Raw genomic sequence first — 72,089 nt, 5'->3', positions numbered from 1 at the left:
GTCTGCCACTTGTGCACAAACAGTCCAGGCACATAAGGGCCTTGTGCAGTCATCTCTTAGAGTCAGGTGAAAAGATAAAAGCCAAAGTTAAAAAAAAATTCTTCAATTAAACGTACTTAAACACTGTACAAGAATGATAAAAATGAAACAGAAAAAATATCATATATAAATTATGACTGCTGCAGCTAAAAGCTGAAAGCTATGAGCAAGGAACTATTAACATTGGTACTGGAAAGACACATCTGATTTGTGGAACATGCATACACACATGTATACACACATACATACACACATACATATTAACATTTTCTGGAGGAACAGAAGTTTATTGCACTTCTGTGTAAATAGCAAGTATTGCACATCATATTTCATGAAATTATTCACTGTAGCATGGGTAGAAGTATAAGATATAATTTGTCAAAATGATAGTTGAATATCAGTGCTAATGTTGGCTTTTTCAGGAATAGATATAAGCTGTGGAATGTAATGTTACTGTTAAACATCAAGGACAGTTTTATTAATAAATAATAAAACTTTTAATTACTTGATCTTATTCTGATTATATGACTAACAGGATTATTTTGATTAGAGTGACACATTCAGTCCAGGCTGAAAAGATTGGAAAAATATGAAAAATAAAGGAAAGGACGTATCCTAGGTCACTTGCGGTGTTAGCACGGTGTGTTTTCCTCTTTGTCATGTGACTCATTGTTTTTCCTCTTCCTCTCTGATGCTAAATAGGTTTCGGTAACAGCGTTGCATGCATGTTGTAGGACACAACTTCACAGCATCATTACTGTTATTACCCAGCCCCCCCCAAAGGGGAGGCAAGGGGAATTGTTTTTGGTTCGGTCTTTTTGTTTGTTTGTTTGTTTGTTAACACTCTAGCAGCAAAACGATTGGTTGAATTCATACCAGATTGGGTTTATAGATTGTCAGTGACCCAGACCAGATGTTACATTTTGGGAACAGTAGGTCAAAGTTCAAATTTTTTATGATTTTTAAAAAATCTTCCCATTCACTTAAAATGGGGGAAGTACGTGCAAGGGGCGGGGTTTGTTGTGCCTGGCACCACTTGATTAAAATATGTTGACACATGAACATAAATCATTCAAAAAAGTGTATTTTAATGGTTATATTTGACATGCAAGTTTGTCATCGTAAATTAGGGACTATAGAAAAATGCCATTTTAGGGGGGACTTGAGATCTGTGGAAAATATTTTGGAACACATTTTCCTATAACTATATTTACATTTTGTGTCAGCACAGTTATAATTACACAAGTGCATGTGTTAGTGTTTTGTGAATGGATTTTTTGACATTTTATGATCTTATGACCCAACTACATATGGCAAAATCCAGACCCTTTTTGGAACTCGTACAAACCAATTCAGTATAGAATCCCTAATTATTTCCCCATTAAAGCTGACACCCTCAGTGGGAAGGAGGGGGGTGTTATTTAAGTTTAGGTATTCTCATTATTCAGGCTCCTTCTGAGATGCTGATGGGACACTTCTGGTCTCGGTGGGAAACCAGAGTGCTGACTCCGACTCACACTTCCGTCTTTAGAGAAAAGTGCAGATTCACGTATTTGTGTTGTGCTGTGTGTTCAGTTACAGGGTCAGGAGCTTTGACCACTGCGCCATAAAACATTGTGGTTGATAATAAATAAACTGATTTGAGTTATTAATTAAGAAAAGGTCAAAGTCTAAATTTACTGATTTTGGCTGAGATCTTGAACCCTTCAGCGTTAATCCAGCAGATACATTTGTAGATTTTCACTTAATAATTGGACAATTTTCACCTCATTTATGTAAAATTAATGAAAGATATTAAACACTGAGTTTATTTTTGTTTTAATTTAGAATTTATTTAATTTATTTTTTTATTTTGTCGAGGTTTTTTGTTCATTTTGTTAATAAGTTACTTCTTTTTTTCTGATTTTTTCTAATTTATAGCCAGTTTGTGTTTCAATTAAATGTTGTAAAAGTCAAGAGCTCTGATTTAATGTTGCTAGTATATGTATTTTCAGCCACATGAGGAGAAAATCCCAAGTAGTGGGAGTGGGTCTGAAGAGACAAAATGTGGGATTAAGATCCAACCCAGTTCAACACTAACGGAAATGAAGTACTTTTCACTTTATTAGAGATAAGGTGACATTGAACTGTATATCTAATAAACTAATGATGAATGAATGAAAAATAATAGTAATTCATCACAAATAACAAGTAAACTAAATCTAGAAATGAGAATGAAACTATGCGTATGTGTAATTACTCTCATTTTCATGAAATTAAACTATGCATTAGTGAATATAATAAGCAAAAACTTTGAATTCTATTGATTGCAGTGAAGATTGAACATATGTTGATGCAATATAGTTCCATCAATGCCTCTATTGAGTATTTATGTGAAAGAAATACATATATCTGATAGAAAAAAAATACGTTTGAAAGAGAATTGACCCCTGGATTGAAGAAGGATTAATTCTAGTTAAGTGACAGGTGCATATTAGTTAAATAAATATGTCTTGTTTTTTTTTTTGTTTCTTATATCTTTTTGTTTTGTATTTCTGGGTGCACAGTTTCCTATTTCTGGAGTGTTTCATTATACTGAACTGCAGTAAACCCTTGTATTTGGAGCCCCCTCCTGGAGGTAAAAAGCTCATGAAATGCTGCAGGATTTAATCTTTAAGTAACTTGGTTTATTTGAACTGAAAACAGATCTGAAACCAGCGGAGGCACATGTGGTTACAGCCCAGACCAGTAGATCCTGGTAATAATGTACCTGAGTCACAGGTTTCTTCTACATGTACTGTACACATTGGACCAGTGTAGTGGTGACACCTGGTTAATACTCATATACGCTGATATGAGGTCATGGCTGAGATAGGGGGGGTAAATCAGTGTTCTGTGGTGCAGAGGCTGTATCATGGAGCGATGCAGTTCAGCGACGTGTCAGCTGGAGCCGGACAGGAGAGCCAGCCATACTACCTGCCCCAAGTGGAGGAGAAGGTGGAGATTTCAGACAACATGGCCGTCATCAGCGTCCCCCCTCCCCGCTTCAGGCCTGGAGATCCCGCCTACATCCTCCACGACTTCAACAGGGTGAGGACATTGGACGGTTAAATAGTCCGTCATATTACTCATATGGTTGTGCACTCCTGTTGTTGATTCTGTTTTATCTTTGCGAGTAGAAGCTGACAGCGTATTTGGATCTGACCCTGAGGACATGCTTCGTGATCCCCCTCAACACCTCGGTGGTGCTCCCCCCTCAGGACCTCATCGACCTCTTCTCACAGCTGATGGTGAGTAGCGGACAGCCTTGAACTCACACTCACACCTTAGTATTAAAGACCCAGGGTTAAAGACATTAACCCTTAATGACCCACCATAGAACCAGGTCACCAGAGGATACATTTACATTTTTCAGGAGCTCTTGTGAAGGTGCTGTGTCCGCTGTAATGGTCCTCATCTTTGCCTTCGCCTTTGCCATTAGCAATTTCATCTTCCCTGACAAAATTACTCATCGGATTTATTTAAAATTTTTTATGTAGCTTCCTTGGGACAATGTCTACAAAGTATGTTCACAGTTTTGAGAAATTTTGATGTTCAAATTTTGGACAAAGTTTTGAATTATTAAAAAATTGTGCTTTTACTCATAATGGGTCATATTTTGATGGTTTATAACATGTAAATGGTTACAGATATCAATATAGTCACTAGTGAGCACTGATAGACGTCATATATGGACTTTCATTTAATTAGTTGAGTTCTCCTCCACCCACTTCTGTTGGGAGATTGATCTCTTGCATTCAGACCACAGGACTCTAATATAGAGACAGAACCTGACAACCTCACAAATTCAACTTGGTATTGATTCTTGACAAAATATGTTGGTGAGATACAGGGCCTTTGGTCCTATTTTTACATTCTGTAGTGCCATATTTTGGAGCTTTTTAAAGTCCTGTACATCAATACATCCCTTATAACCCATGTTTTAATAATATGTATGTAATAAGTCCATACTAACCCAATAAATTGCTAAAAAAAAAGTGCAATAACCACCCAAAAATGAAAAATTTTTGTTTTTACACATATTTTTCTATATACAGCAGTGCCATAACTGCATCCCTCAACCTTATAAATGCAGAAGATGCACAGAACCTTTCAAACCACACGTAAAATGATGTTACTTCCTGTTGTTGTGGGTAGTGACGTGTAAGAAAACCACTGGACAGTTGATGCTTATTACATATATTCCAACTAGAGCTGCACAGTATATTGTTTGCGCATCGTCATCGTGATGTACATGTGATCACAGGTCCTGCGATGTTGGAGGCAAATGAACTCAACGTGTTCTCATCTAATTTCAAGGGTACCAGACACACACTGTGCACAGCGATCCACCAATCACATTCATCCTTAATCAGTTTGCCGAAGCAGACCACGCCCCTGCATGTGGAGTAAGTCGCTGGTAACAAAACAGCGTTTCCACTGGTAAGGTTTAGCCATGGCGCAGCGCCACGTCCTGCCCCTTCAAATGAAAGTTAGCGAAGCTTCAGGAGGTAGGGAAAAGATAAATGAGCGTTACCTTTCACTTTCACTTCTGCAGGCGGCACGGTCTGCACTGCCCCATACCCCCATAGTATTATATGTCAGACGGAAACCGCCCAACCGAATCGCGCACGCATTTACACCCCCCCACCCTCCGCCACCCCAGATTAAAACTCCGCCACACCAACAGATCAATTCCACAGGAAACACTGCAGTGTTGAAAAATGAGCAACGAAGAAGAGAAAATCACCATAAATGAAGACTTGCTGCCTAAAAGAAAAGCAACATCAGTTTTCTAGAATTATTTTGGCTATAAGAAGGATGATATTGAAACACATGTTCTGTGTCAATAGTGCCTTACACCTGTTGCCCCAATGAGAGGAAACACAACTAATTTGTTTGACCATTTACGTCAGCGCCACACAGCTGTTATATCCTCCTGAATATTTTTTTCATATCGCAATAAATATCGCAGGGTTAAAAGAATTCACCATGTCAGTTTTTTCCAATATTGTGCAGCCCTAATTCCAACATAGGAATGCTGGGAATACCACATCAGATCTATAAGGCACCCTTGGTCTGGATTATAATGTTTTTGTTGTTTTTCTGAATCTCTGCAAATCTGTTAGTGGAAGGTAACATACTGAATATGTGATATGTAAGTTTAACCCCTCTGATTTTATATGCAAGAAGAATTATTGCTCTATTTTATTTGGTTGTAAGTCTCCCGACATCTAAAAACAAATATGCAAATGTGAGTGTTGAAAAGGGTTAATTCCATTAATTGTCAGTGCTTTAATCACATGAATCCTGTTTGTGCTTTTCCATAATTATCGGATAGCATGTAATTGTCCATTTTGGCACAGGTCTGTAGAATGTATAACCTTATGCCCTTCACCATTGTTTGCAAACTATTTCATACTGAATGTACAGTTTTAAATCAGACATAAGCATGATTCTGTGGTGGTACTAGGAGCAGGAAGTTTCTAAAAGTTGCTTTTGCTGAGTTAACCACCATGCAGTGCAGTTGGGATTCGGTGGGTGATGGTGCAACAATGAATTTCATTATCTAGTGTGAAAGTGTTGTGCAAATTTGCAGAAGTCTGGGGATGATTCAGGTATTAGATAAGTCCTTCCCACTCGTTGTCGTCACGCTCTGCTCTACTCCTGTCCACGAAGATGTGTTGGTTAATAAAGTTGTGCTCTAATCTCTTTTCTTCAGTCTGGCTCATATCGCAGCTACCTGGTGCACGAGGATCTGGTGGTGACGGAGCGCATTGACGATATTAAGCCTCTGGGTTTCTATATCCGCCGCCTGTGTGATGGCAAGGAAACCTACAGAATGCAACGCCGTGCCAGTCTGCAAGGTCTGCTGAACAACAGGAAGCATGGGTTTGATTTGTTGTTGAAAAAAACTGCTCATAGTGATAAAAAGTCCAGGAACAGAATCATTCCTCTATAAATTCATACATTTACCTTCATCACATTGTACGCTCACAGTGTTCACTTCAGGTTTTTCACATGTGAAATTGGTGTAAGCCTTTGTAACTCATTTACTCTTCATGGAAAATTACAGAAAGTAAATGAACACATGACTAAACTGTCCATTTAGATCAGTGTATGATCACGTGATGCCTTTTCACTGTGAGGAAAGAGCAGATGAGTTTCAGTTGAGCCTGAGAGAGTACAGTTTTAGACTCTAGACATTTGTGGTTACCGCAGACAGAATCAGAGATATAATCATAACTTAGCGTCTTAGCGTAATTGCCAAATCCCTTTTTCTTTTTCAGATCATAGCCAATGATACAAAATGAAGCCACAGTGTTAGGAGAGTAAAGTTAGTCACAATTTGGCCAAAATTATGACTTAGGTAATGTATCTGGTGCCAAAGTATTTAAATGTATGTTTTTATTTAAACTATTTATTTAAATTACCTCCATTTCAATTCAGTCACAATAACTTTTCACATTAACAACAAAATAGTTTTATTCTTACTTAAATTTTACATATTTATCTTCTGAGGCTCATTTTGGTGATAAAAATTTAGGCTTTGAATATTTTAATTTAGCAATTTCTACATCGTTACATTAGGCTTGTATTCCATTTTTATTTGCTGCTGTTTCAACATTTCTTCTGTTAAAGATAATTAATTTTGTTTGGTTTGGATACTTTTGACCATAATAACTATTTGTAGGCTGATTTATTTAGTTCACTTATATAGTTGAATATTTCTACTTTCATATTTTATCATTAATACCATTTTTTCTGCTCCATGTTAGCTGCGAATATTTGAAAGGTTCTAAAAAGAAGGAAAAAAGCATCAAAGTATGAGTAACAATGTTATATAAATTAAGTGTATTATTTAAAAAAGCATCAGTTTTACTCTTTATCATTTAATTTACATGCTATATTGTTTTCTGGATATGAAACAACACTTAAATAATAAATAATCACCGAATATGAGATGTTTGTCGTAGCACACAGACCTATTTGGGAATGTTTCTGTTTCAACACGACTGGGTTAAAAGTATGAACATGTTATATTAATGTGACTGTCCTTGTGTGTGTCAGGTGGAGGCATCCAGAAACGTGCTGCTGAAGACTGCTTCACCATCCACCACTTTGAAAACACGTTTGTGACAGAGACCAGGATCTGCAAAGCCTAAATGGAGCGGCTTAGGTCGGAGAGAGAGAGAGAGAGTGAGAGTGTGATGACAGGGAGAGAGAGTGGACGGGAGTGGGCGAAGTAGGGCACAACTTTCAAAGTGGAAAGTTACTTTTGTATAAATCTCCAGTTTTTTGCCTCCCTGCTTTAGCTTTAGTGATATGTGAATTTACGTTACAGTGTTCTAGCCTATAACTCCTCCTCTGCTGTTACTCCCACGCACCTGTAGAGGTCTTTGCTTATTACGCTAAGTAAGTATTCACGAGCTAGTCTTGTACTGATAATCTGCATCAGCCTGCTAACTGAGAATTTACTGAGTTTCGTTCCTTGTGTTTGCTTTTCTTCTGTTGCTTCAACGTCCTGCAGACTGATCTTATCGCTATTATTGTATTCCAACTTCCAGTCACTTCCAGAGATGAGAGTTGTTGTCTACTGAATATCCTTCTGATGATGAGAAGTCGTTCATATCAAGACCTGTTTGTATGTCAGCCTACCGTTCCCACTCTTAAAATGTGCTTAATAGAGCAGCCTTGTCTCCTTCAGAAAACATATGTTCCTGTAGTAGGATGTAGAACAGGTCACCATGGCAACCTACCTACAGTACAGTGCAGTTACATGACACATGTAACATGGTCGTCTTTGCACAAGCCAGAGCTCTCAGTCACCACGTTGTAGATAATTCCCAGAGTGCCCTGCTGCACCCAGAGGCCTCTGCTGTCCTGCTGTGATTTATTATTAACCTCATGTAACTGATGGTGAACAGTCCAGCCACCATGTGACCAGTGTTTGTGTTTGTGTAGAAACCTCATTTGTGAAAAACAACACTCGCAGGACGGTTTATGAGATGACGCTGAAGGGAAATTTGAGCCAATTTTTTACTGATGAGGTACTTCTTATTCCTTTTGACAATGTCTTATTTGAATGTGTAGTCCCATAATAAGAAATCACTTTTATTAAGACAGCAATGAGAAATTAGTATTCAACGTACTGAGGGTTTTGCGGAATTCTATGTATTTAAATTCGTAAAACCATGCAATAAATTTGCATAACGTCACTGTCCTTGGTTTTTTTTAAAGCTCTTAAGAGAAGCACAAAGCATGGGGCTTTTGCTTATGAACTTGTAAGCTATTTCAAGTCTCCCACTCAAAGCCTGTACAGAAAGACAATCAGACAGGAAGTGTGTTTGTACAAAAGTGTTTCTGTTTCAGCTTTTTAACTGAGTATGAATACATATACAATAGGACATTAGGGAAAAACAAATGTTGTGTGCAGCTAATAAACTGAGTTCACTTTGTTGTTGAATAAAGTTGGATTTCTTTACCGACTAAATATTTTCTGACACTTTTGTTACCAAGGAGACCAAGCAGCATGTATGGAAAGTCAACAGTCAACTCATTCGTCCCCCTCCCGTCCACGCTCTTATCATGAAACGGTATCAAAAGGAAAAGTGCAGCCGGTTTAGGGGTTTTCCTGTATTCTTACTTTGACTATTTTTGGCAGGTCCATCCTTCAAAACAGGAACATGTCACTCTTCACCAGGTCATACACATTTAGAAAAAACAGACATGTCTCTACAAAAAATAAATAGACAACATTTTTCACTACATATTCACATTCTACTTTGTATGTAAATAGAATTTTTAAAGGTTCAATATGTAAGATTTGTATGTAGTTGTGTTCTTAAATGAAGTTTGAGTTTGTTTTGTGCTGGAAACAGGACATTTTTTGATGTTAACAGCATTTCTAATTCAACAGCTTGTGTTCTGATTTGTTTGTGGACAACTCAAAAAGGCAGAACTGCACTTTGTCTTTACAGAAGTGCAAGTATGTGAATAAAAACAGACTCTAGTAGAAATATTAATTCAGCAACTTGAAAAGTGGTAATGAACAGGTTCCAATATGTACTAAAAATTGTCTTCTTGACATTTAGGCCTACATCTAGTTATGTTTATTTTCTGATAGATAGATAGATAGATAGATAGATAGATAGATAGATAGATAGATAGATAGATAGATAGATAGATAGATAGATAGATAGATAGATAGATAGATAGATAGATAGATAGATAGATAGATTTAAAAATTTCCCTTAAATGCTTTAGGAAGGTGCAGATATTTATATTAAACAGTAGGGAGTAAAAGTAAAAACTTTCAGAGAAATAAATACTCAAGTACAGATACTGAAAACTATAATAATGAAGTATTTGTGCCTCCGACCTCTACACTGAGGGTCTTTGGTGCCTCCTCTGCTCCTCTACAACATTTGCTACTGTTAGCTTAGATATGGAGTTAGCTAACAACTGGCTCTGCACAACAGAGGCTCCAACACCACAGGTACAGAGTAACCAATACTTGGATTTTTTCTGCCAACCTTTTGCTTTAACTTCCTTTCAGAGTTGTAGTCTAGACCACCTAAACCAAGACCAAGTGAGGACAAACACCAGACCAGACACAGAGCAAACACATTACAGCAGCCACATTTTCCAAATATATTAAGAATATGATATGGCTAAAGAAGTCAGGTTTCTTACCATAAGACCAAAATAATTATTTTAAAGGTTTAAGAGTAAATATATTACTAGTGTTATTTAGCTTTGGTAAGTTTAACATGGTCCCACGGTCTCAGTAGTCATTAAACTGCAGAATTCCCACACTCTTCTGTGTTCCCCTTTTGTTGTTACACATTCTTGGTTTAAGATTATACAAGAGTACACAAGATTTGGCTAATATCTCCCCTGAACAGCCACAGATTTACCTCACAGTTCAATAAATGTTAAGAAATAAATGACGCCGTGCATAGGCATCTTGGTGATATCCCTACAGATCAAAACTCAAGTTCTTTTGGATTGTTTGACCATTACAAACTACCAATCTCAAATAGTACAGCACTATTCACTACATTTGAACAGAAATAAATACTTTGTACTCCAGAGATGTTACTGAAGTTACTTTAGCTCTGATGCATTTGAGGAGAATTGTCAAAAAAAGAATGGTCTTTTGATGTATTTGTCAAGAGCGTATGCAACAAATATAACAAGATAAAACTGGCATAAAAACTGCAGTAAGACAAAACAGATGAGAGAGTGGAAGAGAAGGCACCATAATATTTCAAGGTCTGAGGAATCTGATTCACTCTTAAGTGGCCTTCATGTTACTTTTGGTCTATTGTTTTATTTCATTTAAAAATAGAATGGTTTGGTTACTTTTGCACAGAAACAACCAGTAGGAATGACTACATTTATACTGTTCAGTTTGTACATGGTGAGTAAAGAAGTAGAATCAATACTTGTTCTCTTACCAAAGCCTTCGGTCTTACATATTGAACCTTTAAACACAGTCTCAAATTTAATTCTCAAATTTTAGTGGTTTACTTCGCAATGTTTGTCCTACAAATGGGAGTTTGTCATGTCATACAGGTTTGACTCTCACAGTTGTCCTGCACGTCTTCTCCAGTTATGCAGGACAGACGTCTGCCTAAAGTGATACCGTCTGGTATCTCAGACTTGCTCAGCCTTCTCCAGAATTCATCAGTTGTGAAATAATACATGAGTGGGTCCAGGCTACAGTTCAGACTGGCCAGACAGAGGGTGACGGGGTGACATCGTAGAATCAAGTCCCTGAGTGCGCAGCTGCTCAGAGCGTTGGCCTTTGCCAGGAAGTCCAGTGGCATAGTGATATGATAAGGAGCAAAACACACTAAGAACACCACAGCACAGCTCAGCACCATCCGTAACGCCCTCCGCTTCTCTCCTCGGTCAGAAATGGCGCTTGATGTTGACTTTCGTAGGCTCCCGGCGGTCAGACAGGTGCAGGCTAACACTAAAACCAGAGGGATGATGAAGCCCAGCAGCTCTGCTAAGATCAGCAGGGCCCAGGCTGCCGGGGCGCTCACAGGCCTCATGGGCAGTTCCGAGAAACAAACGTCAGTCAGGTTGGGTCCAGAGAGGGAGGTCCGGTACCCTGAGCTGTTCCTCAGCAGAGGGAAGGGTAAACAGCCCAGACAGACCAACAGCCAGCCCAGGACACAGATAACTATGTCGCCTTTTCTCCTGGGTGAGTTGTACCTCAGTGGACGCATGATGAGTTCACAGCGACGCACACTGACACACACCAGGAAGTAGATGGAGGCGTACATGTTGACGTACTTCAGATAGAAGCAGATCATGCAGAGAGTGTGGCCGAAGGACCAGTGGTTGTTCAGGTAATAGTAGATCCGCAGAGGCAGAGAGAGAACCTGAGGAGAACAGAGTGTCACAGTGTTTTTAGAGGAACTGTACTGAAACACAAGTAAAGAAGAGGCTGAAAAAACAGCATCTTTAGATATTATTCTATTATTATGAGATCTAGCAACTTGATACGGCAGCTTAATCTGGTGATAAGATACCTTTTTCCCCATTAACATTCTGTGTAGCTTCTCTCTGCCAGGCCTTCAGTTACTTCATAACAATGAATGAGTACTGTACTCCTGCGTATACTAAATACAAGCTAATGCACCAGAACTAAATTCAATAATAAGTTTGATTGTAATGGAAAACAGCCCCAAAGGCAGGCTAATGTAGCAGATCATGCAACAACAACTGCACAATTTACACATTTGCATTACTTACATTTATACGCATACCATACATTTGACCTTTAACTTTAGGATGATTTAATTGAATTACCATAGATATTGCCAATATGTCCTTTTGTAACTACACCAGTCAACCGTAACATTTTGACCACTGACAATGGTTATGCAATCAAGTACTAACCCCTGTGTGTATCATGTGACTAAAACAGATAGAAAAGAAAACATGGAATGCCTAAAAGCACTGTTTTTGGCAGTACAATGCCATAGCTATTGATTTAAGAACTGAAGTGATTTTGGTTATTATTAACAAAATGATGGAAAATGGATAGATATCAGCTCTTAAATTAAACTCTAATGGACTACTTTTGTTATTATCCTTATATTTGTCCAAACAAATGTACCTTTAGTTGTACCAGGCATTAAAATGAACAAAAAACTGAAGAAAACAAGGGTGGTCTAATAATTTTTTCCGCCACTGTATGTAAGTGTAATCCTATATTATAAAAGGGAAATGGACTCTGTGTCTCTTGGGTATCATACAAAATCCGGAAAGAGCTGGCTGCTGCAGTTTGGCATACTTATGTATTTGTGATCAAAGAAGAGACTAGCAAAAATGGCAAGTTGATAGGACCAATATTTGGGAGATAATAGTAACTTTGGAATACAATAGCCTTACAATTACGCTGCTATGCCCAAAATCATAGAATCATCATTGAGGTAGGTTACCTAGCAACAGATAAACAATAGGACGGGACTGCCATGGTGTCAGATTTCATGTGCAGAAACAGACATGCCGGCTGAGAGGTTATTCAACTGAAAGTGAATAACAAGTAACAACAATAATAAGGAACTTTACCACAGAAGTAAAGAAAATAAAGGAATAAAATGTATCCCTGTGGTTCTCTAGGGGTCAACACACTAGTTAAATAGTAATTTAGCTATATTTTTTTTGTCTGTTGTTCACCTACATTCACATTTTATTTGCATGAAATTGGGCCAATAAAGGATCGTATGGTGCTCAATATGTTCAGAAATTTAAATATAACCTCAAGTGTAACACAGCACACAACAGATACTACCATGACATTAGAAAAAAAATGAAGCAAAAATGAAGAAGCAGTATATGAGAAGTCTAGTACGCCCTTCCTGCTTCCACATCAATGAGGGGTGTAAGTAGCACCCAGATGCTTCTGAGAAAATGCCCTGGATTTATCGATCATCAGCCAGTGTGGTCAACTCTATTAACACAATACCACGGAGGAAAGACCCGAATAAACTCAGAGGAGGAAGAAGTTGACATCCATTATTCTACTGTGAGAAAGATTATTCACAAGTGGAAAACATTCAAGACAGAGGTCAGTCTTCACAGGAGTGGATGTCCTAAGTTAAACCATCACAAAGAAAAAACAAAAACTACATCTGAGACTCTATAGCTCTGAGTTTGTATGATACACGTTAAAGTTTATGACGGTACAATTAAGTACGTCTTGTGTGGAAGGGTTACCAGGAAAAAGCCTCTTCTTTATAAAAAGAAGTTAAAAAGAAGGGTTTGTACAGTTACATCTGAAATAATACATTTTAATGCATTTTAATGTTTTTGTTTTGTTTTTTTTAACTGTGCGTCATCTATCTATCTATCTATCTATCTATCTATCTATCTATCTATCTATCTATCTATCTATCTATCTATCTATCTATCTATCTGTCTATCTATCTATCTATCTATCTATCTATCTATCTATCTATCAAAACCAAACACAGCATATCAGCAAAAACAGCCCATACCAACTGTCAAATAGTGGAGAGGTGATAATTTGTTGCTTTTTTTCCAGTCATAAGGCCTGGGCACCTTACAGTTACTGAGTCCACCATGAATTCCTCTGCATCCCAATATTTTAGACTCAAATATCTGTCTGACAGAGTCCAGACCTCAAGCCAATTGAAATGCGGTGAAAGGACTTTAACACAGCCGTGCATTAATAAATGCCCACAAACCTCAATGAAGTGAAGTAATGTTGTGAAGAACTGTCCAAAATTCCTCCACGCTGATGTGAGAGTTGTATAAAGTCACAGAAAAAATGAATACTTCAGTGTATTCCTGCTAAAGGTGGATCTACACATTATTGAACCTTGGAATATACTTTGTTTTATACTTGGGACTGGATTTGAATCATTTTACAACTTTTTTTATGGCAGTTGATAGATAATTATAATTAATATATTTGTATGTAAAACCAGAGGATAAGAGGATGTAGTTTTTGTTTCTCATGACTGTATTACAAAACAGCTGCATGTGTAAGGTTCTGTTTCAGATTTTCAGCATCTAAAATGTTAGTTTTGACAACTTAACTTCAAATACTGGTAAATTGAAGTAAACGATTTCCTAATCAGCTAAACTAAGGGAATTTTTTTTCTGCCAGCAATGGACCAAGGTTATTATCCTAAAATTGAAAAATCCTTTTTGTTAACTGAAATAAATAAAAACTACAATTAAAAGTAAAAATGATGATAACTAACTGTATTGTGTGCTAACAAAACTAACTAAAACGTACAAAAATTATGGATAAAATTCCCTTTGTTTTCATCTTTGTCAATGTTGGATTGATATGAAATCAATTTATCTCGCTCGAGCAATTTTAGCGCCATACAGCACTTCACAGTTCATCACTTCTCGTCACTTGGCATTTAGAGTCAGTTTCTCGTCCCCACTCTACCTGGCAACATGGAGACTAAAGTTGGGAGAAAGCAGCAGAGTCCTGTATGGAATTTCTTTGAATATGACGGTGAGGAAGACAAAAGATATGAAAAAACTAAAACTAATACTAAAACTAAACTAAACTAAAACTAACCATTTAGAAAAAAAACAAAAACTAATAAAAACTAGTAAACCTGCTCTAGAAACTAATTAAAACTGAGAATTAGAGAAAAAAAGTCAAAACTAAATAAAACTAAACTATGGTGAAAAACCCCAAACTATTATAACCTTGCTATGGACTATTCTACAGTATGTAACCTGTAAAGGGTCCGTTTTGTGTCAATGTCATTTTTTTTTTTTTTTAATTTATTCATTCATTTTAATAATTTGAACTTCTGTCTCAAAACAGGTAGTAACAGTGACTGTCACTGAGAAATTAGTTGGCAAGTTTCCCACCACTGACACCAATGACAAGGACTTGTGTGAAGCATCATTTAAAAATAAAATATCTTTGGTCATTCACATTAGATTAAGATGACACATGTGAGGGATTACATCACTGAAAGATATGTACAGTGCTTTTTACCTGCAGCAGGTCTGCCACAGCCAGGTTCATCATGAAAACCACAGCTTTTTTGGTTTCTTTGATGTAGACAAGGAAAACCCACAGTGCTAAGATGTTTCCCAGCAGACCTGGCGCCAAGATCACACTGTACACCACTGCGTACACACGGTGCTGGTACTGCTGTAGTTCCTCAGTGCTTTCACAGCTGTGGTTGTCAAAGTTCATCTTACTGCAAACAATCAGGACGTTTCCTTGTGAGCTGACACGAGACTTGTATCAGGAAAGCTGTTTGTAGTTTGGAGGTGGGTATATGTGAGTGTCCGAGCTGTACATCATGGCCAGAAGGAGCTCATGCCGTGACCTGTCCAACTATGTTCGACGTTTCTGCAGCATTACGGATAAAAGATGAGTGGTATCTTTTGGTGAAGCTGAAGTGTATGTCAGAGGCTGATAAACTCCCAGTGCCTCAGACTGCATTTAATCCCAGTTGTCTTGTATTCTGGTAGAGAAAAGAGCAGAGAGTAAGAGACAGTTCTGGTAAATGTTGTAACTTGTATGCAAAATCACACAGCGGAAAAGCAAACTGGTACATCAGGCTTTAGGTCTTTACACCAAAATGAGCTTTGTCCAAAACCTGCAGACCAGGTGAAATTAAAACACTTTGAGGCTGCCTGTTACCAATAATGTAAATGAGCCACCTGCCCTTCCTCTACCACAATGCATGCTGGGATATGGGGCATTTATAGAAAACAAGATGAGATGTTTCATTGTTAATCTGCTATTACTATGGCTGCATATTTTGCATATTATACAGAGAACAGACTTTCTATTGTTCACGCTGTGTATCAGTGTATAGTTTCCTGGTTCATAAACACAGGCACTTGCACCCCTGGACTTTTTTATACTCTGTTTTTTAAATTTTTTTGGTAAGCTTTTATTAATTTTTCACAGGTAAAGCAAACTTGCAGGTGTACAAATGTGGCCAGTACTTATACAGAGATGTAAGTCATAAAAATTGTGTGTGTGTGTGTGTGTGTGTGTGTGTATGTGTGGTGGTGGTGGTGTGTACATGGGTGTGGGGGGGTTAGGGCTCCGCTATCGCTTGTGTTATTAGTTTCCATGTTGTCTCAAATTGCTCTTTCAGTTCTAGTTTCGCTGTAATTTTTTCCATAATATACAGCCTCTTGTCTATGTCCCACCATTCTATTGCGGTGGGAGGCTGTGACTTCAACCATTATGTTGTAGTCACTTTCTTAGCTGTCAAGATCAACACTATTAGCAAATAACTATTATCTCTGTCTGTTAGTTCCTCAGGTAGTATTCCCAGTATGTACAAGGTCGGTTCAAGGAGTACTTCCTTCTGTACTCCTTTCCAGAAATCTGAGATCTTAGGGCAATCCCAAAATATACGAGTGAAGTCGCCAACCATCCCACAATTTCTCCAACAAAGGTTTGACATATTACTGTATTTTGAGGCAATAGAAGGGGTGTTAAAATAATAAATCTTTGTCTTCCAGTCAAATTCTCTCCATGTAGGGCTGCTTATACTGTGTTTTATTGTAATCTATGAACTTTGTGCAACCATAGGTTTTGCAGTAGCATTTACAGTAAATATGCAAACCCACAGAGAGGTTGAACCTGCAGTCTTGTATGTCACACCTCATGATAGCATTGGCAACCCACAGTATACTGCTGTGACGCCTCCGAGAGACTAATGGGGTTTGCAAGTACTAACCAGCCGCGTGGTTTACAGATTGGACTACAACAAACCTGTCTCATTGGCTTCACTGTGACGCGGGGAACGACTTTGTCGGAAATTACACAGTCATGTCTGTAAATGCACATCCATCCTGAGGGCGACAGGCCTTCCTCTGTGCAAAATGGTGGGTGTGAACAGGTTCACCTCAGGTTTCTTTGCTGGAACTGTTTAATTCTGCATCAGGGGAAGTATGAAGATTCATTCCACCTTTGGTTTACATTTGAATAAACTGTCTTAGCTGATACAGGCAAGACTTTTGAGTGGATGATTATGTTAAACAATTGTTAACATTTCCTATAGTAAATGACAGGTAATGTATAATATGAACTGTAAGTTTTTTTTCCATTTGCTTACACGTTTGTACAAAAGACAAAAGCGCCTCAGTTCTATGTCAAAATGGAACACATATGAACCCTATTTTGAAATGTCACTTTTGACATCCATACTTACAGATTCTGAGTTACGACACACAAATGCACTTAACACACCACTGCTGTCTTTAGTACTAGGATAACCTTTTATAGTTTTACTTTCATACAGGCCTTTGTGGAAGATTGTTCCACTAGACAGCAATGCATACAGGTATAGAAAAAATTATGAGACCACTGCAATTTCCTCTGAAATCAGCATGTGTGCATATATGACAGCCATTCCATTCCTGTTTGTTGAATTCCAACACAAGCACACCTTATTCTACTGAATAAACACCTGATCCATGTGTTATTTAAGAAGTATAAACACCACTACTGTAGCCACCACTATCCTCTTACAATAGGTAAAAACAGTGCTATTAGTACCACAAAAGTATATGAAAACTACTGGACTTCTGCTCTGACAATGTTCCCAAACTCTGAGGACTGGTTTTTCTATCAGGCCAATGCTCCTGGCCTCAGCTAGGTCAATAAAGGTGTGGATGATGGACCACCAGATGAAGACCCTGTCATGGCCAGCCCAGTCTGCAGACCTGAACCCACTTTGAAAACTTCTGGAGGAAGATGGATGGTCACAAACCATGGAACATTACTGACCTTCTTGAATTTCTCTGCCAGGAGCTGTGTAAAGTCATCCAGCAGCAATGGTAGAGAGCCAAGACACATGAAAGCTGTCATTGAAAACCAGGGTTATTCCACCAAATACTGATGTCTGAACTTTTCCCAAGTTACAACATCAGTACTATGTTGTTTAGAAATTAATATGAACTTATATTCTTTTTTTTATTTGAGGTCTGAAAACTGTTTTTTTTTTTTTTTGGTTATTTTGACCATGTGTCGTGTTCCGCAAATGTATGCTCTAAATAACAATATTTTTATTTGGAATTTGGGAGAAATGCTGTCAGTAGTTTAGAGAATAAAACCAAAATGTTCATTTTAATCAAACACATACAATTGTAAAATCAGAGAAAGTGATACTTTTGCAGTGGTCTCTTATTTTTTTTCCAGAGCAGTATACTCACATATCACAGTGGTCAACACATTATTAGTTGTATTGTAATGGATAACATGGCTTTTTGTTCGGGTCTGACCACATCAACTCATCTACAATCACAAGCAATATCATTCCTGGACAGACAGTGAAGGCATCACCCTGATGTATTCAGAAACAGGTCTCTATTCAATCCCCTCTTCCTTCTTCCTCTGACTCTTCCTCTCCCTCCTGCTCTAACTGCTTCTACGTTTGCAAAGATCTTGCAGAAGTCACTTAAAACAGATATTATATGAGGTGTATTAGTGGTAATAAAGTTGGTTTTCAGTGTGTGTATAAGTGTTATCAAAAGTGTGTCTGTTTTGTCAATTTGTGGTATGATTTGCACTTTGAATGGAAGTTTTTTCCCCCCAATGATTGCAAGAGTTTTCTTTTTTGAACAAAATGTCTCATGTAAGAAACAGTGTCTTGCAGTGTTTTGCAAGATATGTGTTGCAAAACTGAAAATGTATTTGAACTTCTGGTGCCCTGGTTTAAGACTGGTTTTCCCAAAACCAGGGCCAGGATCCAAACTGGGCCACAGATGCCTTTTTATCCAGTCATTTGAATAATATGCACATAAATGCACCAATATGTGAGGTGATCTGCTTCATTCCGGGGGTGAAATATAACTCAGTATTTACTCAACCTGCAACTTTGATATATTTATAATTTACACTTTACATTTTTACAGTACTTTAAGAGAGAATTATTTAACTCTACCACATTTGTGACACTTTATTTTGTACCCTTCAAGATAAAAATATAGTACTGTTTATCTATCCAGTAGGATATGTATGATCTAAAAGTGACTGATAAATTACATTAACATGTTCTTAATTTAAAATGCATTTCAACTAGCAAAAAAAACCCAAAAACGAATAAAGTATGCTATAATAAAAAAAAAAAAAAATAAATAAAAAAAAACTTGAATAGAGGGTACACAACGAGTAAGTGCTCTTATAGCTTTTATGACACTTCATTTTGGAGAAACTATATGAATAGAGGAGTTTGACTTGTGATAGAGTATTTGTACACTTTGGTGTTTATAATTTTACTGAAGTAAAGGAGCTCAGTACTTCCTCCCCCTCCACTACACAGAGGACAATTGTTCATTTTTGCTTCACTGATCTGTTTGTGTCAGATGCTGTTTACAGAGTTTTAACAGCAGGAGAGTCAAAAAAATGTCCATGTTATGGCAGCTCATAACGTATTTATGTACATTTGGATCCCAGTAAGAAGTTTAGAGTCCCTGAATTAAGGCATATGTGTGATAGTTATTATTGTGTTGCTTTTGCCTATGCATTTTTTAGTACCCTTTCAGTACATAAGCACTAAACTGCAACTTAAAATGACTATCCCATGCCTATTTTTACATTTCCTGATGGCTCCGTAACTGTCTCTAAGAGATCCATTCTTCTCATTCATATTAGTCAAAGCTGTATAATATGCCTTAGGGGTCTGACTAATTCTGGAGAATACCTTCGCTCTCTCTCTCGCGCTCTTTTTTTTTTTTTTTTTAACTCAGATGATCTAAGCCCTGTATCTTCACTTTTTGCATTTAAATCATATTAGGGAGGAATATTTTCTTAGCCTGCCCTGACAGAAGGAAAAATCTTAATATTTCCACTTCTTGTAAGTCATTTACTGCATGGGTAGGGAGTGCTGTTTTAAGACTGATGTGAAAAAATGTGAGTCTATTTTTTAACCTTCTTGCAGATGTATTTTCACAGCATTATTTTTTTTAGTCCTGGAGGAAAGTGTATCCATGGTAACACTGAATATTATTTAGTAAAGAGGGGATTTATAGGGGTTTGTTTGTTTGTTTGCTTGTCTGTCTGTCTAACTCAGAAAGTTATGGAAATATTTTCATGAAATTTTCAGGAAATGTTGATACTGGCACAAGGAATAAATGATTAAATTTTGGTGGTGATCGGGGGGTGGGGTGGGGTGGGGAGACTGATCTGCTTTGGCTGAGGTCTGCCCTCTCCAAGTGCTTTTCTAGTAAATATATGTATTAATGAGGATAACCAAGAAAGACTCACTCACCCTGGTTCTGATAAAGTAAGTAATGTAAGTGTTTTTGCAGAGACACTTACACCCTGACCCAGTCCCAATTCAAGCCTTAGCCCTCCCCCTTGGCCCTTGTACTTGGCACTACCCCTTGAAATAGAGTTGCAAGGGTTAGGGGTTGAAACTTTCCCCTATGAAATGAGACAACCCTTTGAAACCTGTTACGTCATCAGCAGTCATCGATGGCGTTATAAACAGATGTGACACCTTTGTTTCTGAAAGAATTCTCCATGCTGTCAGCAGCTGTAACCATCTCTGTTGTATGGACTTTGGGCATCTTTTTGAATCTATCAACCACAAACCGCAGAAATGCAATCTATAACACATTAAAATGCCATTAAACGGTCGATCAAATGATTAAGTTGTTTACAAAGAAAATACATACATTTGTGTGTTTCTGTCACCACACTGCTGCACTTCTTTGTTGTGTTTACCTCCATCTTGCTGATGGTTTGAACAGAATTATGGGAGATTTTTCACACCCTTCTGTTTGTAGTGTGGTCATGAAAAATCTACATTTTGAGGGCCAAACAGCCCTCCCCCTTAGCCCTTCCCCTTCGACTCATCGGGAATCGGGACACCCCTACCCCTTTACGTGAATGCGGAAAATGGAGGGAGAAGGGGGAAGGGGAAGGGGGAGGGCCAAGGGGTGCATTGGGATTCAGCTCCTCATACTGAAATCATGTTTTGCTCCCTTCTGTTATTGCCAAATGCAAACAAAACTCATTTGTAACTGCTGTGCAACTGTATTTCTATACCATCTCCCTCCACATTTGATCATCTGCAGAGATAGTTTTTCTTTGCTCTTCTTTGTTTACTGTTTCAGCTCATTATCCTTCATCTGTGCAACTACTTTTCTCTGTATGGGTTTAAGTAGCTGATGTATGGTGTAAGGGTGTGTGTTCAATGGCTGTTGACATTTTGTGATAAATATGTGAGCATACACTATCTGCATTTTATATCTTGTGTATATTACTTGTCTGAATAAAGAGACAAGGAGTGGAATTGGCCAATTTGGACGCCGTACAACACTGCATTACCAGTATAAACTGTTCCTCACTCTCTGGCCTCTGACTGCCCTATATCTGTTTTAACAGCACTCAGAAACAATTCCCTGTAGACCCCCCAGTCCCCAGTCTTCTTTTAGCTTGGTTGACCTTTGACTTATATGTGATTGTTTTGCTTGTTTTATTGTCACTCTTGCACGTACAGCATTTTTTTCCAGTTTGATGCTGTCTGTTCAACCACATCAGACTTCCTACTGAAACCAGTGTTATTTCCTGCGGGTGGAATGTGTAAAAAATGTGCACTAATTAAAAACAGTCAGCTTTATGTGTGAAGTCCAGCAGCAAGGACATTTTAAAGTGGTCCAGTGTTTAGTTTCAGGATATTTACATACACTACATGAACAAAATAACACCAACCACCCACAATACAACGGCATGTAGGATTTTGCCAATGATGTGAAATATAATCATGATAAAAAATATTCACGTTGTTGTCAATAAATTTCCCAATATATATCAATCTTATGTTTCTTTTACAGTGCTAATGTTACATATTACACTTGTTAGCTGTTGGCATTAGTCAGCTAGCACAACTTAACACACATAAGTTACCTTTGTGTCCCACAATATTCTAACATTTTCTATCTTTATTCTACTATCCATGTACATTTTTGTTAAGTTAGCTGGATATGTTGCTGGTGACCAGGCTAACTAACTGATTTAACGATCCACACATCACTCAAGTTATCACAAACATCTCCCACTAGCTAATTTTAGCTAATGTAGGCTAGCCTGTTGGTTAATATGAACCAGGTAAAAATGAATTATTGCAGTAAACTAGTGTTATATTTGTGTAGTTTCCGGTAAACCCTTAACTCTGAGATATTTTTTTTTTCTGGTACATGTGTTTTTAACCAGTTTTATGGTTTAGAAAAAAGCCCATAACTCAACAAGCTGGTTTATTAGAAGTCATGGCTGCATCTAATCATATTTACCCTACATATTAGCCGACTGAAGTAAACCAAACTGTTGTTTTTTATTAACCCAATGGTTTTTTAGAGTACAATAGTGTTCAGTGGCAACATTTTATTTTGCTTAAAGAAAAACATCATGATTGTCTCTTTAGCCACATGATATCAGGGTACATAGAAGGAGAGTGAAGTTTAATGTGCAACTATATTGTAAATATGTAAATAATATAAATAGCAGATTCTCTTTTATAATTCATGTTTCACTCTTGAATGTTTCTGCCTGTCTTTCTGCACTTTGTTTTTCTATTTTGCTGCTGTAAACTCTGCAATTTCCCCAAAGTGGGATCAATATAGTCTTATTTTATCTTATCTTATCTGTGACTTGAGTGAAAGTTTGTGAAAGTTTTGTTTTTCAGAGTTTCTACACTTGACACAACTCCTACCTTACAAATCTGGACTTTCATTCCTCACGTCTTGCCAATGGAAACATTATTTTATTCGCTGTGATTCATCTCTCTGTGGGTTGTCAGTGTGTTACAGCTTTTCCAGGCAGACAAGACATCTGGCCTCATGTATCAGCACCCAAAAAGTTGGTGTCGGCCAGCACCCAGGTCCCTCCACATGCAGTAGTTCCAACAAACAACACATATCATAGAACCCCTGTTACATCAACATACACTGTACCCACACAGAGGAGTAGCCCGACACAAGTCCACACACACACACACACACACACACACACTCACACTCAACATAACACACATTCCTCACATTGGAGAAACGTACAGTACCAGATCCCCCATGAGACATTACTCCATGCTGAAACCATCCAGCAATCCAGACTCACACACACACACCACTCACACTTTTACAAGAGTTTACACAGTTGACAACTGCCGCCTCACCTCTCTGTCCTCGAACTTGAATCCCTTTAGCATCACAGGCAGAAAAAAGCAGAAGAGTGAAGCATCAGCCGACACATGTCATGCCTTCTCTCCTCCCCCAGTACCAGTCACTTTTTCTGCCCTCCCCTCTCACTCTCTCAGTTCTTTATCTCACGATTCTTCTCACTGTTTATCTCTGGTTTTGCCTCAGGTTTTACTGCTCATTTCTTCTGTCTGTTATAATGCTATTTCCTGTTTTGATCTTACAGTTTATGTCTTTCTCTCTGTCTCTGTCTTTCCGTCTCTGATTGTCTCTGTACTGAGGGGTTTCAGCTCACATAAGGCTTCCTGTGAATGCGGGGGTGTGGTCTGCAAGCATTTTTGACACCATGACTTCTGCTATTCTGCTCGAGGCCACTTTTTAAGCGGTTGATGCATGATGTGCCCTTGTCATGACAATACTGAAACTTAAACTTCTTCACGCACAGTTCAACAGCATCATTTGTGAAGTGAATAGCAGATGCAATTAATGAGGCAGCGAGGGGTGACGGAAAACAGATAAAGTGGAGCACATTCTGCTGTGTGAATCAGACAACTGGCATTTTTTTCCTGTTGTTTCCTTAGGTGGGTTGCATGCATCTGCCTGGGGGTGGGGGCAGTTTGAGAGTTGGCTCAGGCGTAGGGTTAGTAGATGCAGGAGAGGATGGGTGGGTAGGTGGGTGGTTGGGTGAACTTCAGTTTAAAGCCAACCACAGAGCCATGGCAGCTGCAGATTGTGCAAACTGCTGCCAATTGTTTTCACCACTTCACACTGTGGGAGGAAGTGAAGCTCAGACTAAGTTCAGCACCTGTTTTCATTTGGAGTTACCCGAGAACATGTCACTGTGAAGCAAACCTCAGAGACAAACAATGCCACACATGTAACAGAAAGAGCAGACATGCTTTTATTTTCAGTATATTGATGTATATCCTTTTACAGTTTTGAAATATACGGTAATAACATTGTTATTGCTTTAGCTTATTAACAGAACCAGCTGTAGACGTCCTATATTAAATTCACACAAATACAGTATTGGGCACACACAGTAGCAAAACAGTGGAGTTGTTGACTAATGATGTTCTAGTGAAATGTCCTCTGGAAGGCTATTCGCACTGAGGTCAAAGCTCTTCTGGTCAGTTTATACTCAGTCAGCTGTGATTTGTGGGATCATCCTGTTACTCAGCTTAGATCTTGTCAGTCTGGCTTCAAGTGCATCTTGTAGAATTGTCTGTTTTTAATCATGTGAACGTTTTTTATCTGCCATTCAAGCAGGAAAAAAACAAATGTCCATCTGCATGGGCCTACTCCCTGTCTGAGGAGGTGCTCTCCATGCTCATCAGTCTGTGCATCACGGTGCGTTGAGTTGGAGAGCTGACAGGTGAGGACAAGAACGATGAGAAGGAGGAGTTGCGCCTGGTGAGGTGCAATCTGAACTCTGCCGTCAGGAAGTAGTAGAGCAGGGGGTTGAGGCAGCAGCTCAGGCTCGCCAGGCACAGAGACACTGGGTGGAACTGACGCACCGCCAGTCTGATGGCACAGTGGGACAGAATATCCTGTGACACCATCAGGTAGAGCAAAAAGTTGAGGTGGTAGGGGGCGAAGCAGAACAAGAAGAGGACAGAGCAGCTCAGTACCATTCGCAAGGCACGCCGTTTCTCACCATTTGTCTGCTTCTCATGGAATTTATCTGTCTGACAGTTGGAGGTCACTGACTGCATGCGGGAGCGACCTGTAGATGAATTGCTGAGTGTGATCGAGTCCTGCTTCTGGGTTTGACTTTGCATGAGGGAACGGGCAATTTTGAAAGAGCTGTAACTGATACAGGCCAAAGGAATCAGGAATCCAAACAGCTCAGCTAAAGCCATCATGGTGACTGCAAGAGAGAGGGGTAGACGGCGCATGGGCAAGTCCTTAAAGCACCCTGCTTTGGTGGGAGTGGTTGTGAAGGGGCTTGTACTTAAGGGTGTCACATAGAGCTCAGTGTGGGCTGAGGGATGCTGGGTAGAGGTGATTTCCAGAAAATAGGATGTGTTATAGACCGGATGTGTGCTGACACTTGTACTGGTGGAGCTGTTACTGTTGCTGCGCATGAGAATGAAAGGGGAGCAGGCCAGACCAACCACAACCCACACTATTATACTGATCAGAAGGTCATAGCGCCGCCTCCACCTGCGAGCAGCGAACGGGTCCAGCAGGAAGACACACCTCTGCATGCTGATGCATACCTGCAGGTGACAAAAAATAATGGTGTGAAAATAATGGCAATGGCTGTATATTTTACTGTCACGGGAAATAAACTAGTTGCAAGACGTGAGAAGAGCAGAGTCAGGGGTAGTATTCAGTTTATAACAGAAGAACTACAGGGTTCAGTGTACATGCATTTGACTTTAGTGGGGGCATCCTCTAGAGTAGTGATTTTCAACCTTGGGGTCGGGACCCCACATAGGGTTGCTTGGAATTCAAATGGGGTCGTCTGAAAATTCTAGTAATTGATAGAAATTTTAAAAAAAATTTACAAATAAAAAATACATAGTGAGTTGAGAGAGACAATCACAGAATTCATAGTTTGTGTTATTGTTTGTTCAGTATTAATTGTCAGCCTTGTAAATACAACCTGGATTGACTGTACATATCCTGACCAAGGAAAATAAAATTCTCACTTTGTGCAGTAATCTACACCAGGCTTTTCTGCCTCTGCCCATAATAATATACATTCTATAGCCTAAATGTCATCTAAAATCAACCTTTATTTGCAACATAGTATAGCAAACTATTAGATGATCAAAAACAAATTAATTTTAGCAAAAAAAAAAGTCTCAATTTTGAGTGGATGGGGTCGCCAGAAATTTGTGATGTTAAAATGGGGTCACGAGCCAAAAAAGGTTGGGAACCACGCTTTAGTATCTGTGTTTAATGTGGCTGAAACACAACCTGGGCTCCATAGCTCTGGAACTCAATTAATTCTCATCTCTCCTCAAAACTCATCATTAATCCATTTCCTTCATCTACTGTTTATTTGACTGTTTATTTTCATATCCAACTAATTCTATAAAGCTCCTGTGAGGCAACCTTGTTGTGATATAGGGCTCTACAAATATAACTGAATTGAATTGAATCTTTTTAGAATTGCTTTAAACTTGTCCTGAGGATGTGTGGTACTTCTTGATCATGTTCTTTTGTTACACATATATATTATATGTATTTTTTTTATATTATAAATTTGAGTGCTTCTGGTATGACGATTTCATCATGCAGTTTGTATTTCTATATTCTATATTTTATAAGTCTGTGAATATTGTACATTCTTCTTTGTACCTACTTGTTTTAACTTGTAAAGCATCTTTGAGTATCCTGAAAGGCTATTTTGTATTATTATTATTATTATTATTATTATTATTATTAGTAGTAGTAGTAGTAGTAGTAGTAGTAGTAGTAGTAGTAGTAGATTTTACAGTTTATTTTTGCTCCTTAATCCAGGTCATTTATTCAGGTCTGTTGCTATACTTCTAATTTATTATGCATAGTTTCGTTGCACTTGTGTTCTATTTTTTTCTCTGAGTCATGCTGCTGCTTCACTATAATTTCCCAGTATGGGTTCAATAAAATACATCTATCTGTCTAGTAGTAGTAGCAGTAATAGCAGAAGTATAATCTAAAGTTTGTCAGTCTAAATACAGGTCAAACCTAACCCTAATGTTAGGCTTTCAGCGTATATGAGTGCATATTAAAGGGTTAAAGTGAAATCATTTGTTACTATTATTATAAACATAAAACTTGTTAACCGACAGGACTAGTTCCTTTTTCTGCCTCCTTACCAGAAACACAATGGCAGCATACATGTTGAGGTATTTAAGGTAGAAGCAGAATAAACAGACAGTGCGTCCAAATGGCCAGGTATGTGTGAAGTAATAATAAATCCTGAGGGGCAGAGAGAGGATGTGTGCCAGATCTGCAAACGCCAGGTTGATCATGAAAATCACTGCTTTGGTCTTCTTACTGTGGAAGAACAGGGGTATACAGTTACATATGTGCAGAATACAGTGTACATGTTGACTTAAATGTATGTGATGTGCACCTAATGTGTCTGCAGAGGACCCAGAGGGCAGTGGTATTGAGCAGCAGCCCGGGGATGAAGACCACCAGGTAGAAGTAGGTGTACATCTTCTCCATGTTTTCTTCCCAGCCGCTCATATTGTGGTGGCATTGTGTGGATGAATTCACCAGGACGCTGGATGTATTCATCGTCGGATTCACGTTGTGTTGCTCTCACATGGAAAAAGATGGTCACATAATTCAGTAACTCTTTATCAGTTGTGGATCCTCCATCTTTTCTGTCAGACTCCTGCAAAAGATCAGAAGAGTAGATATTATGTAGAAGAAATTACACTCTTAAAGCAGTGTTTATGGATTGCTGATTGCCGTTAAATTTCTATCACTCACTTGTAACGTACATTTTTTCAACATTTGGTTTTGTCTTTTTAACTAGCACTTTAGTTAAAAAGGAAAAACATGCTTGACCAGAGAATGCATTTATCATTTTTAACCACTAAAAGGATTTCTAATGATCCATCATTGCTGCAGGTAAGAGGTTTTTCAATCATCAGTCATCCTCATTGTACACTATTTATATATAATATATTTATTATCTAATTTATTGAGTTTTTCACTGTAAAGCACATCATAGTTTTCCTGTGTGTGAACTGTTGAATACATATAAAGACATACATACTTACACCTTTATGCATAAACATAAAGAAGAGCATGCAACTTTCTTTCTTTTTTTTTTTTGCAGTATACGTAATCGTCACAATTGAGATTCTTAGTCATAAACCAAAAAAAGGCTGTATATAAATAGTAGGGTAATCTTACTTATGATGTGACAAAAAGTCACAAATAAACATGTGAAACTGAACTTGACGGCAAATTTCTTACAATAATCAAACATATTTTATTAGACAAGACATGACACGAAACACTAAAAATAAGTGGTGCCAGGCACAACAAAACCCGCCCCTCGCACATATTGTAGCTTATTTTGGCATCGATCCAGCTGATGTCATCATGTCTATGTGTGTGCTGATGTCAGCATATCAATTGCCTCTATATATGTGCCAAGTTTGAAAAAAATTGCAACAAAATTGATGTTTTTATAGACATTTGAAATGTTGCCCATTATAAGTAAATGGGAGGAAAAAAAAAGATTTTTAAAAAATCATTAAGAAATTTGAACTTCGACCAACTTTTCCCAAAATGTAATGACATCTATTCTCGGTCACTGGCAATCTATAAACCCAGTTTGGTATGAATTCAAATAATAGTTTTGCTGCTAGAGTGTTAACAAACAAACAAACAAACAAACCAAACTAAAACAATACCCCTCTCCTCCCCTTCGGAGGGGTGGGATAATAAATTACTGTCATTTTCCTGTGTCTCATGTCAGTTTCAGTCTCGACTGACAGTATGAAAATGTGTGGTGTGTTTTGGGATGATAAATTAAAACACATTAAAACAGACATGGTAAAAGGGATCAATTAGACGGGGGTCTCTGTCAAAGGCAGAGGCTGCAGGAGAAAATATCTGGAGAAAAGTCAGAGCCTGATCTCTCCTTATCAGTGAAGCATCGGCCCCAGTCTGCCAACGACCCAAAACCACACCCTTCCTCAGCTCATCTCAGAGGAGGAACAGAGAAACACAGGCTGATTTTTTTGTTTGCTTTACTGTACTTTTGACAGGTTTTGCCTCCTGATCCTATTGGGTAACGTGGTTTTCAGTTCACTAACAGTCAGCCAACGGTTTCCCTTGACCAACTATAGAGCACACATTTATGCAACAGCGTGGTGAAAGACCCACATTCAAGGAAGTACATACACAATTAAGATTTAGCAGCACAAAACATATTCTCAGCTTTGTTTTTCCATTTGTCAGACCTCTGTGTTGTAGCGTCTTCTGTCAAAGTGTCATGAATCATGACTGACAACATTAAAATCAGTTAAATCACTTTGTGTTGTATGACTCAGACACAACAACAACAGTGAAGAAAAGCTTTTAAACTGATGTTACATAAACCTGGATATGAAAACTTGTGTAACATATCGATATTAAGAGATAATATTAGACAGTGCAAAGTGGAACAGGATGAAATGACAAACCTACTGGCATCAGCAAAAAGTGCTGACTGTGACCACAAATGTTGAGACAAAATACAGCAGCAGGATAATCATATTAGAAATTTAAAACAAACAAAAAAACAAACTGACATTACCTTTTGCTTTTCTGTCCTCTTCACTGATCAGCATGGATGTACCAAAGACATCAGACCCATGAGGGACCACCAGGGAGCACATACCCCTGCAGCATTTCAGCTTCACGCTCCCAAGCAAAATGAACACAAACACACAGTCGTGGACGACAAACAGGGTCAACAGCTCAGAAGGTTGCTGGCAGTCTTTGATGCACACAGACCTGTAAATGTGAGAGCATGTGAACCACAGACGCTAATGATGTGGTTTCTGTTTGAGTACGTAGCTGCACAACGTGGTGGTGGCGTCTGGTGTGAGCTGTTCTCTAGCTCCGCTGGCATGTTGATGAGGGGAAGGGGAAGCTCTGTCCTTTTGTCAGTTTGCGTGTTTCTACACTTTCTTACATCTGAGGTGGCTGAGAACCTAACTGAAATAAAGAGAAGATAAAGTTGCGGTTAGAGAAACAGAGATACAGCATGCAAAGTTAAAGATATACATTTAACCCATAAAGACCCAAACATCTACTGATCTAAACTGTTTAATACCTGTTAATCCACTCATCTATTAATACATTTAAATAACTGGTGTAAAATTAAGTTTGTCATCTTTTTATGGTCATCAGATATGACCTATTTGGATGTTTAGAAGGTAAGTAGTTACCATGGAAACACCGTCATCCTCTATAACATTGACTCACAAGCAAAAACCATTGAGTTTGATAAATGACAGTGGATGGAAACACATGTTTTTACTCCCAGTTATTCATATATTTGCTGAAAAAGTCACTTTTTCTTGAATTTTCTGTTTCTGATAAAATAACCCTCAACTTTAATCTGAGCTTTAATGAACATCAATGAATTAAATATGGGAAAATACCTAATATTCACACACACACACAAAAAAAGCAGAAGGTAATATTATAGGAAATGATGATAAATCATTTAAGAAAAGCTAAATATTGAGAAGAAAATATTTTGGAACTGCCACATAAGTAGCACTGGGTCTTTATGGGTTAAACAGACACATGTATATAAGTTTGTCCATTTCCAAAGCAGGTCATCTGGTCAGTAGAGACTAAAAACATCCACTGGTCTTTGCACTTTTACAAAACAATAAGCTCAGTTTACAATCTTCACAATGTCTGACAACATACTCAGATGAAACATGCTGTGGTAGTAAGTGTTTATCTGCTTCCCCTATCATATCTACACTTCCTTTTTCAAAGCTGCCGTTTATACCAGGCAGTCAAGTATTAAAAGCTGTGAGGCTGGTTTGTGTTGGACTTTCCATTTACTATTTCATCTTTTAGCAGAGAAGTAGATGCAAATGCTGATTTAATGTTTGCACCCAAGGAAAAGTGAAAAAGTACAGGCCGTGAAATGTCAGTGGACAAAGTAAACACATCTACTTTTTTTTTTTGTGGACAAACCTGAACCTAAAATTGAATCTCACATGTAAGATTGTGGTTTTTATGTTGTTTTGGTTGGACACAGTGTTGATGTTGGAAAAGAACAAAGTGATGCAAACCATCAAATATATTAAAACTAATGGAGGGAGTCTGTTCTGAAAATAGAAAGTACAGATCATTTTGTTAAAATTTAGGAAAATCAAAATCTTTTTTTATGAGACTACTGAGTATATATTGTAATATGATTTCAATGTCTGACTAAAACTCCTGCATTCACATGTCTCTAAAACAAGAGTTCGCCAAAAAGGCAGTGGTTTCATTAAACCTTTCTGGTTCACACCACTAGATGCAAATACAGTCACACCCGGTGAAAATGGAAACAACACATGTGAGTTTCTGACAGGTTCCCAGGCTGCATCAGTGAAACTTCCTGTGCTGCTGCAGATGGGTTTAGTACAATGTCACGACACACAGAAAACTAACAAAAGCAAATCATCAAATATCACATGGTAGAGAAAGGTCAGCAGAGGTTTGTTTTTCTTTCTACTCATATTTGTCTTATAACCACTAGAGGTCAGAGCGGGCCAGGATTTCAGTCTGCTTTCGCCTCATAAGTCATACACTATATGGACAAAAGTATTAGGACAGGTTGAATTCAGGTGTTTCTTTTCTAACAGGGGTCTGGGATACAAAGAAATAAAGCCAAATGTCATAATATAGATTTGTATTGTGATAAATATCATAAATATTGATGTTCATATCTCAAATCAGCATGGACAGGATATCTTACAGCTGTAGCTATGATGTGTCACAATATTTTTGTCCATATAGTTTATAAAGTTCATTTTTTTACTCAAGATTTAATGGGAGATTTTTTTTCCCCAATTGAGATGTCAAGAAAGTAGATATAATTTACAGTCAGAGCATGAAAAATATCTTTAAAGGTAGAACATTTAAAATCATAGTTATCGATTAAAAAAAAAAAACAACTCAATATTGACATAAATTAAGTAAAAACCATCTCTGAGGCATTTTGGAAGCAAAGATAACAAATTAAGCCAACTTAGCCAATGCAATGCAATGATATTTATCACAATATAAAACTATATTATGACATTTGTCAATATTGTTTTGTATCCCAGACCCCTGTTTGATAAGAAACACCTAAATTCAACATCCCAATACTTTTGTCTATATAGTGTATGACTTAGGCAATTATACTATGAGGCTAACAATATGTAGACTGGTCCTTTAAAGGAGACACGTTTGGAGATGTCTGCTTTTACGCATTTTTAGTTGACATGAACCAGTGCAGGGGTAAAGGCCAGGTCTTACATGATTTTCCACACTCCCACTTCACTTCAACATCCATGTATCAGTGTTTTTGTGTACTCTCCTGTACCCTTGACCCCAAATTCACAAGCGCATCTACTGTTGTCTCTGTTCTTGGATACTCAAAGACACCTCACACATATTCAGGTCTCTGTATTCTCATACAACACATGAAAAGGTCAGAGAATACAATGCATTGTGGGTTCTGGGTAGATAATTTTTATAACATTCTCTTATGTGGGAAGCATTTTGATCCAACAGATTTTCTTCAGGCTCAAAGAAAACCCCACATAAGAGAAAGTTAAATTAAATGATCCTCAACACTCACACAAGCAGAAAGCCTACTTGATCTTTTTTCTCTATGTGCAAACTCTGCAGCAGGTGTAGTGGTTTATTACTTTCCCAAGTAAGGCTATGATTTTGTAAACTCCACATGGCTCTATCAAAGAATAAGTAAACAGCTTAGATGAATGTTTTGCACTGCAGTCCTGAGAAATCAATTCCCTTATCCTGCAGGAGTATGTAGTGTGTGTACAGAAACATACAGGATAATAAAATTATTGGAGGTCGTTGTACTTTGAAATTCCCAGACGCTGCACAGAGCAGGTTATCTCCTGATAATTTCTTTTGAGGATTATCATTTTATGCTTTGATTCAGTTCAAAGCTTGATTACAAAAGATCTCCAGTCTCTCCTTAGGTCTATAACAAATTAAATGGACAAGTATCCAACAGGGCCTGTAATAATACGTACAAACAAAGCAATTCTTAACTCAGATTTGCTGACTAGTCATTACCTTGTGCTTCACTGCATTTTTGGGTGAATATTTAGCGTTCACCTGTACTTTGGCGCATTTGCACATTGTTGTTCTTAAGGGACTTTGTGCAGATCTACAGTCTAAGGCCAGATTAAGAAAGAGAGACCTCATTCAGAAGCAAACAATGGACCATTGCTCCAGTCATAATAAGCATTTGGCCTGTGACACAGCAAACGAGCCAAGGTCCTCAACTGGATCAGAGCTGCCCTCGGCTCACACTGGTCACTTGGTGAGAGTCTAGAAACTCTTCTATTGGTTCAAATCTACAGTTGGACTGATTAAAAAAATACATAGCTCAGAGTAGATGTGAAGCACGTGGCAGAGAACAGAAATAACAAATGTAGCCGGGAAAACAATTCACAACAGACATTTAATGGCCTCAAAAGTTAACATGAGACACGCTCCACAGGCAGGTCAGCGCGCTGCAGTTACAATAACAATGGGTCTTACCACACTAAAGAGTGTCATAACATTAATGTCTAAAATGATATAATGTGCTGTGAAAGCTTAAAACAATAAAACTTAAGGGCTCAGTGTGTTACAAAAGTACTTAACAGCATTCCAACAATGCAGATGAAGATTTCCATCTCATCCACAGTCCAGTGCATGTGTGAATGTTTGTGTGTTTTAAGCCTGAGTGATGATTCGAGTCTCTTTTAGAGGCTCTGTGTCCCCACAACAGTCACGGTGTCTCTGGTCCCCGTGGCGTTCACTCATAATAAACACACAGATAACATTCCTCCGCTCTCCAGTGGCGGATTAATCCATAAGCCCAGGCCATACCTCAGGACTTACCTCAGGACTTAACTAATCTGCTGAGCTATGTGTTTGTCACTTCCATGAACAAACAGCTGATTGCATTTTTGTTCAACTCAGGGCTCCTGTCTCTTAAATCCACCCTGACCTCTGTTTCCTTTTCCATCCTTCTTCCGTGTTCAAAACTGACTCTCAGACATCTTTGTGTCTTTTCCATTGCTCTGAGTGTGTGTGTCTCTGGGCAGTGTGTTTGCTGTGTCCTGGCTCTCAGGCCGGGATCCGGACCCTTTCCCTCCCAGGGTCAGGCTCTTCTGGAAGCTCTCAGAGGTGAAATAGTAGACCACAGGGTCCAGGCAGCAGTTGAGGCTGGCCAAGCACAGAGTGATGGGGTACAGAGTCCGTGCAAAGCGCTCCACAGCACAGTTAGCCAGGGCCTGGGTCCGCACCAGGGCGTAGAGGAAGAGGATGGAGTTATAAGGCACGAAGCAGATTATAAAAATACCCAGATGGACCAGAATCATCCGTAGGACACGTCTCTTGCTGTCACAGCCATGACCAACAGTCACCGGGCGACGCAGTGTCCTCAGAACCAGCGAGGAACAGACTAAGTTGGCCAGCAAAGGAATGAGGAAGCCCACAATCTGGGAAGTAAATTAGAAAAGAAAAAAATAACTAGGAATTCACTGTGATGTCTGTGTTTGGCCTTAAAGGTTCAAAGAAGAAAAAAAAAAAAGTCAATCTTAGAATCACCCCATCTATAATAAGGCACAATCATGGAATAATTCCTGATTCAATATCTTACAACAAAATGTCAATAACATTTTGTCTTATTGTGTTTATTTTATTATAACACATATACTTTTATCAGTCTAACAAAGGTTTAATAACACACATAGAGTGCACCTGATGACCAAATGAAGAAGAGGAACTGTTTATTGACATTGGTAATCTTTTATGCCTTGTAAGTAAAACTTGCACAAGACAGATATTAAATAAATGACTTTAATACACAAGGAGTCAAATATAAAGTGTTGTGAAAACTGTTTCAATATGATTTGTTTGTTAGTTTCTGCTTAATAGTTTTATACTTGAGATGATTGTCACATTATGCATCATCACATTTCAACAGTAGTTAAGAACAGACAAACAACATGCGGGTTTGGGCAAAGATCTTCCACATTATTTGAGTTTTTAGTGGCCACCATAGATCTTCCAACCAGCCTGGAAGGGGAGGGTGAGACAATGGGTATATGCAATTTGCAATTTCACCACTACTCGTAACTAAGTCCTATTCCACGCACCAATAACGAAAAGTGCATAGATGTTTTTAATCACATGTGAGGTCCATCTCCTCTTTCACTCACCTCGATAAAAATGGTGATTTTGGACAGGTAGGTCCTCCAGGTGCTCTTGGAGAAGCCCTCGAAGCAGGTTGTAGCTCTGTTGTTGTTGTTGATGGTGGAGAAGAAAGTCACTGATATTCCTCCCCCCACAATGGTCAGCCAGACTGCTGCACACACCAGCGCTGCACTCCTGCGAGTGCGGATGGAGCGTGAACGAAAAGGATAGACAATCGCCAAGAAGCGGTCTACACTGATGCAGGTGAGGAAGAGCATGCTGCCGTAGATGTTAGTGATGAAGGCCGTTCCTGATACTTTACACAGTCCATCTCCAAACGGCCAGTGGCGGTTGACATTGTAGAAAACCTTGAACGGCAGTGTAAATACAAACACTAAATCAGATAAGGCTAAATTAGTCATGAACATTGTGGTCTCATTGCGCATCTTCATCCGGAAGCAGAAAACAAAGAGGGCAGCGCAGTTGGTGACCAGGCCAAGGACGAACACCACGCTGTAGACCACAGAGTACAAGTTGTACTTGAAGGAGTCGTCGATGCCACAGTTCTCCATTCCGGTCTCATTGAGCACCAGGCTAGCCATGGTGACAGTTTTAAGGGAAGGAGGGGCTCAACCTAAATAAATTAGACCAGGAAAGGAGGCAGTAAGGGCGGATATCTGGGGATCGAGGCTGTCAGCAGGGGACCCACCAGTTGAATTCCCCCCAAGCCATTGTGGGCGTTCAGACACAAACGACGGCAGAGACAGTCAGGATGCACGGCTGGTCAGTCCTCCTGTGGAGACAAGAGGAAAAAGCACATAGTCACTTCCTCACAATAAAACTTCAACGCCAAGGAGCAAACAACTCCATGTCTCTATAGAAGCAAAAGGATGACGTACTCATTACAGCTAAACAAAGCACAAAGTAGGGTTTATATATAGAACACAGACCGCAGAAATGTATACTCCAAAACAAGACAGAAATATATAAACACAGACTCTTGGTTTGAGTTAAAGTTTAGTTTTATGACTTTTCTAATTTCAGTTTATCTGCATTGTCCCTATACGCTGTATGTAAAGTATGTTCATGTGTTATCTGTATGTATAAATAAGTCTTGTCTGTCCATAGGGCTTTAGTAATGTCATGCAGCAGTCATTACTGAAGTGTGAGATAAATCAGTCAGGGACAAGAACATACACTGGAGATTAGAAGGTTCAACATATTACACCTCTGTTGACACCATTCTGCTAAAGAGGCAAATGTAAAAATCCACATCCAACCAAAAATGTACAGAAAGTCTCTAAAACTGAGCCTCAAATGAAACAAGGTGAACTGCTAAAAATCTGCACATTGACACAATGACAGTAGGTTGAACTTTGAGGTTGTGTTATTGCTATGAGCGTTTGTCAACACACACTTAACGTCTGTATGTTCAGTCTTCATTAGCTGCTTAGGAAGTGTTCAGAGCTAGTCAGATATCTACATTAAGTTGAATGAGACTTAAACATAAAACATTGTAGGTTAGACAGAGTGACCACAGAACAGAGGTGACAATTGCATCCTGACAATGTTCTCAAAGTGTCCACATCAGTTTACTCTGAGTGACCCCATCCAAAACTTCATAGATTTTCTGATTACAGCAATCTCTTGTTCTGCCTTTGAAGCCAAATATTCAAGTAATTGCATCTACGTAAACAACTACACAGACTCCAGACGTAAAGAGCTGTTCTTTCCAGGAAGCAACAGTAAGTATAACAGATTTTAAACCACATGACCATGCCACAAAACAACAGGTTTCATTTTAGACTGAATCACTGACTGCTTAAATGAGTCAGACGAAACAGATGCTTTATTTAAACACAAAAACCTTAGTTTCTCTCTACTTCAGATATCCATTCAGACCTGAAAAGTCAAGCAATGTGGACTTTTACTGCAGCAGTTTCAACCACTTTACTGCAGCTCCTTCTTCCACATCCTCCAGCTTTACACATGTGTGAGGGTAAACTGCCGTTTAAATAGCTGGACTGGACTTATCTACGTGTTACGCAACAGCGGTGGTCTGCCTTTGGCATTGTGTGTAAAATACTGAGTGTCTCTGGATGACATTCACTCTTTCTGTCTTCTGTCTTTTCACCACACACACAAAGGCAGTGCTGTGAGTGTAAGCAGTCCATCAGGCCTGTCCTGTGCCAGCTGCAGTGTGACATCTTTACTGCATTTTCACACGCCTCCCAGAAAGCCCCCAGACTCCACACAATGCCCTCACTGTACCCCGAAGCGCAAAACACACACTTGCATATGCACAAGTCTCAATATGTGAATACACAAGCAGGCAAAACATGTACATGTGCCAGTCGTCTCAGTATGGGTCTGTGTACAGTGGCTCAGCCCCCAGACCCCTGACAGTGCCGGCTTCATATTCAGCTGATGTAGGAGCTGCTGAGTCTTTACAGTATTTAGTCTTTTGGCTGCTGTACAGTATGTGTCTGGGTCTGATAAAACAAGAAGCACCTTGACTGCGGAACTGGAGCAGAGACACTCGAGTATGTTGTGGATTACGGGAGGACCTGCTGAGGGATTTCAGTGCTCAGTGTGTATAGTTTTTCATGGACAGGTCATGGACAGCTGCAAAGTTACAGGCTTTCCCTCCCACACACACACAAACACAGTCGGCCACAGCAGTGACAGAAACAGGCCTCTGGGACCCGCTGATCTGAACGGATCGAGTTCAGGCTCAGCTCATTTCCAGCTGTTCCTTTCTCTCACATGTTAAAGAGGAAGAAGGCAGGGAGGGAAGGTAGAGGACGACCAGGAACACAGAGCTGTGTTAAGTAGGACATCTTCACTGATAACAGCTTACTGAGATATATCTAAAGTAGGTTTTGGTGGGATGAAACTCTGACAATGATCTGATGCAGTTTACAATGGAGTTTTTTGAAGATTAAATTATAATAGCCTACGACTAATGTCTGCCCATTGATATTAAATATGAAATGATGAATTGGTAGGATAGAATATTTTGCTAACTACTGGTATGTGAAAAACTTGGTGTGAGTCGAGGCGGATTAACTGAGGAACAGCTGATGTTAGGTTCAGAAGGTATCCAGTTTCTAATAAACTAAGTGATAAGCTAGTCAGACATGTATGATGCATTTATTTAAGATCTGACTGCCTTTTAATCTCTTATCATATAACGCCTTCAAAATCCACTTTGGGTTGACCTCTATTGTAGATGTGGTAGGTGTTTGTTCATCTTCATTTTTGAGTTTTAGACAACAAATCTGAACTAGGGCTGTGGTTTGAGTGGTAATGTGCATTTTTCTCTGTTGTCTGACTCTAAATATACCAGTGGTGCATTGTAGCAAAACTGTTTGGAGACAAAACTGTAAAATTTGTAGAAAACCTCAAAGGGCTGTTACTTAATTCATGCAATCTCTGGAGTATAAGTGCTATAATCGTAAAGTGTATTACATAGGCTAATGCTGACTACTTATATTTAGCTGTAAACTGGTAAACAGCCTGTAGCTTCATGTATTAGGGTCAATTTTGAGAAAAGGCAGGTGTACTTAACTGGTCTAATTGTTGTTTTATTGTGTTTTTTAGGCGTCTATAAGTCTGTGTGTCTAAATTAAAAGCTGCTGCTACGCAACAACTTTGGTAACTAACTAAACATCACTGAACTAGTCGTGTTTTCGTCAACTTTGAAGGTTTTTAGTTGAGATAAAGCAGTGTTGACTTACAGGCAGCTGAACGGTGACAGCTCACTGATGTTTGTCAGTCGGGGCTTCAGTGCGCAGCTGTCAAAAGAAAAACTCCACTTTTACCCCCGAATGTCCGTCTGTCTTCGTTTAGTTTCCAACAAACACGAGTTAAACTGGACGCAAATGTTTACTGAGTGTCTAAAACAAGTCCTGCTGCTGTGAGTTTTCTCCAGTGAATCCGTTCGACTCACTCACTCAGTAGAAATGGGACCATTACATCCCGCGCGCCTGCTCACACGGACCCAGTGCGCGCGGGTGCGTGCGTCAGTGCGTGCGTGCGTGCGTGCGGAGGGCAGTTTGCACGGCCACAGGAAGCGAGACAATAGCACCTCAGCCGGGCAGTGGGGAGGGGGAGGGGGAGGGGGAGGAGAGGGTGAATAGAGGAGGAGGAGGTGGTGAGGAGGCCCCGTGTCATCAGCTGGAGACCCCCAACCACATTACACAACCCCTCTACTCTGTACATGGAAATAAAAACACATATTTTAAAACATCACATTCATTTGACACAAGGGCTAAGCAATATATCCCAACAATTCGATTAATTGACTTTTTGCTCTCTGAAAATCATGAAAAATTCCTGAATTGTAATGTAGAAATTATTCCTTTGGAACTCAACAAAAAATCTGAATGTTTGTTTCATGTCGTCTGTCATTTGCAGCTTATAGTTTCAGTAAAGTTATTGTTTAATCATGTTTTGTTTTCAGTTGATGTAGCTAGAAAATAAATCACTTAAAGTTATAAATCGTCCATAACACTGGGGAAAAAAAAGAAAAGAAAAAGATCAAAATGATTTATTTTTATGGCCATGTCACCCTACTTTATTTGACATATTTTGGTTAGTTAGTTGACTTTGTGATTACATTCCTATTCCATACAACAAATCAACATGTGTGTTTTAAAAGGCGAGAAAGGCGTGTTATACTGTTCAGTCTAATTTTCCTCAAGGTTACATAATAAAACAATATTTGTAGACTCTATCTTTCAAGTAGTGAAAACCTTATGCTTTTACTTCAAAATTGATAACACCTATGCTATAACTGTACTTCATTTACTCTGAAATGACTAACTGTTGAATTAATAGTGCAACATCTGCCAGTTTAACATCAGATCCTATTAACTATGATGTGTGGATACTTCAGAACAGCAGCATGGAGCTATTTTGGCTGATCAAAGTCCATTGTTACAATACAATCTTCATGTCTGAGCCTACCAAAGGAGCTATTTTTAGCTAGGTGACAGGGCGGTGTTGGACAGGTTCCCATTGTGTTTAGGCTGGCATGGCAGTATGTGTGTGTGTGTGAGAGAGACAGAGAGCGAAGGGCTCTTGACAGAGGGGAAGTGGTCTTTTGGGGGTAGCGTCTGGCAGGCTGACTGCTCCACAATAGCAGCAGGGAGGACAGGACATCCTGCTTACTGCATGAGCCGAACACACACACACATTTTAACAAGGACACACATTATACTTTTCACACTGCCAGATGTCTTTCACCTCTGGATACTTAGTGTTGATGCCTGTGTGCATTTTAAGAAGTATGAGTCATGTATTTTGGTGAAAACATGTTTCTTTAATGATAATCTTTAATGATGGCTACTTAACTGACATAGAATAACTTTATTAAGATAAAGAGTTTCCTGGAAAGGCATCATTTGGACAGTAGTGGCCATCAGAACATTATTAGAGTGGTGTAAACAGGGATTTATGGGTAAAAAAACAACACTTAGGTTAAACAAGTCAATGTTTTAAAGAAAATCCTATGACGCTGACATTAATCTCCAAAAGAAGGAAAGTGCCCGACCCTAAAAAAAAAAAGTTTAACCAGCAGGAGTTGTGAAAGCATAAATATTTTGGAGCCACTTCTGATCTGAAGTGCAACACTGAAGGTTGAAGTCATCATCACACATCCGCTGAACATCTTGTATCAGTAAAGTATGTGTTTTGTAAATATTTAAATTGTAATACTTTTATATTGGGGATGAACCCCAGGAAGAAAAGTATCTGCTTTGGTATAGAGACTAATGGAGATCCTTAAATAAAGAAAAAAAAGTAAAGTTCACTGTTATTATCCCTGTAGGAAAATTCAACCTGGGCCTTTAACACATCCTAATAACCACACAAAGAGCAATGGGGTACCACTGAAGGCACCTGGGGACCAACTCCACATCTACACCAGTACCTTGACCAAGGACACTCACAGGAGAATTAACCTGGAACAACACGTCAGAGGGAACCACAGAACCAGGAGAGACCTTGAAAACTTCACACACAGGCTGTACTCCAGGAGGGAATTGCTGCGATTTGACACATTTTGCATTTAAAGGTTCAATATGTGATGTTTAGAGACACCTAGTGGTGATGGTGAAGATTACAACCAACCAAATTCTCACCTTCCCTCAATTATGGTGGCTACAAAATAGCGGTACCACTATGAAATACAGTGTATGAATACTGGCATATACAAGTTTTAGAAAGACTGTCAAAATCCTGAATCAGCTGAGTTCAGTCAACAGAACAATGACTGACAATAATATACACAGACAGTTCTATCAGTTAGCTGTAGTTTCACTGGATATAAATAAACATCAATGTAATTAGTGCACTGAACTTAGTGATATATGAATAAAACAACAAACAAGCGGTGCCACGCACAACAAACCCCACCCCTCGCACGTATTGTAGCTTTTTTTTGGCATCGATCCAGCTGATGTCATCATGTCTATGCGTGTGCTGATGTCGGCATATCAATTGCCTCTATATATGTGGCAAGTCTGAAGTAAATTGAAAAAAAATTGATGTTTTTATAAAAGTGTGAAATTTCACCAATTACAAGCAAATGGGGAAAAATGTTTTTAAAAATTCATTAAAAATTCGAACTTTGACCTTCTTTCCCAAAATGTACTGAGATATATTCTGGGTCACTGGCAATTTATAAACCCAATTTGGTATGAATTCAAAAAACAGTTTGCTGCTAGAATGCTAACAAACAAAGAAACAAACTGAACCAAAAACAATACCCCTTGCTTCCAGGGTACTAACCATGACAGTGGAAATGTCTGTTTGCATTAAATATAGAATGTTTTACACAAAACAGTCACAAGAGGGCTCACTTGATCATTATAATAATCTACGGCCCATATTGCAACAAGTACAAGAATATGAGTCTAAATTTTAACACCCTCACTATAACACACTTATATTGGCTTGTGGTTACATTGTGGAATCACAGTCATTTTAATATTCTCACACAACATTTATGTAGGAAAAAAAGACATCAGGCAGAAAATGTAATTCAGACAGAGTATTTAATCACTGTATGTTACATACACACATATTATACACATACAAAGTCATGGTCTCTAGATTTATTTGTGAATTTCTTAGCATTTCCATTACAGACTACAGATGGTACTTCTTTTGTGTCAATTCCCAAATAAATTTTTCTCTATATTTAACCTTACATAAGTGATTTATTACTATTTATTGTAATATTATCCTCTTAATTGTAATTTTTTTCAGTATAAATCATGTATTTTCCTACAAGACTAATCATGTAGGTGTTCATTAAAACTCGGAATAAATTTAAAACTTATTATATCAAAACAAAAAAAAGATGGAAAAAAAAAGATTTAAGATTAAATATCACCAACTAAACATAAAAACAAGTGTCTCCATCCACTGTCATTGATCCAACTCCATGGGTTTTACCAGCGAATCAGTGTTATAGAAGATGACGGTGTTTCCACGTTCACTACAGAGCCTCTGAACGTCCAAATGGATCTGATGACCATGAAAAGATGACAAACTGCATTTTACACCAATTATTTACATGTATTGATAGTGGATGAACAGGTATTAAACAGTTTATATCAGTAGATGTTTTAGGTCAAGGGTGAATGTTTGGGTCTTTATGGGTTAAACACCTCAGATAAAACTATCAAGTATCTATATTATAAAAGCCAAGTCGCCTCTGTCTGCGTTCATGTGTGTGCGTGTCTGGTGATTCACACAAAATCTGTAAAGAGCTGACTGCTACAGTTTAGCGTACTTATGTATTTTTAGGTCAAGGAAGACAGTAGCAAAAACAGCAAGATGATAGGACCAATATTTTGGAAGATATTAGTAATTTTGGAATACAATAGCCTTACAATCATGTTGCTATGGCCAGAACACTTTGACGGTGACTGCTGGACAACTTTGGTACAGCATGCATGAATTCACAACAGCATAAACACTACCACATCTAGAACCTGTGGATCCCCATGGGTCAACGTGCTAGTTTTGTTGTATTCATGTATGAGATGTTGTGGTGTTTGTCATCTATCACCAGCCATCTAAGTTCTAAGAGTCTAAACTAAAACACAAGCAGATCATCACAAATTTTTTGGAGTGGATGAACCAAAATGCAAAGTTTACTTGGCCCTTCTCCTCTATTGCTCACCCTCATCCACCCCTCCTTCCAGTTTCTGTGTGTTTGGTAACGGTAACTAAGCTGTGCTGCCCAGGACCAGGCTTTGTGAGTCACACCAACCAGAACAAAGACCCTATTACTGCCCCCCCCTCCTCTCCCCTCCCTCCGTCTCCTCTCTACTCTGACCCCTCTGTCCTGCCCTCCTTTAATGTGATGATGAGTGTATTTCCTTTGCTTTCCTCCCCTTGCCTCCGTCCATCCTCTCATTCACTGGCTCCAGGAGGGTTTAGGGACAGCCCGTCGTGCCATACATACCTTTGCCCTGACAACAGCGACGGACAAAGGCAGCGAGGCACTACAACACAGGAGCTCTAAGCTTTATGGGCTTTATGGAGTGATATTAACATGACTACTCCGGGGTGTCTGAAGTGTGTACTTGTGTACATCCAGGGCTGACCTCAGGCCCTCCGAGTCGCTGTTGAGCTCTGTGACCTGATTCCAGACCGGCTCATCCACAGCAGAGGTCAGATCAATGCTGGTGGCTGTGACCGAGGCCACAGAGACAACCGCCAGCCCCGGCCTGAGAACCAGCAGGGGCTGTTTACCCCACAGCGCTGATAGGTGCAGCATGAGCAGCCATGAGTGAGCGCCTGGTCTCCAGACTGAGCTGCGGCAGACAACCTGACCCCGCTGACCCCAGACTGTGCTCACTGTTTGTCTCTGTGATATAATGGGCCGATGTACCATGTGTTTGGGAACGTACAGTAACAACTCTGGTGTCAAAGATTTCATCAGTTCTTATCCAAACACACTTATCTTAAGTGGATTTATTTAATCTCTTAGCATTCATCACACATTCCATTTCAGGATTAACATCAGAATTGAGCCACATTAAAATGAATGTAGTTTAAGTTGTGTTTCAGCCTCATGTAAAACATAAAAACTATTACATGTTCCCACTCAAATGAAGTCTAATACATGTTAAAATAAGGCCTTACACTGATTTTATTATAACCCAAACCCTGGCACTGAATTTGCTTTATATACATATCAGTGGTGGAATTTACATCCATTAAATAAAGTATGGGTGTCACACATGTGGGCCACAGGCCAAAACTGGACCGCCAAATTGTCCAATCCAGCTCGTGGGATGAATTTATGAAATACAAAAATTACACTGAGATATTAACAGTAAAGGATTTCATAATTATTTAGGTTCTGCATACAGACCAGTTCAATCTTAAGTGGGTCAGACCAATAAAATACTATCATAATAACCTATAAATAATGACAACTACCAAATGTTCTCTTTTGTTTTACTATAAAAAAGTAAAATTACATGAAAATGTTAACATTTAAAAACTATCCTTTCAACAAAATGTGAATAATCTGAATACATATTAACAACCTGAAATGTCTTAAGAGAAAAAAGTGGAATTTTTACAATAATCTGACTGTTACTAAATGTTTGGTGTATTTGTAGATCCACTGTGATCTGTATTTTGTAAATGAGTAAATGATAAACTGAGGCTGAATGTTGTTACAATTGCACCTATGTTTCTTAAGAAATTTTAAGTTTTTCATGTTATCCATATTTTCAAACAATATGTTGTAGATGTAAACATTTTCATAATGTATTTTTTAAGCTTTTAATCTAATTTTGTAGCTTATTTTACCCTTAAACATAAAGAAAAGTTTGGAGTATTATTATATTGATCTGGGTGGCCCAGTTGAGATCATATTGGACTGTATGTGGCCCCTGAACTAAAACGAGTTTGACACCCCTGATATAAAGCATCAGTAGCCCTTCTATTAAATATCCCTGAGCAATACATACTAATTTTTCAGTATTTTGTTTTGACAGTTTTTGCTCTGACAGGAAACTAGACCTCTGCATATCTTTTTGGCTCTGTTTTCAGGCTTTAGAAACTCTATCTCATGACAGTAGATTCTGGCCAATCACTGGTCTTTTCAGAGAATGACTGCGGTCAACTGCAGTAAACATACAGAGATGTGGAGTTCCTGCTGCACAGACTCTCAATCAATCATTCTATCAAATTTTATTATATAGCATCACATCATGGCAAAAGTTATCTCATGACACTTTACATTTAGAACTGGTCTAAACCAGTTTCTTAAGCCAATTCAGACATCCAATATTAAGATATTTGGGATATTTTGGTCTCAATTTTCTTTGGCAGTGTGGAAAGTATATCTATTTTTATTTTCAGCTTTTGTTCAGGACATGGATAAGACATTTTTGGTGTTTTTCCCCCTAAGTACTCGATTACAAGAATGAAAATAATAACCTAAGTGAGATCACAAAAGTAAAGTGTTGAAGTAAAATTACTGGTCTGGGTCCTCAGAAATACCCAATGAGTCTGATCATGTGATCATTGGGGGGAAAAAAGATGAAAGTAGTGATGCACTAATCTATTTTCAGCTTCTGAATGACTTCTGTTATATTTGACTTTCGGTGACATATTGTATAATGTGAACATTTGTTGAAATCATGTGGGACTATTAGACGTCTGAACTGTCAATCAAGCTACTTATTGATTTTTGTGAGACATAAGAAGACAGAGAGGTTTCATCTTTAACAATAAGTTATATTTTAAAGGCTTATTATCAACTCTGTCATATCTTCATTTGAAAAGTAATGAAAACTCTCAGACAAAAAGTATACAATATTCACCTCTTAGATTTAGTGGAATTAAATTATAAAAAAGAATAAAATATATAATATGTGAAAACTATGTGTCTGAAGGATTGTCCATCTTTGGTCAAAGTATATTCATATTTTTTTATGGCCCAACAGTTAAATGTGAAAGTAATACACATAAATATAAACAAAAATGTGTTTGTGATAGTCAAACCACTTCTGTAAACTTGCGTAACAACTTCTCTGTATGTCGTGAAAAAGCAGGTTGCATAACTGTTGACAATTATCAGATGAAAACATGCCAAATAACCTCTTGAACATTTCCTGGCTTTGATGCATCAACAAATCATATTAATATATTGTTATTTAATATCTCTGACATGCTACAGTATATGTAGTACTCTCATAAATTAAACAAGGACTTTTGAATTCCATAACATTATCTGTAAAGAGCAGTTTTATTTTGACAAGCCTGTGGTTTATTTACCTTTGCACACTATCACCCCTGGGTCCAGTGGATGTGCATGTGAGGAGGAGGACATACTGTCCACGGTGTTAATGATTGTCCCACTCATGGGTGCACTGATCCACTGAACCTCAGATGAAATCAATCTCTCTGGCAGTGTTCTTTCAATTCAGGAAGTCGCTGTTGATTTGGGGGGATTATGAAAGCCTATAGGGCACAAATTAACCCCAGGGGGTCTTTATTTACCAAAGCCTGACCTCCCACATTGTTTACAAGTTGCAACGAGCAGATCCCAGTGCCAAAGTACACTGTGCAGAGGCACCACTGCCAAACAGAGAGCATCATGGGAAGGAAACTGCCACCAGTAGTGTTTCTCCCTCCCTTGTTTCGTTTTTTTTTTTCCCCCAGTCCTAATTGATTAGTTCCAGGAACACTTGAAGATGCAGCTGCACACAAACACACACTGAAGCAGTCATATTAATTAGCTCAGTGTGAAGAGGTTCCTCCAAACTCCTGGCCTGTTGTAAGAACAGCTCTGTGCCTCCCCCTGCTGGATCCACAAAGTACCAGCAGTAATAGATGATGACATACAAAGTAGATCCATTACTTTAAGACATTGGTGTCAAACATACAGCCTGCAGACCAAAACCAGCATGCCAAAGGCTCCGATCCAACCTGTGGGATGAATTTGTGAAATGTAATTGCTCGACTGACCAATTTGAAAAAATGGAATGTTTGGAGGATGTGCAAAATGGATTTAGAAAACATAGGGTATGTATGGATCATATTTATACTGTGGCAACAATTGTCAGGACCAGAATAATGGAAAGTAAATCCACTTTTGTCTGTTTTGTGGACTTCCAAAAGGCCTTTGACTGGGTAAATAGAGACCTGCTGCATTTGAAGCTTCTTCAAGCTGGGGCTAATGGGTGATTCTTTAGAGCACTGAAATCCTGAGGACTGTGTTGGTTGTATTCGAGTGAATGATTTGCATACTGGGTGGTTCCATATACCTTCTGGTGTAAAACAAGGGGATGTCCTATCTATCTTTTCTCTATTTATGTAAAAATTAGACTGAAGATATTAACATTCATTTCAGTTCAAGTTTCACATACAGCCCAAGTGGGTTGGATCACTCCAAATGTTTCTCTTTATTTTAGTATGAAAAAAAAGTAAAGTTAGATGAAAATGTTTACATTTAGATTATCCTTTCACAAAAAATGTAAATAACCTGAACAAATATGAACAACAGGAAATGTCTAAAGAGAAGTAAGTACAATTTTACAAATATTCTGCCTGTTATTTAATGTTTTGTGTATCTGCATTTGTCCACTGTGATCTGTAAGTTGTCATGTACATGTGTAAATGAGAAGCTGAGGTATACTATTGTTAAAATTTCATTTATTTTTCTTAATAAATTTAAGTTTTTCCATGGTTGTTCATGTTATTCACATTTTTTTAAAGGATAAACATTTTTCATAATGTAATTTTACTTTACTTGTTCTTTTTTGGTGGCACAGTGGTGCAGTGGATAGCACTGTGCCTCAGAGCAGGAAGGTCCTGGGTTTGATTCCAACACAGGGGTCTCTCTGTGTGGAGTTTGCATGTTTTCTCCAGGTACTCTGGCTTCCTCCCACCATCCAAAGACACACACTGGTAGGCTCATTGGTTACTCTAAATTGCCCATAGGTGAGAGTGATTGTTTTTTTGTCTCTGCATGTCAGCCCTGTGATGAACTGGTGATACATCCACAGTGTACCCCCCCTTGGCCCATAGATAGCTGGAATAGGCTCCGGCACCCCCCACCCCCCACCCTCTAGAGTGATTCAGAAGATGAATTATACTTTTTTCAAACTTTGGGGTTGACATAATTTCTATATGATTATGTTATTATTTTACTGGACCGGCCCACTTCATGTGGCTCCTGACACCCCTGCTTTAAAAAATGATTCCATTAAGATACTCTACATTATGTGTCTTTATGTTTATGTTTATGTTTATGTTTATGTTTATGCATTTGGCAGACCCTTTTTTCCAAAGCGACTTACAGGGGGACTTATGCTCATATTTGTCTTATCAGTGGACCCTGACTGCACGTTTCTCATCCAGGATCTGAAGAGTCTGCGTCACTGCAAAGTCTCAAAAAACTGTTTAGTCACCGGATGTTCAGCCGTGATGTTTCACATCCTCTGTGATAAGTTTGTGTGACACTCACAGATGCCGATAACAGAGGTACATTGGATAGTGTGTGGTACAGAGATTGACCCTTGTTTGACTTTTATGAGCACAAATAAGCTTTTCCACTCTGTGCGTAAATGTGCGTATTCTGTGTAGTATCCAAATGGGTGGAAGGCAGACATTAAATGAATTATGCTTGAGTAATTTCCATTAATTAGGGAAAAATGTTTTTTCACTCTGCTGAAACATCTCAGCAAGACACACATTATGCCCTACAGAAAAATATATACAGAGAGAAATGCACAAGTGTGGAATCCATAAACAGAGGATGAGTATGAGTATCAGCATTACATCAGTTTCTGTTTTAAGATGTTGTCTGTTCCATTTAATACCACAAATATTTGTTCATTAGTGTCTATTACATTAATATTAAAGTCCTGTTTGTTTTAACATCTTTTCCTGGACTGTCATCCAGATCAAACAGTCCAACAGACAACAGGATGGGGCCGTGCTTACGAAATAAAACAGATCATAATCTCCTTCTGTAAAAATACAATGTGAGTTTTGATAGAAAAATTCTGTGACACACTCTGAGACAAAAGACAGAGTCACTGGATCTGGAATCAGAAGATTTTACTTGCAAGGAGTCAAGTACATACAGTGAGATGCAGCAGTTGACTGACTATCAACAGGAAGTGTAAGATCTTATGAAAGAACATGAATATTACACTCATTGGACCAAGTGTACAACTATTATGAGGTTGATCAAGTTCACCATTGGCTTAGGTATTCAAAACACGGTGATGCATGGGTTCAGTGACTGCATTTGTACTCTTCCCCCACCTGCCCCATGGCCTGATCTCCTCAAGGACAGCAGCCCGCTCTGGACCCAAACTGGATGGACAACAACTACGGTTTGGTCCCAAACTTGAACAAAACAGATAGCAAAGAACTGGTAGACATATCCTGAGTGGATATGTTCGGGCATTCTTGCAAAATGTCATCATAACCCATCCATGACTCGTGCTCTGGACACCTGGTATTTACAGGATATGGTCTAATAGCCTGATTTTTCTAACAAGTTTACTTTCAAAGCATCTCAAAAGTAAACAGAGAAAATCTTTATTCAGACATCCACCATGTTCATGTAGGGTAGACCGGGTAGGGTTGCAACATAGGGAGAGTTTGTAGCAGCTTTAATTCCACAGATAAGCAAGGACTTAAACGATTATTTCGCTGTTGATAATCATTATTTCCTTCCTGATCTCACAGGCAGATTCTTTTCCCCTGTGTGGTGATTGTTATAAGAATTCCCATGTTTGTATCTCAGAGTTACAGACATTTTTCAGAAAAATCTCCATCATCCCACACACAAACAAAAATAATAGGATGAAATAAATATATAATAAGCTTATACAGTAAATAAACAAATAGATCTGAAAATACAATATAAACAGATATACACTGGAAAAGAAAATCCTATCAAAAATAAATTGATAAAAATAGAAAAAAATCACTCTAGTCCATCAGAACGTATGCATACTCTGTTAAGATAAAAACTCATTTTAAGACAAGAAAATAAATGTTCTTCTATGATTATATTTTGTTTGGTGCTTAATATGACTTTAAATGGCCATTTGTGGTAAAATATGATGTAAATTTCCAAACCACTGCCAATGCATCAGCTGACATGTTGGGTTTTAACACAACTTTAAAATCAGTTACAGCCATGACTTTACATACAACTACAACCACATGCTCGATTTTAAGTATTTACATCTAGACCCACATGTGTTTTAGGGTTGAACAATTAATCAAAATATATTATTGAAAATATCAATGTGGTGACATTTTCTGATAAAAATAAATAAATAAATAAAAACATGCCATAACATACCATTTTAAATGGAGCATTGCGGTTCTACAGAGACACTCCAGACCACAAATCATTTTCTACAGATGTAATGGAACATGTTTGTTTTGTACAGACTCCAGGAAAAATCACATCATTAAGCCTTATTCTGTTCTGTTTTTTACTATCTCATCTAATTAGCTAATAGCTTTTTTGTATGTATTGTTCTACCAAATAGTAGATTTTTTATGTCAGTAAATTTCTTTTTGGACTATATTGCATGTTGTGCTGTGTTTTTTTTTTTTTTTTTTATCTGTCTGTAGAATACTGGTTTCATGGTCTATGGTAACAAAACAACATGTGTTTGACGCTGGTTCTTTGAGGCCTGTGATATTTATACAGAACCTCTGAATTGGTGTGATTTGTAGTAAACAAATATGGGTATTTTGTATAAAAGTTTGAGGACTATAGCTCAAAATGAAGTGACTTACAGATGCTGAAGTAAAGTGAACCCATCTGTTCTCATCTTGATGATGTTTTTCCTGAAACAGTCTGAGTCTCTGTAAAAGTGTCTACTCTGAATATATACACACACACACACACACACACACACACACACACACACACACACACACACACACACACACACACACACACACACACAGAGCTTTTATTATTAGATTAACATTAAATTATTATTATTAAATTATTATTTTATTATTATTATCATTATTATTATTATTATTATTAAATGAATAAAGTTATATTCACACGGTTCATTATATACAGTTAAGGTCATCATATACATGTTCATTTACAGTATTTTAATGAAAGGAACTCTTTCTCTTCGGTGGTTTGCTATAAATCACATTGTAATGGAGCCATAAATTTATAAGCCATAATATTCTCCTCGGGCAGAAGGAGAAGGCAGTGAGAGAAGCTGGATCCACCAGACCATGAGGGGAACTTTGAGGGTTCTGCAGGGTTATGGGGTACATCTGAGGTTGGGAATCCTGCAGGAGCTTTGATGAGAACATGAGTAGGAGCTCTAACAGCACGAACACCCAGACCAGGCTGCAGCTGAACTGAGCCCAGTGGGAGGTCCTGATGGTTCGAGTCTGCAGGGGCCAGCGTAAGACCAGCATGGCCTCCAGTCCCAGCAGCCCCAGCAGGAGCAGAGAGGCCAGGTGGTGGGCATCCAGCAGCTGCTGACCCAGTAAACTCACAGCCTCCTTATACCAAACCGACTCATCCACATCGGCCTCCATCCAACAGGTTAGTTTCTGTCCCAGTTGGAGAACCCAGTGCAGCGGCAGAAGAACATCTGTGAGGGCCAGCTGGCACAGGAACACCGTGGACGGCTTGGTGGAGATATGAGGGGAGCGGAGCAGCAGCAGGGCCCGGAGGCTGAACATACAGCCCACCAGCAAGGGGAGTCCCGCTCTGTGGGGGAACAGCAGCACCGTCACCAGCTTCAGCAGCAGGAAGCGACGTAGCCACAGTCTGGAGGTTGACAGGACCCCATCTGAGGCCCCACCAGGCCAGAACCAGGACCTGACCCCCCAGGCTGACTTGGATATTTGATGCAATCTGCAGAGTTCACAACATGAAAGTGGGCTAAGTGATGCTCCAAGAAAACAGCTCAGAGTAATAAAAAACACTTTGGAAGTTGGAACTGTGTCAAAAATTGCAACACGTCTCACTCTGGCATCGGAATATGCAAACATGCACAAGTCATCACTCGCACATTCTCTTCACACCTCTTTACTGATTCATGACTACACCACAGTGCTATTTAAGTAGGCAAAGGCCCAGGTAGATGAGCAAGCCATCACTACATTCTTCAGTCTTATAGGCACCAATTAAGGGGAGTGACAGCTCTACCTACACTTTATCTCTTCAGCAATGTAGACAAATGAAAGTAAATAACACTGTTAATGTGTCTACGGTATGCTCAGATTAAAACTGTATATAACAGGTCTGTGTGAAAGCTTTAGTATGTGACATTTCTACATTGAAATACAAAAAAAACCCAAAACTAACCCATGTTTTATAATATATTAACTTGTGTATTTTGTTTCAACATCAAGAATATAAACTTCAACCAGATGGCACTAAAAGGAAATAATAGCACCTGACACTTCTTCCTCAAAAAAAAGGAAGAAAAAAAAAAGAAAAACACCAGCTCAAATCATAGGTTTTATTTAGTCCTGGGTTTTTTGTATTTTTTAAGGTTGTATTTTTTCCTTATAATCGGTTTTCCCTCCCACAAGGATTGTATAATATCTTATTTGTTTTCTTACACATTCTGACCTAATACACTGTTGGAATAATGTTGTTTTCAAACACATTTCTCTTTTTATTTCAATTTATACACATCAGTCCAAGTTACACTTTATCTATTAAGAATAAATCACATTGTCAAAAAGGTAAAAACATTTTATTCCAAATTAAATGGGAAACAATGTATTTATCCCCTAGTTTTGTAATTTTGTGTAAATTCCTGTTCTCATCCGTACTTATTATAAACGATATGTTACTATTTATATTTATTATCCTGTCCTTATGTTGTACTACCTTGCTACTGTGTTGTATGTTTTTTTTTTAATTACATTTGTATGTGTATTTTTTAATAATGCAATAGTGATGATAATGATCTTATTTGATCTCATCTTAAGAGAAATTTGTTATGTTAACCAGTGTAATTGTCGCTTTCAGCCATTAATAGCATCATATCCATTCACTGATAATTAGTTGTAAACCATTATAAAGTTTAGAATTGATAACAATGATCATAAATGTGTTCATCATATCAAATAACACATTCCATGACTTTTACTCCTCATTCCAAAAAAAAAAAAAAAAATCCTGTAGTACATATTAACTCTGCATTCAGTCTTGTATGTCTTTGTACCTGTCTTCTTTAAACTTGTATTTTGTTGCTGTTAACTTCCTGTGGTGGGATAAATACAGTCATATTTTATTGTAAATCTGATCTTATAAATCTGTTTAATTGTGATGTTGGTTATTTAGGGTAACCTGTTTCCTTTCTACTGTTGACCTCTTTACTTTAGTTCCTATTAAAGGTGCTCTTCATATCTAAAAACATCTAAAAACCTTCCTGTTGGGCTTCATTGACAGATGTTTCCATAAACCTGTGTAATCTTGCCTGTGTTGGACTCACCTGTAAATGGGCCAGATGTTGAGAGAAGTCATTGTGTTGTTTCACCTGAATAAGGGAGGCTTCGCATTTTCTCCCCACACAAACGCCCCTGAGACCCACGTAGACTTCCACAGAACTGAGGCGACCGTGTGAGAGTGTGGATTCCTGTTCTCCTGTCTTTATGAACCCTGGTTACTTTAGCTAAACTGGTCTATCTGTCATCGTGTCTAGTCTGGAGGACCGCCAGACCACATCTGAGTCACGCTGACGGAGAATCTGTGCCCGAGGGGTTTCCTTTCCTCCCTAACAGCAGTGTAAACCTGTTGTCTGAGTGTTTTTCCATACCATGCAAAGCCAAAAAAGGAATGCTGAGTGGGAGAGTAAGTGCCAGGGAGTGAGCTGCCAAAATGCCCCGAATACATGGACCTTAACAGCATCAGTTTTAGTACACAGGCCTTTCCAAGATCTGTGTGCCAGACTATATAACTCCAGGAGGGACAGAAGAGTCGTTTTTAACATTTTCACAGTCTGTTAGATTTTATTAAGTGATTTACATCTCCGTTCCAACTCACATCTTATATTGTTGTTTTATGACAAAGGGGGTGGAACACTGATGGGAAATACATCATGAATAGAGAGTTAAAACCTTCATTCTCAAATGAGGGTGCACATACCCCCAGGGGTACTCAGAAGAAGCCCAGGGGGTACTTAAATTTTTTTGGGAAAAATACATTACATAAGTCATCATGTACTGAATACAAAATAAACAATGAAAATTAATCCTGAAATTTAACACACAATAAATATATTCATATAATAAAATTGACACCCCTGACCTTACTTCTTTCAGTATTTTTAAAAATTCAGACATTTCTATTTCATATAATTTAAGATGAGTTTATTTGAGCAATTAAGTAATTATTTTTTGTTGATGAAATATTCAGTTATTCATTCAGGACCAATTCATTTATTTTTCTTATAAATAAAAGGGGGCACTTTTATATTTTGCACATAAAATTTACTTGTAAAGATTTGCTATTTTTAATATATTAAAGTTTAAAATGTTGTTTGTTTACAAAGATTTCAAAATAAAAGCAGACACCTTTGACGCAGGAACAAATGTTACCTCATTTTTTCGACCAAAAATGCTGAAGTGACATTTGGGGGTACTTGGCTAAAAACATATTTCAGGGGGTACTCCACTGTAAAAAGTTTGAGAACCACTGGGTCAAACTATTTCTGTGTATGTGCCTTATTTTTATAATGACTCCTCGTTGTTGATCTGAGCTCAGAGCAGGAATTGTTTCTGTAAGACAAAGTCACAACTCACACACATGTAAATATTGTTATGATTACTGTTGGGTGTGACTTTGTTTTACACCTTACAAGAAACCGCAGTTCTTTGAGTTAGTCAGTCAACTGCTGAACTGCTGTGTGTGCTTGACTCCTTTCAAGTAAATGCTTTTTGATACAAGAATTCCCCAATTCTGTCTTTCATCTCAGAGAATTTTTCTATCAAACACACAACTGTAACCACAACAAACAGGGTGTCAGGGCCTTAATACCTGATGTGTGTTATCACAGTTGAACTGACTAATCACTGGACTCACTCCAGTGTTACCGTCTGCATTGCTTAATTCATTAGCTGCTCTACTTCTCTGATGGTTGACTGAAAACAGATGGTTCCAGTTTTAACACTCACATGAGGCTGATGTTTGATGAGTTTGTGTGAGTGTGAGTAAGTCTTTATCACGCGACATGTGACAATGTACACATCTAACATTATACGGGCACGTCTGTAAATGTGAAACTAAAGGGAAAAGAAGCTTGAGTTGGTGACTGTGAGAGGAAGTGGGGGCGAGTTAAGACTTGTTAGGCACGAGGTATTAAAGCTGCATGTATGTCGTATGAGTGAAAGAATTCTTCATCATGTTGGACAAAAGAGACACACAACCTTAAAGCAACACAAAGGACTTTTTCAGCCTTCAAACTATATTTTCAAGGTCATTTTGGTGGTCCAACAACTCAAAATAGGTTCAATTACACTTTTGTCATCACTCCAGAGCGTCTGTATCACCTGCACTGGCGCTAAGAAACTTCTGGTTTTGGGTATGAACCCTTACACAAAATGAACTACAAAATTTGACCGCTTTATGGCATACGTCACATCCCCTCTCCACCTTCAGAAGACGAGGCAGGTAAACGAAGTTATGAGAGAAGAAAAGCTACAGACAGGCTAATGGTCATGGGTGAAGCAGCAAGAAAAACAAAGAAAAACAAAGGGTATTTGTCCGAAGAGACAAAGAAAAGAAAGTATGAGAGTGATAAAATAAGAGGCGGGACTAGGGTGAATATTGAGCTGAAAGAGGAGGAGGGATGCCCCACCCATGGAGACCTGGACCTGCTGCTGTTGGACTGGTAAGTGTAAAGCTTACTATGTTTCAGGCTAATGTAAACTGAATTTACAACATTACAAATAGATCTTCTGTTTTTTGTATTACAATATGAATATGATGGCCACAGCTTTGTATTACAGTAAAACTATGTTCCCACAATGAGCAATCAGTTATGGGCTGTTATATAGTACGTATTAGAGCCACATAATAAAATTAAAAAAAATTGTCACTACGAGAATAAAGCTGTAAAATATTGTGGTAAAACCCATAATTTTATGAGAATAATGCCATCATATTTTGAGAATAAAGTCATAATATTACGAGAATAAAGTCATACCCACTTGTTGCATAATGGAGAATATGGAAGATTTTGTGAGGTTATACTTTCATTTGGGGTTTACGCACAAAATTTTGGACCTATTAGCCCCGCCCACCATCAACAGATTATCATTACTCTAAGGACTTTGAAGCGAATTTGCACACATTTGGGTTTGTTTCGTTGAAAGAATCGAACAGGTTTGGAGCAAATTACCTCTTTTATGGAGGAGGAACTGACTGGAAGTTTTTAAATTAATTATTCTTGTAATATAATGGCTTTATTCTCAAAATGTGACGATATTATTCTCATAATATTATGACTCTTTTTGTATTAGACTTTATTCTCATAATATTATGGCTTTATTCTTGAAGCATTCCAAATTTATTTTTGTAGTGCTAAATGTTTTTATCTTGCCTATGTGGCCCTAATATGCTGTCATAATATAGAAATATATGTAATTTGTGATTTTTTTTCATTTCGGATATTTAAAAAAAATAAAACAATAATGTTTGTATAAAAAGCTATAAGACTATTGTACGTGGCCTGAAGACATGGTTGAACGCACATTAATTGTCTTGTTTCTGGAAGTTTGCCACCATCAATGTCAACAAATGCGTGAGTATTACTGAGATACAGATTTTACGACAGTTGATACAGATAATACTGTTTCTTGAGTTCGGGGGAACCCTGTGAGCAACAGTTCCATTGTGTTGCTTTAAGAGTGAAAAATGTTCAACATTCAGTTTGTTACTGTGGACTGTAAACATAAATTACACCAAATCTGTGAACTGAATGTCATGGTGCCTTCAGGTTCCTGTCACAAACATTAGAAATAACAGGTTTGAATGTACAAATAAGAGGATACATTTGGCAGAGGAAAAGTTGTAAAGTCATCCACCATAATCAGTGTTGAGTGTAGAATAGAATAGAATAGAATAGAATAGAATAGAACCATTCACTCACACACAAACAAACATACATTCTATCTTTGCACTGACCCCTTAAAAGTATTGCACATCAGATGATTAAATAATCATAAATGAATTGTATAAAAGTAATTGTATTTTCAGCCATTATACACTATACAAGGACTGTCATAGAAAAGCACTAAAACCAGAAACTGAGTTAAAATTTTTGCCTGAAATTTTAAGATTTTAAATTTTAAAAAAAGAACAAAAGTAACAAAATTGTATGTTTTGGTCCTAGTGCTGCTCAGGGTATAAACATTTATACACTGATTTATATGCTAGGGATTCTTGACCAACCTGACCAAAATGAAAAGAAAAAAGAAAAAATAACACTACAGAGAATTGCACATAATGATAAAACCTCACAGTTCGAAAACATTCATGACATTTTCACTTTCAGTAAAATGTGTCTAAAATCATCTGTACTAATGTGTTTGTATCTTACGGATAAAATAGGACATGATCTGCTGTGATAGTAAAATAAATACTACGTAAAGGTTGAATAACATGAGAAAGTTCCTGTCCGTTGTACATCCTCTTTTTTTAATATTACTAAGATTTATTTTGTATTAAGTACATATTTCACAATTTGCATACAAATATAATTCACATACACTGTTGCCCATAAAGTTGGAATTAATTAGTTTTCAGACATTTATATGCATTGGTAATCACCTTTAACCAGGTGCAATGATTACATACTCAGTCCCAGTTACACTTTATCAATCAAAAATAAATCATCAATCACTTGATGCACCTTTTTTCGACATGTCCCTATGTGTAAATGTTAAGTTTGTGTTTTGTCTGTTTGATCTGTGATTCTTTTTTGTAACTAGGTGTTAAAAAAATTACTTATTTGTTAAATTATGATCCTTCTAGGGGTAATTATCACTGATAAACCAAATTAACACAAAAAAACTACAGATGAAAACATTCTTTTAAAAAAACTGGAGTACAGTGTGGTTGTGACCAGTAGAAATGTGAGTACGTACTTCAGAGGACTGTAGGTTATCAAGTTTTGGAAACGCCTCCTCTGTTTCCCTCTGTTATCTCATGTTGATGGGTAACACAATGTCTTTTTCTTCTCAGTTATAATTGCTCTGCCGTTGTGAGTTTGGAAACTCCCCTGCATACAGCCTAATCTCACCACCAAAATAATAACATAATAATGTATAAATTATGTCAACTCAAAACTCTGTTTTTGAGTGAAAAAAGTATGTAGATGTATGTAAAAGTACATAATGAAACTGTTTACATCTACAAACTATCCTTTAAAAAAATGAATAACATGAACATAATGAAATTTTTAAAAAGTAAAATAATTGCAGTTTCATAATAATTTACTCATGTGCATTACAGCTCACAAATAACAGAGGATCTACAAAGACATAAAACATTTAGTGACTATATATATACATATATATACAGGGTGGGGAAGCAAAATTTACAATATTTTGAGGCAGGGATTGAAAGACAGTGTATGACCAATTAGTTTATTGAAAGTCATGAGAATTTATTTGCCACAAGAAAACTGATATAATAGAAAATGTTTTTATTCTATGTGTCCTCCTTCTTTCTCAATAACTGCCTTCACACACTTCCTGAAACTTGCGCAAGTGTTCCTCAAATATTCGGGTGACAACTTCTCCCATTCTTCTTTAATAGTATCTTCCAGACTTTCTCGTAATAGTTTTGCTCATGGTCATTCTCTTCTTTACATTATAAACAGTCTTTATGGACACTCCAACTATTTTTGAAATCTCCTTTGGTGTGACGAGTGCATTCAGCAAATCACACACTCTTTGACGTTTGCTTTCCTGATTACTCATATGGGCAAAAGTTTCTGAAAAGGTATGGATAATAGTGTTAGGTATGATTATGACATCAGTATATGTTTGGTTTCAAAACAATTGACGTAGTGCCTGCTGAGAAAAAACAACTAAATTTTGCTTCCCCACCCTGTATATATACATACATACATACATACATACATACATATATACATATATATATATATATATATATATATATATATATATATATATATATATATATATATGCTATTATTATTATTATTATTATTATTATTATTTTGTAGCCACTGATCACAGTAAAACGCCTGAATTCAAATGGTACCAGTATTTTTGCCCATCCATACACGTTTATCTAAAATATTTTAAATTTAAATTGTATACTTTTACTTTGACTATTGCTACTCCATGTAAAAATGTGTGTACACTGAGTCTATATTACAGATATTATACCCATCTGGTAGCACAAGTCCTTCTTCATTTATGTTGTTCATCCATACAACCTTTGGAAGTGAACGATGTACAGATGGAACAAAAACAATAGTTGAATAATAGTTGTGTGCAATAAAGTGTGTCTTATTTAGTACCTTAAAAGACAATAACAGGTGATAAATAAGATGTAGTTTTGTTTAAATTCACAGAATTGTTGTTCACCCACAAACTTCCTGTTGAACATTAACATGAAACTCAAAAACCATATTTAGGTCAAAAAACACGTGGCAATTAAAGCTCTGTTTTCTAAAATCTGCAGTTTCCTATAAAAGCCTCTTCTGCTTATTCAGGTCAAGGTTTGTATCTTTTCAGGTTTTTTATAACATATATAGCGTCACGTTTATCATTGTTGAAACTGAGTTGAACCAAGCAGGATGTCTGTGATTATCTTTACATCAGGTTTTGACGCATGCTGTGTACAACAGGACAGGGAAACTGCACAATAAAAGTTTTATAAGTCATTGTTCTGTCACTGAACTCTGCTTTCTAAAACACGCCACCACCAAAAACTGCTGAGACTACACTTCACAGATAAACTGACCTAAATAAACATCCTAGTCTGTGGGGTACCACTAGTAGAGATGAAAAAAGAGAACGTCAGACCACCCAAGTATTAACAATGTCTGTTTCACATGCCACTGCACTTGTCTGTGATTTATCATTGTACATTTACATAAAAGAACCCATGTTTTTTAACAGTGAACTTGGAATTGTGTGAGAAAGATCAGCAACTTTCCTATAGTAAAAAATAGGCATGTTCTACTGTCGTGGAAATTTACCGTTCAACTGATAACCCACACAAAGAAAAAAAGGGAGAAAGTTAGAGTTAAAATAATAAATGCATTTATTGAGAAATCAATCACAGACAAAGCTCTGTAAATGAAGTCTGATTAAACAAGAGAAAACTAAAGATTATATAGAACCAAATCCAACCCCCTCAAACTATGATGTCATTCCTTACGTACATCGTACCACCTCATACTACTCCTTCTCTGCTCCGTGAAGAGGTCATGAGGACCTCTTCACTCTAACCTTGCTTGGATCCTATCTGAAGTACAGGCGCCATCCTCTATCTACACATTCAGACATTTAGGTGTTTGGGTTTTAACTCAAGGTAAGAACTTCGTCCCTAAGTCGGGGTTGTTACAGAGTGGTACATAACAATGACTCAGCATGCACTTAACAGTATAACATATTAAAAGAGTAAAAAGTAAATTTTTCCACCACACTACCAAGAATCAATAAGTTGAATTTGTTAGGTTTTCAGGTTCTAACACTATGTTAGAGTCCTGTAATCGTGATACAGATCAATGTCCCTTTAGAAGTGGGTGGTACTTTCACTGGAGGAGAACTCAACTAATTAAATCAAAGTCCATATATAACTTCAAATCAGTGCTCACTAGGAACTATATTGATATCTCTGACCATTTCCATATTATAAGACATCAAACTATAGCCATTATAAGTAAAGGCACATTTATTTATTTATTTATTTATTTATTTATTTATTTATTTAACCTTTATTTAATCAGGAAGTCCCTTGAGATTAAATCTCTTTTTCAAGGGAGACCTGACCAATAGGCACATCAGTACAACACAAATGAACAAACAGAGTATAAAACTTACATACAATTAGGACAGCATAAAATGGCTAAAAACATAAAAAGCTGAAAACCATTTAAAGGATAGCAGTTGCACACTTCTGTTAGACAGTTTGACAGAACAGATTTGAATTCACCCAAGGTAATGAAATGCTGAAGCTGCGGTGAGTTTTGCAAACTGTTCCATGACCAAGGTCCATCATAGGAAAAAGCAGTTTTGCCAAGTTCTGAGTGGATTCTGGGGACTCTAAGGAGGAGCTGATGTGATGAGCGGGACTTGTATCCACTTGTGGATGGAGACAGGATGTGACACAGATATGAGGGTAGTTTACCCAATACAGCCTTGTAGATAAATACAAGCCAATGCCACTGCCTCCTGAGCCTCAGTGACGGCCACATATTTAACATTTAAAAATTAATAGAAAATGCCAAAATCAAAATATCTTAAAATTATGAATAAACTTTGTAGATATTGTCCCAAGGAAGTTAAACATAAAATTTGAAATTAATCCAACCAGGAGTTTTAAGGATGAAGTTTGTTGAAACATGAATATTGGCGACCTTGAGTTTGACCTTTCAAGGTGAATCGAGGTCAAAGGTCATGGACCCAAATGAAAGTCATTAAGTCATTAAGTCATTAAAATATGGACCATTACAAGTAATGGAAAAGTTTGAATATTTTAAAAAATCATAAAAAATGCAAAAATCAAAATTTCTCAAAAGTATATGGGGGCTTCATAGACATCATCCAGAGGAATCTACATATAAAATTTGAAATGAATTTGACCATTAGTTTCATGGGAGAAGATGTTTGAAGAAAATGCTAACGAAGATGATGACAATGACAAAGATGAAGACAACGCCGGACACAGTACCTTCATTCACAATAGCTCATGGCCTATTTCCTGGTGAGCTAAAAATGAGTTTCATAATATAGGTATGTTTGTGTCTGCTCAGGGGAGTCACTGTATTTGTAAGACATAAGAATTCTTTATTGTCCTTATGTATACACATAATGAAATTTCCAGTTCATTCTCAGCTTAAAAAGATAAGATATGATTTTTTGATCACGGTGGCATTTTTATTGATCCTGCTGTGGGGAAATTACATTGTTTATGACAGCAGAAATACAGAAAACAAAGTGCAGAAGACAGACATAATAATTAAGAGTAAAAACAGGAGAAGAAAGAAAAAACAAGACAAAATGCAACAGCAGACAAACAGTCCAAATACCCAAAATATCTCATAAATCGCTAAATATCTTAAAATACCAAAAAAAACATGCAAACAAAAAACTGAACCAAATAAACATGTGCATTCGTTGTTGTCATGTCCATGAAAAGCCAGTGTTTCTAGAGCAGAGCCTCTGGCCTCAGGTCAAGTATGCAGAGTCCAGTTAACAACAGGCATTCATACCTCACAGATGAAATCAGTGGTATCACAAAATAATCATAACACAACTGAACAAACCTCATCTGTTGGTGTTTGATCTGCCGACTTTGGGGAAGATGAGGTTGAGAAAGAACATGTTACTCATGTCATCACCTGTTTAAGTTGTGCAGAAATGAATGAAACCACTTCAGTGAAAAAACTGTCAGGCATGTTTCTACAACTTAGTTTATTTTGAGCGAGTGTTAAATAAGACTGGGGGGCAAAGAGAACATGAGTTCAGCAGGTATGAATTCATGTGCAGAGACACATTTTTACGTGGTGATAAAGATTGTCATAAGCATTTGATTAGAATTGTAATGTTTGGATTCTGTTGTTTCAGAAACCAGAGTGAAACCTTAAAGCTGCGTATGACTTTCATCACCAATTTTTCATCAAATCTGTAAAACAAATCCATGAGTCTTTCCGTGATTACACACAGAATCTCTTCCCCCATAAACACTCTACGTGTTTGCAAACAGAGCGGGCATTTTCGGAAATTTGTCGTGACATGCTTTGAGGGAAGCGGAGCTCCACGGACCTGCTTTTGCTTGGTCGACATATCTATTGTTGCTGCTACTGCGGCAGCTGCGTGACGGTCCCTAAAACTAATTCCTCTTCAGGTTTGTTGTCCTATTACTCTTACTGTTTTATGGATTTATTTTAGCTGTGTCTTCGTAAATTTATTTTTTTAGTATGTTAACCTATTCTAGTGTTTTGATTGCTTGTTAATTTTGGTCTTGTTTTTTCAGTTCCCTTTTCCCTCTTCTTCAAAAATCCACCTTTTTCCCAGGCCATGGTTCAAAATAATTTTTTTTTCGTAATCTGCCTTATTAAATAAAGGTTAAATAAAAACTAAATAATCCCATAGTCCCATCCCCACATGAAATATCTTGGCAAGTTGATAGGATTAATATTTTGGGAGATATTAGTAATTTTGGAATACAATAGCCTACAATAGCCAACTACATTGCTCAATTGACTGGACACGCAGTACCACACTGATAGGAAATGAAGTTAAAAACAGGAACAACGCATTTACTAACTTCAGTCCCTAGATATCATATGAATAGGACCTGTAGTCCCCGACGGGTCAACGCACTAGTATTTATGTATTTTTTCTTTTTCTGCTGTATTGGTAATTTCTTTCCTGCTACTTTTTTTTTTTTTTTATTATACGTGAATGGAGTGACTGTAACAGCCAATAATTTCCCCCTGGGATTAATAAAGTATTTGGATTCAGATTCTACCAAATTTCATGTTCATCTGTGCAGTACTCTGTATGGAACTGCCGTGATAGACAGAAGAAAACAAAGTGATTATATAACGTTCGTGACAGAGATAATTATAGCTGCAAATTGACATAAGTGCCAGTCTTAGACACGACCTGCCTGTGACATGTAAGATGTGAAATGGCAGCATAAGAGCAGTTGTACATTATTTCCTTGTGGATCATAATTGCAGTGATCTGCTTAAATCCAATAATGTATGTGGGAAGTTGAAATGCTTACAGTAATAACGCTGAGTGCATCAGCCCGGATGTTTGTGGTGTACACTATGACTGACCAGTTGCTTTGGAAACATATATCATCATATAATCATATATCATTTACGAGACTGACTTGTCTTGGTAAAAAAAAAATAGGCATAACAGTATATATTTTTTGTCTTTTTAACCCTTTAACCCTAGAGACATTATTCCAGGTAAACATGCTGCTGTGAATTTGAGTTTGTTTTAGTGTCATAAAAGCTGATGTGAGTATGTGCTTGTGTTCTTTTTCCTCAGTGGTTTTGCTCTTCTGTGTGTTTTAGGGTCAAAATAGGGTGGAATAACAGGAAAAGAAAAAGACAGGAGTTGAAGTTTGACAGGTTTTTACTAAATAAGGCACTCAGAATGTACATAAGTAAGAGATTTAGGATGTTGAACATGAACTGTGAACTGGAACACACCGAACAATAAAGAGAATTTGAATTTTGGCCCAGCAGTTTTTCTTTTGAGGCTCTTTTATCCAAATCAATTTTTGGCACCTGGTTGAACTCCAAAAACCACAAAACTTGGTAGAAAAACAGTAATAAATAAATAAATAAATAAATAAATAAAAATTATGACAACACTGCAAACAACAGTAAAAACAAAAAATCACAAGTAAAACTTAAAAAAAAAAAAAAAAAAAAAAAAAAAAAAAAAAAAAAAAAAAAGCCCAAACCGTCTATTTTTATAGTGGTAGTAGTTTTATAGTATAGTTGTCAGTCTCACTCACTGCTCTGTGTTTTGCCCCCCATTCCACAAGCGGTAGGGGGTGCACTGAGCAGGCTCAGATGTCTAAGGAAAGAGCAAGGTCTATTCTATCAGTATGTTTAGAAATTGTTCCTGTTGACTAAACGGTTGAATTTTTATGAATATTTAAAATTAATCATACATTCAGAACGCTCACCAGAGACGCATCAGGGGATAAAGGGTTAAAGAAAACTTTAAAATAAACTGAGGGAGTTAAACTAGAAAAAAGCTGCATACCAAACATCCAAATAGTATATGAACAGGGGTTTCCTTACAGTTTTAGATTCATTGTGTATAATAACTTTTTTCCCACAAATTTTTCTGTTTTCTTATCTTTTACTTCATTTTTGCCTTGTTACATTTGTCATATGTGATATACAATAACTTTGAGTTCGTGTTCACTCCTAAATGGTCACATTACTGCCACTGACCTCTCTGTTTCTTTTTTTTTTAAACTGTCTTAGGTGTTCCAAATGTAGGGTACCTGGTAGAAATCAATGTAATTCCTCAAGGAAGTGATGACGTGTGTCAGGAAATGCTATTAAATATGTATGTAACATTTTCCTTGGAGCTACATATAGTATTTCTAATTTAATATGAGAAAAAATGGTGTAAGAGTATGAACACAGGGTTTAGAATGAAGATTTATGACCTGGATAGCACATTGGGGAACTACAGGTCATAATATTACAATATCTAGGGACTGATATATATATATATATATATATATATATATATATATATATATATATATATATATATATATATATATATATATATATATGTATGTATGTATGTATATGTATATGTATATGTATATGTATATATATATATATATATATATATGTGTGTGTGTGTGTGTATATATATATGTGTATATATATATATATATGTATATATATATATATATATACACTCCAGTAAGACACAAAATGAGAGCTGCAATTTGTACAATATGTATTAGACAAAATCAACACTGTGATAACTAGAAAAGCACTTGGAGAGTGCCGACCTCCACCAAGGTAGATCAGTGCCCCCCTCCCCCGATCACCAGGGGCATAGAATTGCATAGGGATGCTAGGGACACGTCCCTACCAATATCCAGCCACTACTGTGTTGTTCCTACCAATCCAACTGTTGTCCGTAGTGTTTAGTTAATGATTATGGCATACAAAGGGCTAATAGTCTGTCTCTGCTAGAAGTCCCGCCTCTAACCTAATTATCACTCTCCGATTGGCTCTGCGGTTTTGCTATCGTACATGTGATTGGCCGTCCCCGCTGTTACTCCATCTACTTGTAAAAGCTACAGTTACCTGCTAGTTGGACAGGACAGGACAAAAAAAAAGTTGGACAGGACAGGAGGCAGTTCATCTCTCCAACCGCTTAGCATAAGTTGTCAACATGTTTGCATTTGTTCTGCCTGGGTCACATCAGTTAGACAGATTTGAATATCAGAGGTGTCATTTACATGTACATTTGTACATGTGTCTGTTTGCCTGCATGCGTGTGCGCATGTTAGTGTCCTTGCATGCAGGGCCGGCTCATGACATAGGCTGATAACTGATAACATGATAATTTCTCATTAATTGTCTTAAAAATAACGAAATGAGAGGAACCCCCCCCCCTGTAATTTCTCAGGTGAGCTCTCCCTGCTCACTGTGTGTGTGTGAGTGACACAGACAGAGCAGAGCTGAATGACAGTCAGACAGGTGTTGAACTAAGCATCCAGGTAAAGGTTAGAGAGTTTATCACCATGAAAAGGCCTTCCAAGGCCTTACCTGCACAGTTTAGAAGAGGAGAGAAGAGGAGGATGAAAAGTAATCCAATTATAGAGGTGTGTAACATTTTATAATGTTAAGAAACGTTTGATGTTACTAGCAACAGCTAGCTGAACTGAAATGAAGCAAAGTTGGCTAATAATGGAACTGTAGATGATTAAGATATGAGATATCTGCTAAGGTGTGTGGTTTACTGCTGATGGACTGGGTTATATTTGTTTCTATGAGGTTTATATGTTTCTACATGGTTTACTACTGGTTGGCTGGTTTCTATATGTTTCTATGTGGTTTATTTATGTTTCTATATGGTTTACGGCTAGTTGGCTGTTTTATATATGTATCTATGTGGTTTATATATGTTTCTATGTGGTTTACTGCTGGCTGCTTTGTGCATCTCCTCTCATGCTTCATGTATCTCCTCTTTGTGCTGCCCCCCCCCCCCATATGTGTGTGTGTGTGTGTGTGTGTGTGTGTGTGTTTTTTAAGGGGGGGGGCACCAAATTCATATCTCGCCTAGGGTGCCAAAATGGCTACAACTGACTGACTATGATTGTTTGCTTGTTTGATCAGCTCTACATGACGTGAAATTATGATTGCAAATGCAAAAAAACATCAACTTTCAGGAGTGCTGCCTTGGAGCACTTTTGTGTCCCCACCAATGTCAGAATCAAACCTACTCTCTTGCCGATCACCACCAAAATTTAATCATTTCTTCCTTGTGCTAGTATCAACATTTCCTGAAATTTTCATCCAAATCCATCCATAACTTAGTGTTATCTTAGAGTTATCTTGCACACGGACAGACAGACAGACAGACCAATGCCGGCAAAAACATAACCCCCTTGGTGGAGGTAATTATAATAAATTCTACGTAATAAGCATAAGAAGCAATAAGAAGAGTAGAACATGGGCCAAGGATGTGTTGAAGTAGTGCTGTGGAAAACAATAAAGGTCAGTTAAAGTGGCGTTTAGTGCCCTTACGTAAAAGTATAGTGAGTGAATTAAAAGCATCGTGACTCCAGGCCTCAACCTGCCACTTCATGGAACAAACTTTCACTCACAAGGGTCAAAACCCTAATGCAACTTTCTGCCACTGCAATTACTCAGTCCACTTAATGCACCATCAGCCTAATAGAGTCATCTCCCTCTGATCATATAGAGCTGCTTTTCTTCATACAGATGGCTCCAGTGTGGAAGCATGGTTTGGCTCTGCTCGTGTCCAACCGCTAAATGAGTTATAGATGAATTATCCTGCCCTTCCAGCACAAAGGCCTTTCAACTGTGAAAATGAGTTTGCCCATTTCCACTGCAGTATCCGCACTCCATTTACTAACTGTTAGCCACAGTCATTAGTAACATTATAAAGGAAATACTATGACATAACCAAAAGTCCTCCTTCATCTAACACCAAGAGGGATTGCTCTTCATCACCTTACAGTATCTGATCTCAGGTTGCACAACACGTATATAACTTTGAGCTACTTGTTTAATGTGGATAAAATAATTCAACACTAGTCCAACTAAAACACAGACCTCCACTTCAAAACATGAAAAAAACTGTTGACATTAACGTCTTAAGTTCCTGTTAAGCATATATGGCAGAACTGGTCAGACAAGAAAATGCCACAAAGTGAGTCACAGGTAAAACGATTCACCAGAAGCCTTTCTTCAAAAGTATTTCAGAGCAAACTCTTGTAATCAGAGAAACTGTAAGTGTCTACAAGTGAATTTTCGATGGAACAGCTTTTTAGGAACAACATTTCACATGCAGATCTTTTACTGTCAGTGCACTTTCTTTTTTTTTTCAGTGCACTTTCATTTACCACAGTCGTGCGTCTGCATACTTATGATGTCACAGAACTCGATGTCTTAGTGAAGAGGAAGGCTTAGTCTGTCTGTCAAACACTTCCTCGTCTGACAAGGCAGTCACCTTCTGCAGCGTCCTCTCACTGTTGGGGGACATCTGATGATCAGAGCAGAGTCGGACAAGATACACTCAGAGCTGCTGTTGTTTCCATCAACCAGAGGAGAAGACCAAGCAAACAGCTGCACATTTCTCACACCAGACGAGATCTCAGCGGTAAGATGACTGGTTGTTCTAGATGTTATGTCTATGAGAATACTTTGTTTACAAGAACAGATATAGGTCACTGCTAAAGATAAAATAGACTCAGAATTCAATTAGTGGCATATAAGAAGAATATATAAGATGAAATGTTACCATTCAATAAAAAAAAAGAAAGCAAAAATCAGCTTGCTTAGAACATTATGTAAATGAAAAAGGATACTATGTGAGTGCTGTGCAAAAGGTAAAGACAGCTTCCCATTTTTTTTGTTTATTTGCATGAGAAAAGTGTGTGTGAATAATTCATAGAATGTATAAATGAATGATTCAATCAACCCATCTTTAAATTGATAACTTTCATTTAAATCAAGTGCACAACAGGTTTATAATATTTAAAGTAATGTTTTATTAAGAATGATTTTGTACAATGCGTTCATGCGAAAGATTTTTTTTTTGTAAAGTTGATGCACATTAATGAGTAAATGGAATGAATGTTAAATGAATAAACAAATCAGTGGATTTAATTGATAAATTCTATTTTACTGCACAGATTTGACATTCACAGTTACTCTCATTGTCTAATATAAAACAGTGCATAGATTGCTTTTGCATTTTACTTTGGCACTGCCACTTGAACATCTATCACTCATCCACTGCGATAAGATAAGAGTTAAAACCTTAGTGAGCTCTGCTATCACATATTTCATCTAAGTGACTCTTCTCACATGTTCTTCATGACATTGTGGGTTTTTTCTATCATGGAAACTGCAGTTGAGGTCTTTCTTATTTACTCATTGACCTCTTTACAGACAGAAACCTGCTGAACATTGGAAAGCTCTGATCTTTAGATTCTTTCTTCTGCAGCAAACCCAAAAAAAAAACAAAAACGATTATCTCTGAAACAATCGACCACATCACTGTTGTTACACGCACAGCAGCTTGTTTTCTCTCTCCTTTTTCGGTTTGAGCTCTGTGCTTCTCCTGCACACGCTCATAATATTATTTTTTTCCTGTCTCTTTCGTCCCTCTCTTGGCCTCTGCAGTTTGGCTGCACACCTAACAAATGGAGCAACTCAACCTGACATCCAACGCCACGTGTCCGTCCATCGATGACTTCCGAAACCAGGTCTACTCCACAGCCTACTCCCTCATCACTGTGCTGGGCCTGGTCGGTAACGGCTTCGCCCTGGTGGTGCTGATCAAGACGTATAGCCAGACCTCACCCTTCCATATCTACATGCTGAACCTGGCTGTGTCTGATATTCTGTGTGTGAGCACGCTGCCTCTCCGGGTTCTGTACTATGTCAACAAGGGCCAGTGGAACCAGGGAGATTTCCTCTGTCGCATCAGCTCCTATGCCCTCTATGTAAACCTCTACTGTAGTATTTATTTCATGGCTGTGATGTCTGTCACACGTTTCTTGGCCATAGTCTTCCCAGTGCAGAACATGTGGCTGGTGACAGAGGGCCGGGCACGTGTGGTGTGTGTTGCAGTCTGGGTGTTCATCTGTGTCTCATCCTCACCCTTCCTCATGTCCGGGCAGCAGTTCGACCCCATCACCAATAAAACCAAGTGTTTCGAGCCTCCAAGGGGAGGACGCAGCGTGAACAAACTAGTGGCGCTGAATTATCTGTCCCTAGTGATCGGCTTCATCATCCCCTTCCTGGTCATCTTGGTCTGCTACGCCGGCATCGTCCGTACCCTCCTGACACGCTCTCAGGCCCTCAAACGCCAGCGGGGCTCCGACACCAGAGCCATCCGCATGATCATCATCGTCCTGCTCGCCTTCTTCATCAGCTTCATGCCCTACCACATCCAGCGCACCGTCCACCTGACGTTCTTGTCTCGGACTGACAGCACCTGTGAAGAGAAGATCGCCATGCAGAAGTCTGTGGTGGTGACGCTGTGTCTAGCTGCTGCGAACTCTTGCTTTGACCCTCTGCTTTACTTCTTCTCTGGGGAGGGTTTCCGCAGTCGCATGTCCTCCCTGCGCCTTTCCAAGACAGGAAGCAAAAAAAGCCAACAAGCCAAGTTGAAGGCCATTGAACAACCAGCAACTAGCGACCAGTTAATTTCTACACAACAAACAAACGCCTCAGAATAGAAAAAAAATTAACATGGATGTTGTAGGAAATTTACAAGTACTTTATTTATTATTATAAAGGGTGCCCACTGCTGTGCTGTTGTCAAAGTTAAGGGCACACATTGTGGTAAATGAGGCTTTTTTTAAAATTTATTTTATATTAAACAGATCTTGGGGCTCAAAAATAATATTAAATTATCAAAATACTCATTTGGACAAATATACAGCTCTTTTTTTTTTTTTTTTTTTTTTTTTTAAGATATCTAGGCCTGTTTGGGGTTCAGCACCAACAGTGGTTCCTCCTTTTGTGTTATTTGTGTCACTCTACAGTAGAGAAAGATGAAACATGATCATCTGGTCACCTGTTCAACCTAAATGATCTGAAATCAATTTTGAGAAAAATGTGTTGGAGGCACCTTTAAATAGTGCGGGAGCTTGTACACTGTAAGACCGGATAGTTGAGTTTACCTAAAAAATCTCAGGTAACTCATTACCTTAAAAAATGTAAGTAATGAGTAATGAAAACTTGAGTGTATTAAACTTAAATGCTCGATTTGAATGGAATTGCTATTTTAAGCACAACACACAAAATGCCAAGTTAATTGAACTTTAAATTTGTTGCAACGTCAATTGCTTTGTATAATCATTGGATTTAATATCATCAGTTCATTGTTCTATATTCCAAGTTAATTTAAATTAAAATCTTCTGCAATATTAAGTGCTATGTATAATTATTCAACTTATTATATTGTAGCATGGATGGAAGTTAGCTCAACATCATCTGCCAGAACAGGAAATGCTTTCAATTTGGCAAAGTATTAACATGCCATTGTACAAGAAAATATGAGATGAACAGGAAAGCTACTGTTGGGCCTATGGCTCTGACTCATGGTGCAACTCTACAAAAATACAAAAACAAACATAAAAAGGCCAATAAACATTGCCGTACACACATTAAGTCAAAATTAACACTAACACCACAACCCCACTGAACCCCTGCACATAAAAAAAACACATTTTCAACAACATGCTCAATACTTACAATGCAATGCAGAGATAAAAAGGTGTGGTCATGACTAAAACTTGGTGATTTAAATCCATTCAACTTAAACTTTTTTGTACTTTCAACTATGTCTACAAATTGATAGAATATACTTAACATTTTATAGTAATGTCATAAAACTTAAATCATTTAAGTACATAGTATTTAAAGCATTTTAGTAAATACAACTTCCGGGCTTAC

General features: G+C 37.9%; 5 protein-coding genes across 6 annotated transcripts in view; 2 read left to right on the top strand and 3 right to left on the bottom strand.

The window, feature by feature from the left end:
• Window positions 1–8,546, top strand: part of LOC115426661 (integral membrane protein 2A) — a 9,568-nt gene extending 1,022 nt beyond the window's left edge. Inside the window, exons 3-6 of the mRNA XM_030144788.1 lie at window positions 2,923–3,108; window positions 3,198–3,308; window positions 5,780–5,924; window positions 7,129–8,546. Of these exons, the coding sequence (XP_030000648.1) occupies window positions 2,923–3,108; window positions 3,198–3,308; window positions 5,780–5,924; window positions 7,129–7,223 (537 nt within the window). The 3' untranslated portion in view covers window positions 7,224–8,546. The remainder of the gene's footprint in view (window positions 1–2,922; window positions 3,109–3,197; window positions 3,309–5,779; window positions 5,925–7,128) is intronic.
• LOC115426848 (uncharacterized) lies at window positions 8,101–29,933 on the bottom strand. The gene is made up of 6 exons (XM_030145078.1): window positions 29,513–29,933; window positions 27,326–27,592; window positions 27,066–27,246; window positions 24,555–25,475; window positions 15,077–15,325; window positions 8,101–11,456 (listed from the first exon to the last, which is right to left on the bottom strand). Exons 2-6 carry the CDS (start codon window positions 27,490–27,492, stop codon window positions 10,626–10,628), a joined length of 2,349 nt encoding a protein of 782 aa, XP_030000938.1. The 5' UTR covers window positions 27,493–27,592; window positions 29,513–29,933; the 3' UTR covers window positions 8,101–10,625.
• A 3,463-nt stretch (window positions 29,934–33,396) lies between these two features.
• lpar4 (lysophosphatidic acid receptor 4) lies at window positions 33,397–39,157 on the bottom strand. 2 transcript variants are annotated; one of them, XM_030144786.1, is made up of 3 exons: window positions 38,880–39,157; window positions 35,166–35,932; window positions 33,397–34,442 (listed from the first exon to the last, which is right to left on the bottom strand). In XM_030144786.1, exons 2-3 carry the CDS (start codon window positions 35,739–35,741, stop codon window positions 33,981–33,983), a joined length of 1,038 nt encoding a protein of 345 aa, XP_030000646.1. In that variant the 5' UTR covers window positions 35,742–35,932; window positions 38,880–39,157; the 3' UTR covers window positions 33,397–33,980. The 2 variants fall into 2 exon arrangements, with proteins under 2 accessions (XP_030000646.1, XP_030000647.1); XM_030144787.1 differs by having other exon boundaries at window positions 35,166–35,929.
• Window positions 39,158–51,224: 12,067 nt separating this feature from the next.
• On the bottom strand, window positions 51,225–53,856 carry LOC115427395 (uncharacterized). Its single transcript, XM_030145934.1, has 2 exons — window positions 53,649–53,856; window positions 51,225–52,054 (listed from the first exon to the last, which is right to left on the bottom strand). Exons 1-2 carry the CDS (start codon window positions 53,678–53,680, stop codon window positions 51,289–51,291), a joined length of 798 nt encoding a protein of 265 aa, XP_030001794.1. The 5' UTR covers window positions 53,681–53,856; the 3' UTR covers window positions 51,225–51,288.
• A 14,549-nt stretch (window positions 53,857–68,405) lies between these two features.
• LOC115427293 (cysteinyl leukotriene receptor 1-like) lies at window positions 68,406–71,802 on the top strand. Its single transcript, XM_030145799.1, has 2 exons — window positions 68,406–68,778; window positions 69,807–71,802. The coding sequence occupies exon 2, from the start codon at window positions 69,827–69,829 to the stop codon at window positions 70,865–70,867; it is 1,041 nt and encodes a 346-aa protein (XP_030001659.1). The 5' UTR covers window positions 68,406–68,778; window positions 69,807–69,826; the 3' UTR covers window positions 70,868–71,802.
• The last annotated feature ends 287 nt before the right edge of the window (window positions 71,803–72,089 follow it).

This window comes from Sphaeramia orbicularis, chromosome 10, assembly GCF_902148855.1.
Source record: "Sphaeramia orbicularis chromosome 10, fSphaOr1.1, whole genome shotgun sequence".
NCBI classification, from domain to species: domain Eukaryota; kingdom Metazoa; phylum Chordata; class Actinopteri; order Kurtiformes; family Apogonidae; genus Sphaeramia; species Sphaeramia orbicularis.
This window is presented reverse-complemented; position numbering and strand designations above follow the sequence as displayed.

Coding starts and splice junctions, on each gene's coding strand:
- LOC115426848 (XM_030145078.1), bottom strand. CDS start 27,492: ATGAATACATCCAGCGTCCTGGTGAATTCATCCACACAATGCCACCAC. Junction 27,247..27,325: donor GTCCTCTGCAGACACATTAG/GTGCACATCACA, acceptor GTTCTTCCACAG/TAAGAAGACCAAAGCAGTGA. Junction 11,457..15,076: donor CTGTGGCAGACCTGCTGCAG/GTAAAAAGCACT, acceptor TGTTCTCCTCAG/GTTCTCTCTCTGCCTCTGCG.
- lpar4 (XM_030144786.1), bottom strand. CDS start 35,741: ATGGCTAGCCTGGTGCTCAATGAGACCGGAATGGAGAACTGTGGCATC. Junction 34,443..35,165: donor AAATCACCATTTTTATCGAG/GTGAGTGAAAGA, acceptor TTTACTTCCCAG/ATTGTGGGCTTCCTCATTCC.
- LOC115427395 (XM_030145934.1), bottom strand. CDS start 53,680: ATGACTTCTCTCAACATCTGGCCCATTTACAG. Junction 52,055..53,648: donor AACATCTGGCCCATTTACAG/GTGAGTCCAACA, acceptor TGAACTCTGCAG/ATTGCATCAAATATCCAAGT.
- LOC115427293 (XM_030145799.1), top strand. CDS start 69,827: ATGGAGCAACTCAACCTGACATCCAACGCCACGTGTCCGTCCATCGAT.